The following is a 72089-nucleotide window of genomic DNA, read 5'->3' on the forward strand; positions in this document are numbered from 1 at the left end:
CAAATGCAAGGATTATTATTGTTATTATTATAGCTGGAGGGTCTGTGTCTGACGTCCTACAGCAGGCTCTCCTCCCCGTAGTGGACTACCCCACATGCTCGCTTCTGACCTGGTGGGGGCCATTTGTGAAGGAGAGCATGGTGTGTGCAGGAGGCGATGGAGTGGTCTCAGGATGTAACGTGAGTTTCCTCCCACCGCCACAGCATCCAGGCCAGAGGGTGGCAGAAGGGTTGTGTGTGTATGATTGTTTGTGTGAGTGTGTGTGTTTGTGTGTGTGGAAAATGCAACATGTGATCTGATAATTAACGCATGGTCAGAAAACGTGGCTTGTAATTATACAATGCTTTACACATAGGGTCACTCCGTGTAGGGGTGGTATGCGGGGTTGAGCTGGCTTCAAGGTGACCTGATTGGCAATGGAACGTCGGAATCAAGCCCACTCTCTGTGGGCCGGATTTCTAGTCCGGTTCCTGAACCAGGGCATTGCTGATAACAGCTCATTGACAGGATTTGGAAAGGAAAATTTGCCTCTGGAGTTGAATGGGAAGAATGTGAATTCTTCCCACTCAACTCCCGTTAACCCTGCAAGCCAAAATCCTAACGGGTAAGGTGGTCCTAGCTGGACAAGCAGAGGGAAAGCTTGCCAGACAACAATATCAATGGTTTGTTTTTAGCTGGTTAGATTCCAGCAGTTGTTACGCCAACCCACACTCTGTGGTCCCCAAGCTCTTGGCTCTTGCCTCCTACTTGGCTCTGGGCAACCTGTGCACCTATTACTCTTCAGAATTAGGGAGCAGGATGGTCGCTCCAGTGAGAGAAAGCGCATTCCATTCCAGGCACAAGAATTTCCAGGTGTAAGAGGGAACACAGTTTGATTTGTTTCCACATAATCATGGTAATGGATTAGACACCCGACTGACAAAATGCCCACCCCCCAAAAAATATAGAAACAATTATCAAAGTGCTTTACAGAAAAGAGGGGCAAAGCAAGGCAGGAAATTGTGTGATGGTGGGGGGGGGGATGAGGGGAGAGGGAAAAGGAATGAGTTAATATGAGTTTGTAAGCAGTGAGGGATGGGGTCAAGTGGAGGGATTTGAGGAGAGAGTTATAGAGATTGGGGACAAAGTGGGGTAAAGTACATTAGCCAATGTTGCGGTGGGGAAGGTGTGAGTGTGGGTGGGGAGCAGAGGGAGAACAAGGCTGGGCTAAATTTACACAGAATGGGGTTCCTAATTTGAATTCTCGGCCAAACGTAGTAGCTTATCTGATTCCCTCTGATATGTGAGCAAAATCTTCCCCCACCTTTCCTAGAACATTGGCTCCACACACACCCTGCTTGCTCTCTGAAGCCATTCAATCTGAACTATCTGCTCACTGGCGCCCTTCGCAGTTCTCTCTTGGACATTATCATGTCACCCACCATGTGTGCATGTACCCTGAGGGCAAGGATTCTTCCCACTCAGCTCCTGTTAACCTGCAATCCTACTCCACCGCTTGTCCTCCCACCTCAACCTTCAAGGCACTGTCCTTGAATGGTTTAGGTCGTACCTTTCTCACCGTCTTCACTTTGTCTCAACGAATGGCTTCTCCTCCACCCCCTGTACTGTCTCATGTGGTGTCCCTCAGGGCTCTGTCCTCGGTCCCCTATGCTCCCCTCGGTGACATCATCCGCAGACATGGAGTCTACCTTTCCTCCTCTACTCTCAACTCCACGACCCCCGATGTCCTGACAGCTGCCTGTCCGACATCGAGTCCTGGACGAGAGACAACTTTCTTCAGCTCAACGTGCGAAAAACCGAGGCCCTCCTGATTGGCTCACGTCAGCGCCTCCGCACCTCAGGCGCTGACACCATCAGCATCCAAGGCTGCACTCTCCACCTCTCAAAGCCAGTCAGGAACCTCGGCGTTTTGTTCGACCCTGAGCTGTCCTTTCTCCCTCACATCCGCACTACAACTGGCACCGCCTTCCATCACCTTCGGAACATCGCCAGACTACGGCACTACCTCACCCCTCACGCGGCTGAAACTCTGGTCCACGCCTTTGTCACCTCAAGGCTGGACTATGGGAACTCTCTCCTCGCCGGCCTTCCCGCCACCTCCCTCCACAAGCTGCAGGTTATTCAGAACTCTGCAGCTCGTGTACTGTCCCGCACCAGGCTTCGGGACCACATCACTCCCACCCTCGCTCGCCTCCACTGGCTCCCCATCCCCCAGAGGATTGATTTCAAGATCCTCATCCTCACCTACAAGGCCATTCACGGCCTTGCTCCCTCCTACCTCTCCAACCTACTATCCCCCTACCTACCTGCCCGTACCCTCCGTTCCTCTGGCTCTGGTCTGCTCCACGTCCCCCGCCCCAACCGCCCTACCATCGGTGGTCGGGCCTTCAGCCTCTCAGCCCCCAGGCTCTGGAACTCCATCCCCCAGTGCCTTCGCCGCTTCCTCCCTTTCCTCCTTCAAGGCCGGTCTCAAAACCTTTCTCTTTGACCGTGCCTTCAGCTCCCCTCTCGACTCTCTTCCCCCTCCTCGCTCCCTCCCTTCCCTCCCCTCACCCTGACCATTTCCCCCCTCCTTGCTCCCTCCCTTCCCTCACCCTGACCATTTCCCCCCTGCTCGGGTCATGACCCAACTGTGCAGCGCCTTGGGACGTCCTCCTGACGTGAAAGGCGCTTTATAAATGGAATCTTGTTGTTGTTGTTGCAAGGCAAAGCCCTAGGCGGGTAGGGTGGTCCTTGCTGGACAAGCAGCAGGAAAGCTTGTGTCCTCCATGTGGTTTTAGTTGATTAAACTCCAGTAATTACACCCAAAGCACACTCTGGGCTCCCCAAGCATTGGCTCTTCCCAACCTGTGCCTAAAACTGTCTGGAATTAAGTAAGCATAACAGTCCCTCCGGGGAGAGAATGAGCATTCCATTGCATAAAATTCTCAGTCTGATTTGGAGACTGTGAAACATGGAAATGGATTTCCGTGTGTGTCAAATCCCCAGCTGTGTGTGTGTGTGTGTGTGGTTGTGTGTTTGTGTGGGGAGGGTGGGGGTGGGCAGGGGTGTGTGTGTATGTGTGAGGGGATGTGCGGTGTGTGAGGATGGGGTGATTGTGAATGGTTGTGTGAGGCAGGTATGTATCCCAGTGTAAATGATCTCCATGTTGGCAGGGTGACTCGGGGGGGCCCCTGAACTGCCAGAATGCTGAGGGAGCCTGGGAGGTTCATGGCATTGTGAGCTTCGGCTCAGCTCTCTGTAGCCACAAGAACAAACCCACTGTCTTCACCAGGGTCTCGGCCTACAACAACTGGATCAGTCAGGTACAGATTGAGTTCAAATTGGAGTTGGGGTACAGATCAGCTGTGAGTGAAATAGAATGGTGGAACAGGCTGGAGGGGCTGAATGGCCCACTCCTGTTCCTACGTTCCTAAACACCGCCCCTCCCCCACCGTCTGACCATTGTCCGAGGCCCCGCGGAACATTCCAGCACAGAAACAGACATTCTTTACCTCCCCCCACTAATGCCATTTTCTCCCACCCAATCTAATCTTACAAAAGTCGTCACCATTTCTTAAAAAGTCACTGTCCTCCCCCAAATTGAAAACAAACTGGTTTCGATGGCTAAGATACAATTTTGATCTCAGCTCCACCCCTCCAACCCTCTCTTCCCCCCTCCCTTCACCCCTCTCCCCCACCCACCTCCTTGGCTTAAAGTCACTTCCGAAGGTTAATGCCTCCGACAATGAAGAGCTCCCCCCAGCAGTGCACTGGAACTTCAGTGTGGACTTTGAGGCTCAAAGTCATCGAGTTTTGTACCTGTGTCATGACTGAGCCAGGCTGACACCTCACCAGAAAACCATCTGTCTTCCTGACCCAATATATTCCAGAAACCTTTATCTAACGGGAGTTCTCTTCTTTCACAGATAATGATGAATAATTAAGTCTACCCACTCGGAGCCTAGCTGAGGATTGTTAACACATTCCTGTAATAAATGTACTCAAATAAAAGTCCTCATCACTTTGCTCTCTGTTCAATCTGGCCCTAAATGTGTGATCAACTTGTGTCTTTTTCACACTTCTTCACCAGGTAAATGGCCTGAAACTAATGATACAACAAAAAAATTCAAACTAAAACAATGTTCTAGCTCCTAGATTTAAAAAAAAACCCGAGCCAGTGCTCAGAAGGGGGAGACGTAGTTTGAGATATTGCTCAATTCAGAAATCATAATAATAATCCTTGCATTTGATATAGCGCTTTTCACGTCGGGAGGACGTCCCAAAGCGCTTCACAGAATATACTGTAAAGTGAATTGACTGTATATTTGTGGGTGAACGCGGCAGCCAATTGCGCACAGCAATGTCCCACAAACAGTCGTAGATTGAAATTGACCAATTTATTATTGTTTGGTTTTGGAGGGATTATTATTAGGCTCTGTGTGGAGTAAGGAAACTTGCCCAAGGTTTTGCCCTCTGCCTGGAATTGAACTCAGGTCTCTCGCTTACAGAGCGAGTGCTCTAACCACTGAGCTACAGGACTCCACTGTAAAATAAAATGTAAACAGTGGGGATAATAGCCTTATAATAATATAATAATCCTTGCATTTGATATAGCGCCTTATCATATGCGCTTGGAAAGCGAGTAAACTGTAAAATAAAAGCAGTTGCGTAGATTTTAAATGATCGTTTATTAAATGAACACCAAATATACAAATCCCATGAATGCCATGCTCATAATATACAGCAGTATTAAACTGGTACATATTTAGATGTGGTGGAGAGCGAGATGTCAACCTATCCCAAAGCTAGTTTATAATCTCATGTCAGCACTTACCCTGATGGTCTCAGATACTTCACACATAATCTAAATCACTGCTTAATAATAATAGTAATCCTTGCATTTGATACGGCGCCTTATCACATCTTCGAGACTTCTCAAAGTGCTTCACAGAATATACTGTAAAGTGAATTGATTGTATATTCTTTTTGAGGAAACATGGCAGCCAATTGCACACAGCAGTGTCCCAAAAACAGTGGTGGATTGAGTAACCAATTTATAACAATAACTATCCTTGCATTTAATATAGCACTTTTCACGTCTTCCAGATGTCTCAAAGCGCTTCACAGAAGACTGTAAACTGAATTGACCGTATATTTATGGGCGAAAATGCGGTAGCCAATTGCGCACAGCAGGGTCCCACAAACAGTCTTGGATTGAAATGAAATGTTTTTTTGAGGGATTAATATCAGGCGTGTGGAGTAAGGAAACTCGCACAAAGTTTCGCCCTGCCGGGAATCGAACCCAGGTCTCCCGCTTGGAAAGCGAGTGCTCTAATCACTGAGCTACTATTATTAAGTTTAAAAACATTCTGGAGACATTCCTGTTTTGATGACAAGTGTTACTTTCGATGATATTTCTGTATAAATCTTCAAGTTCTGCGAATTGAGTTTGAGGAAAACTCCCATTTTAAGACAAAGAAAGATCCAACGAGGATCCCAAAGAAGGTTTTTGGTCAGGCAGGGTCTGACACATTCGGAAACCTATCACCCTGAGCCAGGCAGGTCCTCAGTTCTCCAGGACACCACTGATCACAGACCAGCCAGCCTGGCCTATCAGAAGAACCCTGGAAGCCAAAGCCCTAAAAGTTGGGCAGTCATGGCTGGAAGAGTTGCAGGAAAGACAGAGTTCCGTGCATCCCACTTCCACATGGAAATGGAATGCACACTCAGGAAATATGAATCCTGTTTTACCTAATTCCAACGCTTGGGGATCCAGAGTGTGCATAGCGGGTGCCTGCTGGGGTTTAAACCAGCAAAAAAAACACATCGCCTGCCATTGAAAGCACTGTCTGATGAGCTTTCCTGCTATTTTTCCAGTCATGACCACTTAATGTTAGGGCTTTGAGACGTCTCGAAGATATGATAAGGCACTATATCAAATGCAAGGATTATTATATTATTATAAGGCTATTATCCCCACTGTTTACATCTCAAGCTCTCAATCAACAGCAAATTGAGTCGAAACCAGTTATCAGAGTGTGACTGTCACTCATTTCGCCCCAACCCAGAGCAGTGAGGCCTCTGTTTAGATCAGTCTAATCAGTCTCTAGTTTCTGGTGAAATTCTGCAGCAAACTTCTCTCTATCCACTGTACTAGCAGAACATAATAGTATCAGAGGACACACAAGGAGATTAAATACCAGCTAATAATAATAATCCTTACATTTGACATTGCAACTTATCACGTTGGAAGGATTCTCAAAGTGCTCCAAGGGATTTTACTGTGAAGTGTCGTAACTGTGCATTTGTAAGCAAACAAGGCAGCCAATTTACACACAGAATTGACAGGAGCCGAGAGGGAAGCTTCCCTGCTCCTAGTGACTGCTAATTCTGCACCAATAAGTTCTGATGAGCCCGACTGGTTGGTCTGTAATCAATGGTGTCTTCTGAGTACTACAGACTTGCCTGGCTCAGGACTATTGAGACTACCACAGAGGACACATGTGATTCTGATGTTCCTTTGCCAATCATGTCACTTTGAAGAAGCTCTGCTCCAAGGAGACCCCGCTTACCTTCTTCCTAGGAGGATAATCACTGGTTGATCATTTGACATCCTTAAGCAGGAATCAGTGAACTTAAATAATGATTGTTTCCAAGGTCATGGGTTTCTTAAATAAGAAACAATGCAAAATTGGAAGCCCAACATTTGCTCAAGGACTGGGATACAGAAGAAATAAGGGTGATACCCATCATTGAGTCAGTGCCTGCCTGTTTTAGATCCTAAGATCTCCAACACAGTGAATCACAATATCTGTCCATTACCCGAAGCTGATCAGCCTCAGGACTTGGTGAAACACTTCTCTCTGCAACGTGAAGCGGTCCCAAGGCGAATAGAGTTTGAAGATCCATTTCCAAGTGATTCCATACTCTGCTGCTCTCATTAATTCTGCACAGACTAGAGCTCAAACCAGTGTATTGGCTAATCTGAGTGATGGAAATGGAACCCCATTTTAGGGCCCTCTTTTGCTGTGGGGGGTTGAGAAGATGTGGCAGACTATTCGGGTTGGATTGGATGTTGCATGTTTTAACGCTTAATTTCCGAGAGATCTCAAAGCTTCAGTGATTCTCATATGGAGCCACTTTGCGAATCTCACAAACAGCCATGAGGTGATTGACGGATTAATCAGGAGGATTGTCGGCCAGGAAACCAGGAGAAACTCCTTTCTCTTTTCCGATTAGCGCCTTTGAAGTCTGGCTGAAGAACTGGTTCCGCACAGGAGAGACACCATTGTCGAGCAACTCTCACCATGCTATGAGAGAAGCTGCGTCTGGAATGTTCCTAGACATTCACCCGCGACAATCTGTATTGTTTCTTGGCCCACGTCACCCTGTGAACATGGATATCCCGCCTCCAGCCGATGCTCTCGTCCCAGCAGTACTCGGGCGAGAGGACCCTGGTGGGTTTGTGTAACCAGAAGTACTTGTTGAGGTGGCTCTCATCATGCCATCTGGCCTCCACCTTGTTGCGTTTGTCCTGGAGGATTGCCTGGTAGCAACTCTCAGTCAAGTTTCTCACCTGCTGCCACGTCCCCCCGAAGACAGCCGCATGGTAATAGAAGTCACCGGAGTTGTCCAGGTTGGCGGCCGAGCGCGGATTGTGGTCATAGGTATAGAAGTATTGGGGTCTGCGGTAGTACCAGGCATGGAGCAACCCAACCAGCTCGCCCAGGGCCTCGGTACCAAAGCGGCCTTTAAACTGCTGGTCTACGTCGAAGCAGAAGACATAGGTGACCTGGTGCCTGATGTGCGTCTCGATGGCTCTGCTGATGGTTTCCATCCTCAGCATGGACACATCCTGCCAGCGCTCGTGCCTCTCCACCTGCAGCCCCGTGACCTCCCGATGGCCACTCAGCTCCAGCGCCTGCAGCTTGGCCAGATCATCCACAAACACATAGTAAATGACGGGGAAGCCCGGCATGAAGAACTCATCCGCTGTGGCCAGAAAGTTCTTTAAATACAGGTCCAGGTAACTGAGAGGGTGAGAGAAAGCCAGGTCACTTGCTGGAGAACAAACTTACTTTTTATAGTCGTGTCACAATATCTCCCAATTTTATCACAGCACCTAAGATATTAATACCAAGTATAGTGACTATTTTTGAAAGTAAACATGGCAGGCATTAGTAATAATAATCAACTAATAAATATCTTTGCTGTAAGGAAGATAGAAAAGATACTGTAAAGAGCAGTGACTAGGTCAAACATGGCAGCCAATTTGTGCACAGCAAAGTCCAACAAACAGCCGTGGAGTGAGTGACAACTTTATTTGGGGGATTGTTGGCCAGGACACCGGGAGAGAGAAACTCCCTTCTTATTAAATAGTGCCATGAGATCTTTAATTTCCACCTGAACAGGCAGCTGGGGCCTTTTTTTAACACTTCATCCAAAGGATGACACCTCCAACAATGTAATTCCCCCCCTACAGCTCTGCATTTCGAGGAGGGCTGGAATAGACAAAACGTTAGGTGACGAATGCAAAAAATAAGGGACTTGGCTGTGTTGGGTGTGCGGAGCAGTTGGAGATGGACAATGTGACAGAGAAAACCGTCTTCCCCTGGACATTCTTCCAAATTTAGACTGAACCAAAGAAATTTCAAACATTCTGTGCTTGAAATCCTGCGATTTTAAAATAGTGATTTTAAGACAAAGATTAGGAGGGCTCTGGGTTCAGGAATGGGTGGTAGCCTGGCCAGTTTTTTTTTAACCGTATTTTTTAATGACAGTGGAGCCTTAATAATAATAATCCTTGCAATTGATATAGCGCTTTTCACGTCTTCTAGACGTCCCAAAGCGTTTCACAGAATATACTGTACTTTACATTGACTGTATATTTGTGGGCGAACGCGGCAGCCAATTGCGTACAGCAGCGTCCCACAAACAGTCATGGATTGAAAATGACCAATTTATTATTGTTCTGTTAAGGGCAGGGGTAGGATGTGGGGTAGGAAGGACAGCTGAGGATTGAACCTCATCATCATCCACAACTTTTAATCCAGAGACAAGAGTGTTAATGACTGAGCCAAACTGCAAACACGAACTTACTTGCCAACTGCAAACACAGTGAGACCGATGATGACATTCTGCTTCCGGTATTCCTTATTGTAATATTCTGGATTGAAGGTTCCTTCCCAGATGATTGGAGCTTTCCAGTGAGTGCACGTCTGCACGTCCTTCCTGCTCCTACAACAACAACAAGCGACCTTAAAAGTGGTGGGAGCTGACTCCGAGCTGGGGGACGGGGCGAGGTGACTGTAACCACGGTTGAAAAGGAAGGTTTTCAGGCTGGACTTGAAAAAGGGGAGGTGGGGGGGCAAGGTGAAGGGATTGAAGCGGAGGGAGCTACACAAACAAAGAGACCAGACAACACATTCCTGGTTTCAAACACAGGGGCTTATGTTCACTCAGAAAGAAATGAACGGAAGAATCCTCACTCGTTCCTCTACTCTTCTCCTGAACTTTCAAACATTCTGAGCCAGAAATCTGCATTTTTAAGATTGTGTCCATGCCTTCAGCCACCATGCCCCAAAACTAATTCTCTGCCTCAATCCTTCTGCCTTGAAGTGCCCCCCCAGGGCACTGTGATGACAGCCCAGCCAGCCTGGCTTATAAGCAGGACTTGGAAGGGCAGACCAGTCACTGGGGGCAGGAAATCCTCCCACCTGTTAACCCTGCAAGCCAAAGCCCTGATGGTTGGGTGATCCTAGCTTGACAAGCAGCAGGAAAGCTAGCAGACAGTGTTATCAATGACAAAATATGCAAATTTAGCTGGTTAGACTCCAGCAGTTACCCCAATGCACACTCTGGTGTCCCCAAGCCTTGACTTTTCTGAATCTGTGCCTAATATTCTCTGAAATTTGCTAAGCAAGATGTGTCCCACCAGGGAGAGAGTGCGCATACCAGATAGCAACAATCTATCTCTGGAATTTCCAATGTGTAGGTGGGATGCACTGAATTCTTAGCACTTAAGCATGTGATGGGTTTCCTCGTGTGTAAAAAAACTGGCTGACCACCCCCCTCCGCCCCCCCCAAAAGAAAATCAGATGGTGATTTTAAGACAAAGACTAGGTTGTCGCTGGATGCAGGAATGGCAGCCTGGCTGATTTTTTAATCCATATTCCTAATTACAGTACAGCCAGTTTCAAAGGCACTAGGTGTAGGTGTAGTTCGTAGGTGTAATCGGCATTTACTTCCCCATTTGTGTTATGTGACATTTCAATTAGTGTTACAGGATCTTTAACCCCCCCCCCAATCTGAACAGACACAGACATGACCCCTGTTTTAACGTCTCATCTAAAGCACCGCACTCCTACCAATTCAGACCCCCCGCCCCAATCCTCCCCCAGCAATGCACTGAAACAGCAGCCTAGACTGTGAGCTCAAAGCCCCGATGTGCGGCTTGAACTCTCAAACATTTGCCCAAATGTAATTGTGCTACCAACCCAGCAAGTCTGTCACCCATTTACACAAAACGTAAATTCAGTTTATTTTCACTAAATATCACCTCCAACATCAAGGGCACAATATTGAGGTGAATAAGGCTATCAGAAGACAGGGGAGAGATACATACCACAAATCCAGTGAGTTATCCACATGGTTCCCAGGCTTTAAGCGAAACCCTCTGGTAAATGACATTTATTCATTGGAATCAGCCCTTCCATAATTCTGAAAAGTTATATAATAATAATAATAATCCTTGCATTTGGTATAGCTCCTTATCATATCTTCAAGACGTCTCAAAGTGCTTCACAGAATATACTGTAAAGTGAATTGAATGTATATTTTGTGGGAAAATGGCAGCCAATTGCACACATCAATGTTCCACAAACAGTCGTGGATTGAAGTTACCAATTTATTTTTTTTGTTGAATGAATTATTACCCCCAAAAAAGTGATCCGCTAATCAGCTAAATCCAGGTTCCTACTCCCTTCCAGGTAAATAGAGGCTTGTGGAGTAAGCAAACTTGCCCAACGTTTCGCCCTGCCAGGAATCAAACCCAGGTGTCTCGTTTGCTAGGCGAGTGGTCTAACCGCTGAGCTATAGGACTCCACAGGGGGATTGTTGGCCAGGACACTGGGAGAAATTCCCTTAATTTTTTCCAATAGTGCCATGGGATATTTAACATCCACCTTAACAGGTGTTAAAACTTAAAAAGATTTCAGTTTAATATCTCAAAGGTGCTCAATAAATGTAATTTCGTTGTTGTATAGATACTAATTGAGATTGACAAGTGACTCTCTCTGAACCTTACTGAGCCATTTCTCACAGTTCATTCTCTCTGGCATGATTACTCTCACTGCTATCTTCTCAGGTCAAACAAGCCCTTTCTGTCCCTGAAGGAGAGAAACTACTGACAAGGCCACAAAGAGAGAATGGTTCTTACCTGAACACGGCAGGAATCAGCATCACCACCAAGATCAATACTATTAGGGATACAAAGCACTTGCGTCTTGTCATATGCACCCTGTGTGCGAGGTCAGTAACCAGGTCAGTGAGTGTAAGCAGCGGCCATAGACAACAACAACTACCACCACCACCATAATAATCTGCATTTAATATAACGCCTTTTCACAGCTTCAAGACGTCTCAAAGCACTTCACAGGATATATGTATACTGTTAAGTAAATTGACTATACTTTGTGGGTGAAACGCAGCAGCCAATTGCGGACTGCCGTGTCCCACAAACAGTCGTGGATTGAGTGACCAATTTATTATTATTTTTTTTAATAAGGAATTATTACCCACAGAAAAGTAATCCATCAATTGACTAACAACAGAGACGTGTGGAGTAAGGAAACTTGCCCAATGTTTCGCCTTGCCCAGGAATCGAACCCAGGTCTTTTGCGAGGCGAATGCTTTAGCCACTGAGATACAGGACTCCACCATCTGCCTTCATGCAGGTTAGCGCCTCAGAGAGCTGTTGGTTAATTCTAGGTCTCCTAGGTGCAGAAGGACGCAGTGCAGACATGCTGTAACCCATTTCACTATAGCACAGCTCCATTGTAGATCCCATTCCCCCTCGGCATGATGCAGCGGGTCACTCCTGAACCCGATATTCCTGTATTTTGTTACAGAGCAATTACCCACTCCTCTGCCCCCCAAAAAGCTGAGTATTTTGTGAATATAAAAAAAAACTGCAATGGTCTCTATGAATATGAAGAGAACACTTGCTATTACGTAGCAATATTTATATAGCAAGGCGTTATACCCCTTAACAGTCTTAAGATATCTACCAAAAGAAGCAGAGGGGAGGTTAGAAGAAATGTTTTCACTCAGCGAGTTGTTGGAATTTGGAATGATCCGACCGCAAGGGCAGTGAAGTCCGATTCGATAACAGCTTTTAAGAGAGAACTGGACAGGTATCTCGGGAGGACGGGTTTGTGGGGTTATGGGGAGAAAGCTGGTGATTGGGTTAGTGAAAGTGACGCTCTGTCAAAGAGCCGCACAGACTCGATGGGCCGAATGGCCTCCTTCTGTGCCGTAACATTCTATGAATCTATGAATAATCTATGAACATCCTGACCAAACAATCTAAGTCTTCAACTCCACACAAGTTTCCACCATACCCATTACTCCCTCCCATACCGTCCTAATCCCCTCGCCCTCATGTGTGGATCTAACTTTCCTCTAATAATAACAATAATAATAATCCTGGCATTTGATACAGCGCCTTATCACGTCTTCAAGACATCTCAAAGCGCTTCACAGGATATACTGTAAAGTGAATTGACTACGTCTTTCCTGGATATCAGCCTGGCTCAATCACTTTCACCTCGAAGTCAGAAGGTTGTGGATTCAAAGCCCCATATAGGGACTTTGAGTTTATAGTCGAGGCTGAAACTCCAGCGCTGTGTTGCTTTCCTTAGGATAAGACATTAATTTGAAGTACTGCCTGTGTAGGTGGATGTTAAAAGATCCAATGTCACTACTTAAATAGAATTTTGAAGGGAGTTTCTCCAGGCCAAAAATATCCCAGACCAAGTGAGTTATTCATTTTGTGAATGTCTTTGGGACATTGCTGTATGTAAATTAGTGGTGCGTCACCCAAAAAATACAGTTGCTACCTTTACAATAAAGAATGAGTGGTAAACTTATGGAACAGGCTCCCTAAGAAGACAGCGGAAGCAGTAAGTGTTGTTTGTTTCAAGAACAAATTAGATAGATTTCTGCTAGAAAATAATATCTGGGGATGCAATGTGTAGTTTGGGATATATGTCAAGCGACTGCCAGGATGGTGGAAGGCGAACTGGATGGACCTTGGTCTTCTTTCGCCAGCAAACGCTTATATTTTAATGAGAGGCTTCTTCACAAACGGTGGTCACTGGATATCAAGGGCAAGACATGGATTCTGAATTGGCTGAAGGGAAGAAAGCAGAAGGTCTTTGTTAGGGGAACCAGATCACAATGGGGGAAGGTATTAAGCGGCTGCTTCAGCGGTCTATACTTGGCCCTCTCCTGTTTCCTGTTCCTTGTTTATATTAATGAGCTGGATTCACAGAAACAGTGCAAGATACCTACATTTACAGACAACATTAAATTAGGAGGAACGGTGCAATCAGAGAAGACAGCAAAGGTCCTACAAAGAGAGCCTGATATGATTATGGGTCGTCTATAGGGTTGCCATAGGCTAGTGACTGGCAAATGAGATTTTATATGGATAAATTCCAGGTATCACATTTACGATGCAAGAATAGGAAACACAATATGGATGGGACAGAACTTGCCAAGGGGAGAGCTGAAAGAGACCTAGGTGTGTTGGTTGACTCATCATGTCAAAAACAGCGGGGATGAATTAACTAACAGGTAACCAGGTAAGACGTACCTTAAGGCCCCGAGTTTTTTTACTCTGTAAAGAAATATTTTGTGGCAGGACTTAGGGCCCTGAGGCCTGAGGGGCCCCAAATGTGATTGACCCCATTACCTCCCGGATGCCCCTCTCTTCTCATCGCTCTCACTCTGGTTTAGAGCCCCCGCCAATCCCTTAATCTGGCCCTGCTTTGTGATGTTGTTTTAACCTAATAGCAGCGCTTCCTTAAGTAACTCACTGGAGTCTCAGCCTGAGATTGTGAGGCCTGTAGCTCAGTGGTTAGAGCACCTGGGTTCGATTCCCGGCAAGGAGAAATGTTAGGCAGGTTAGGCAAAGCACTATATCAAGTGCAAGGATTATTAAAAAGTTTTATAGCTTCACACAGCAGTCAGTGGGTAGAACATGTTCCCCATACCCTCAGACTATCTATCTTGCCTCGCAAATTCATCCAGCCGAAGCTTATCCAGGGCTCTGATTTTATTTATGTTTCCAAGTCTGGAATATGGATGCAGTTAGCTGGAGCAGACTTCGCTCATTTTACTTAATGATTCACAGCCACACTTTTTAAAACTGCTTTTTTTATATAAAAAGTGCAACAACTTGAATTTGTACAGTGCCTTTTATATAGGATGAACATGATTGTATCAGCCTGGCTCAGTAGTTAGCACTCTCGCCTCTGAGTCAGCAACCTCACATCAGGATTTTGAGCTCATATAGTCTAAGCTGACACTCCAATGTGTTGCTTGAGGTATGCTATACTGTCGGAGGTGCTGTCCTTCGGATGACATATTAAAACGAGGTCCCAGCTGCCTGTTGCAAGTGAATGTGAAAGATAACTATTCCTAAAGAGAAGGGAGTTTTTCTCTCTCTTGCTTTCTCTCTCCGGTGTCCTGGCCAACAATCCCCCAAATAAAATTGGTCGCTCATTCCATGGATGTTTGTGGGACACTGCTGTGCGCAACTGGCTCCTGCTGTGCCCACAAAACACAGTCACTCCAGCATCCGATACATCCTGTGAAGCGCTTTAGGACATCCTTCCCAGGTAAAGGCCATTTACGAAATGCAAGGATTATTATTAATTATTATTATCATCAACAACTCAAAGCAGTTCAAAAATGTTACTTTACACATTCCCAGAGGCATAGAATTACAGCCCTCTGAAGCCAGAGGGAAGGAAAAAAGTTTTCCTTTTTATCAGTAAACTGAAATAAAGTGTTTGCTGCGGGGAAGAAGAAAGTGTTAATTGACTCACGAGTCTGGAGCGTGCTAACAGATCAACAACAACAAACTGCATTTATATAGCGCCTCTCATGCGGGGTAGCGTCCCAGAGCGCTTTACAGTGTTGGAGTCTGACCAGATCACAGACAAGATAGGTCTGTGATGAAGAAGGCCCTTAGGCTATCCGACCAGAACACTCACTCTCCCTATCCCTCCCATTCCAGCATCAAGCTGCTTTGCAAACCAGTCTAGTGTTGTGGCCTCTGAACACCTTTTCTGACAATCTGTTCCATGGGAGGTTATACTATACTGCCCCACAGAAACCCTTAAGTTTCACCTAAAGAACTGTGTCAAATATACATTGAGAGGTTTTTTTTTGGTCAACAAGGTGTCTGACACATGCGGAAACCCATCACCGTCCTATCCCTATCCCTAAAACCAACCACCTGCTTCCTATCCCTAAAACCAACCACCTGCTCCTATCCCTAAAACCCACCACCTGCTCCCTTGACCCCATCCCCACTCCACTCCTTATCTCCCAGCTCCACTTTCTTGCCCCACATATCACTGACATCATCAACCTGTCCCTCTCCTCTGGCTCTGTCCCCATTCCATTAAAAACTGCCATCATCACGCCCACCCTGAAAAAACCCTCCCTTGATGCGTCGCAGCTATCAAGCTACCGGCCCATCTCCAACCTCCCCTTTCTCTCCAAGGTCTTGGAAAGAGTTGTCGCCTCCCAACTGCGCTCTTTCCTTTCCACCCATTCTCTTTTCGAACCCCTTCAGTCAGGTTTCCGTGCTGCCCATAGCACAGAAACTGCCCTGGTCAAGGTCACCAATGATATCCTGACCATCTGTGACCAGGGCTCCCTCTGTCTCCTCGTCCTCCTCGACCTATCGGCAGCATTCGATACGGTCGACCACGCTATCCTACTCCACCGCTTGTCCTCCCACCTCAACCTTCAAGGCACTGTCCTTGAATGGTTTAGGTCGTACCTTTCTCACCGTCTTCACTTTGTCTCGACGAATGGCTTCTCCTCCACCCCCCGCACTGTCTCATGTGGTGTCCCTCAGGGCTCTGTCCTCGGTCCCCTCCTCTTCACCCTCTATATGCTCCCCCTTGGTGACATCATCCGCAGACATGGAGTTAACTTCCACATGTATGCGGATGACACCCAACTCTACCTTTCCTCCTCTACTCTCAACTCCACGACCACCGATGTCCTGACAGCCTGCCTGTCCGACATCGAGTCCTGGACGAGAGACAACTTTCTTCAGCTCAACGTGCGAAAAACCGAGGCCCTCCTGATTGGCTCACGTCAGCGCCTCCGCACCTCAGGCGCTGACACCATCAGCATCCAAGGCTGCACTCTCCACCTCTCAAAGCCAGTCAGGAACCTCGGCGTTTTGTTCGACCCTGAGCTGTCCTTTCTCCCTCACATCCGCACCACAACTGGCACCGCCTTCCATCACCTCCGGAACATCGCCAGACTACGGCACTACCTCACCCCTCACGCTGCTGAAACCCTGGTTCACGCCTTTGTCACCTCAAGGCTGGACTATGGGAACTCTCTCCTCGCCGGCCTTCCCGCCACCTCCCTCCACAAGCTGCAGGTCATTCAGAACTCTGCAGCTCGTGTACTGTCCCGCACCAGGCTTCGGGACCACATCACTCCCACCCTCGCTCGCCTCCACTGGCTCCCCATCCCCCAGAGGATTGATTTCAAGATCCTCATCCTCACCTACAAGGCCATTCACGGCCTTGCTCCCTCCTACCTCTCCAACCTACTATCCCCCTACCTACCTGCCCGTACCCTCCGTTCCTCTGGCTCCGGTCTGCTCCACGTCCCCCGCCCCAACCGCCCTACCATCGGTGGTCGGGCCTTCAGCCTCTCAGCCCCCAGGCTCTGGAACTCCATCCCCCAGTGCCTTCGCCTTGCTTCCTCCCTTTCCTCCTTCAAGGCCGGTCTCAAAACCTTTCTCTTTGACCGGGCCTTCAGCTCCCCTCTCGACTCTCTTCCCCCTCCTCGCTCCCTCCCTTCCCTCCCCTCACCCTGACCATTTCCCCCCTGATCGGGTCATGACCCAACTGTGCAGCGCCTTGGGACGTCCTCCTGACGTGAAAGGCGCTTTATAAATGGAATCTTGTTGTTGTTGTTGTTAAGAGTCTCCAAATCCAATTGAGAATTCCATGCATCCCACCTTCATATGGAAATTCCAGAGATAGATTGTTAGAATGGAATACGCTCTCTCTCAACGGTGGATTTGAGCCCTCATGAGGTGGATGGTGGTAACGCTTTCTTTCGCCTCTGAGGCAGGAGGTTCTGGGTTCAAGCCCCACATCAAAACTTGGAATCACATAATCTAAACTGATGCTCCAATGCAGCGCTGGGTGGGTGGGGATTGCTTGTCGGATGTGCCGTCCTTCAAATAAGACGTTAAACTGAGGTTCCATCTGCCTGTACAGGTGGACATTAAAGATCCCAAGGCGCTATTCAAAAAGAGAAGGGAGTTTCTCTCTGCCGTGTCCTGGCCAACAATCCCCCTAATAAAATTTGTCACTCACTCCATGGATGTTTGTGGGACATAGCTGTGCGTAACTGGCTGCTACTTTTGCCCACAAAATTAGTCAATCCACTTTACAGTATAGTGAAGCACTTTAAGATGTCAAGGATATAGGACACATCATCGACTCCCCCACCCACCGCTACCTCTGCTCGGCTGGCTCCGGCCTCCCGTTTGTCCCTCGCCCCATCCGCTCCACCATTGGTGGCCGAGCCTTCAGCCGCACTCTGGAACTCTCTCCCTCAATCCCTACATCCTCCCCACTTTCAATTCCAACCTGAAGACCTTTTTTGATCGTGCTTACGGTCACCTCAACCCTCTCTCTCTCAACTTGAGAGACAGGACTCCGCCACTGTCAAGCCCTCTGGAACTCTACTTTGTGTGAAGGCCACTTTATAGATGCAAGTTGTTGTTGTTGCTATTGATGTTATAAGGTACATAAAATAATATTCTTACTACTAATAATTCTTGCACTTGATGTATACATCAAGTGCAAGAATTATTAGTAGTAAGACTATTATTTTTAATAATAATTATTATTATTTTATTCCTCATCTGCATCTCTATGACGAAAAAGCATCAGACTACAATCTCTCAGCAATGCACAAAAGCAATGTGTCTCACACAGCAACAGGATTCAGCAGACTGAGAAAACTATTAGAATTTTTTATGAAGGGGCTGGAATTAACTCGAGAAAATCTTGATTTCTGCGAAAATAGTGGACGGGGCTGGCGGGATAATACACATATATTTTAATAAGAGAGAGATTGGAAATAGAATTTACCTGTGATTCATAGTAAGTGTATTTGGGCTGTGGGGGACAGAGTTCCAGAGTTCAGGCACAGACTGACGAGTATAATTCTGACAATGGGTTTACGAAATTCATTATTATATTTCTTTAACCTTTGTTTTCCTTGCGTTTGTATGTGTGAGTGTGTTTTTCTGGAGGGGAGTAAGTGAGTGATCGAATGTTACATCTAAAGCAACACAAACACCAGTGAAACCGACAAGTTGATATGAACAGCCTTTATAGCCAGAGGTGGTTTTATAATTATATATTATTATATACAATATATGCAAGATATATATATATAAAAAAGTTACCAACCTTAACATTTTTACAAGGATCCACATCTGTTCCTTTCCTACTTTGTTGTAAAATGTTGATTGAAACAGGTTTTTGGGGGAACTGGAAAGAATTTATTGGGGAGGGGTAGGAGAAGGAGGTGAGACTTCCCTTCAATCAGTGGCTGAGAGTCTAAACCACCGTGAGACAGTTTGTCATTAACCCTGAAGTTAAGTTGCTTTGAGAATGCCAACAACCCACCCACATTACTAACACATCAACCTCTGTTGGTGGCCTAGAATAGTGTTTCTTTTCAATAGGGAGGGGAAAATATTGAGCCAACCAGTCTCTCTGTGATAGCCAATAAAAAATTATAATAATAATCCTTGAATTTGATACCTTATTGAGACATCTCAAAGCACTTTACAGAATATACTGTAAAGTGAATTGCCTGTGTATTTTGTGGGCAAAACACGGCAGCCAATTGCACACAGCAATTTCCCGCAAACAGTCATGGATTGAAGTGACCAATTTGTTATTGTTTTTTTCTTGAGGAATTATTATTGTGGATTGAGTGACCACGTTTTTTTGAGGGATTATTATCCCCGGAAAATCGATCCGCCAATTGACCAACAACTGGATTCCTACTTACTGCCAGGTAAACAGGGGCGTGTGGAGTAAAGAAACTTACCAAAGGTTTTGCTCTGACCGGGAACCGAACCCATGTCCTCTCGATTGCGAGATAGGCATTCTAGCCACTACACTCCAGGACTCATTTTACTAGAGGGAACTCGAATGATGTAGATAATTTAGATCTCAGATCAACATTTCAGGGTACAGATAGGCTGTGTTATGGTAAAGAAAGAACTTGCATTTTTATAGCACTTATGTTCACAAGAAATACCGTAAAATGGATTGATGGTGTATTTAGTGGGCGAAGGTGGCAGCCAGTTTGCACACAGCAGTGTCCCACAAACAGCCAAGGAGTGAGTGACCAATTTTATTTGGGGGATTCTTGGCCAGGACACCGGGAGAGAGAAACTCCCTTTACTTTTTGAATAGTGCCGTGGGAGCTTTAACGTCCACCTGAATAGGCAGACGGGACCTCGGTTTGACGTCTCATTCGATGGTGCCTCCGACAATCCAACAGATGGGCTTGAACCCACAATCTTCTGGCTCATAGGCGAGAGTGCTACTGCTGAGCCAGGTTGACACATTTATCAATTTTGCAACGCTGCCTATTATTGTCAGAAACCGAGAGACTGTTGACAGCAGTTTGCAAAAAATCATGTAAATGAAAAATGTGTAATAATAATAATAATCCTTGCATTTGATATAGCGCTTTTCACATCGGGAGGACGTCTCAAAGCGCTTCACAGAACACACTATAAAGTGAATTGACTGTATATTTGTGGGCGAACGCGGCAGCCAATTGCGCACAGCAATGTCCCACAAACAGTCGTAGATTGAAAATGACCAATTTTTTAAATTATTGTTTTTGTTTTTTTGGAGGGATTATTATTAGGCTCTGTGTGGAGTAAGGAAACTTGCCCAAGGTTTCGCCCTCTGCCTGGAATTGAACTCAGGTCTCTCACTTGCAAAGCGAGTGCTCTAACCACTGAGCTACAGGACTCCACAATTAATTAATTAAGAATAGTGCAAATCTCAGCTCGTATTTCCAACCACAAAAGCTGAAGTGTTTATATAGTGTCCCCATACCAGAGAAGGGCTTTATTGCTTAATGTACCAGAAACAATGAATACTTTTATTCACTTGTAAAGTGAATTGATTGAACGATTTGTAGATGAATTGGTTAGAAAACAAGCGGATGACAAAGCATTTAACACCAAACAATATTTCAATTTGATGCATTCAGAATTTCACAAGGAATTGAATTGTGCTCAGTGTCGTGAAAAAGCCCTTTGATGATGTGACCATTGATCAAGGATTGTTAGTAATTCTTTGCAATTTTCCTGAGTTCAAACCACAAACTTATGCATTGTACCTAACATGTTAAGTCAATGCCCTTTACCTGGGATGGGTAATAATAATATTCATTTGATATAGCCCTTTATCATGTTGTTGAGACGTCTTAGAGTGCTTCACAGAATATATTGTGAAGTAAATTGACTGTATATTTTGTGGGCAAAACTGCACACAACAGTGTCCCACACAGTCGTGCATTGAGTTTTTGGAGGGATTATTATCCTACTTTGTGGGTGGATTTTGTGGGCGAATTGGTCAGAAACTGGAAAATCACTTTGTTTTAAATGTGGAAAATCGTTTTACCTTCCTTGCAAAAAACAAAGTGATCTGCTAATTGGCTAACAACCAGGTTCCCACTTACTGCCAGGTAACCAGAGGCGTGTGGAGTCAGGGACCTTGCCTAAAGTTTCCCCCCACCTTCAATTATTGTGCTGAAACACGAGATGAGAATAATAATAATAATCCTTGCATTTGATACAGCGATTTTCGCGTCTTCTCGACATCTCAAAGCGCTTCACAGAATATACCGTAAAGTGAATTGACTGTATATTTGTGGGTGAAACGCAGCAGCCAATTGCGCACAGCAGTGTCCCAGAAACAGTCATGGATTGAAATGACCAATTTTTTTTCTTGAGGGATTATTATTAGGTGTGTAGAGTAAGGAAACTTGCCCAAGATTTTGCCCTGCTGGGAATCGAACCCAGGTCTCTCGCTTGAGGGGCAAGTGCTCTAACCACTGAGCTACAGGACTCCACAATCCTTATATACACTCAGTGTATATGGCTCAGTGAAAACATCTGGCTTCGGCAATGCTGACCTACATAATACAGTCACTCCACTTTACAGTCAAAGGCTGAGACTGATAGATTTTTAAATAAATAGAGGGATTAGGGGATATGGGGATAGGGCAGGTAATTAGAGTTAGGTCTGAAGATCAGCCATGATCTTATCGAATGGCGGGGCACAGGCTCAAGGGGCCGAATGGCCTACTCCTACTCCTAATTCTTATGTTCTTATGTTCTTATGTATAGTCAATCGCTTTGAGACAATACAATATAAAATTGATCTGATTGGAGTCCTCCTGATGTGAAAAAAACATAAGAGTTTGCTGGCGAAAGAAGACAAGATCTAGTTTGCTTTCCACCATCCTGTCAGTCATTTGACATGTTGCCCTAAAATATACACTGCATTCCAAGATATTATTTTCTAGCAGAAATCTATCTCATTTTTTCTTGAAACAAATGTCATTTTCTGCTTCCACCATCTCCCTAATTTTGCTACTCACTTACTTGAAAAGCCAGGTGCGGGCTGCTGAACGCACCTGCGTCAAATCTGGCCTAACGGTCCACCGACAAATCTGGCTGGACCTCCTCAAAATCTACCGCTCCACTCTAGCCTCGGCCAAATCGTCCTTCTACTCCAGGATAATCCTGGAGGCGAAGAACAACCCCAGGCTACTGTTTTCTACCACATCCCGACTCCTCCGTCCCCCCCGCCACCCCGCGCAGGTCATCTCCTCCAACCTTCACTGCGAGGAGATGCTGGATTTCCTTGAATCCAAAATCAAGGGAATCTGCTCCGCGGTAACTTCCCCTCCAACATCCATCCACCCCCCCACCCCTTCCCTCCCACACTCCAACTGCTACCCATCCTCCCCTACACACTTTCGTACCCGTTTCCCCACCCTCTGTCACCAAACTCATCCTATCCCTGAAACCCACCACCTGCTCCCTTGACCCCATCCCCACTCCACTCCTTATCTCTCAGCTCCACCTCCTGCCCCACATATCACAGACATCGTCAACCTGTCTGTCCCTCTCCTCTGGCTCTGTCCCCATTCCCTTAAAAACTGCCACCATCATTCCCACCTTGAAAAAACCCTCCCTTGATGCGTCGCAGCTATCAAGCTACCGGCCCATCTCCAACCTCCCCTTCCTGTCCAAGGTCCTGGAACGAGTTGTGGCCTCCCAGCTGCGCTCTTTCCTCTCCACCCATTCATTATTCAAACCCCTTCAGTCGGGTTTCCGTGCTGCCCATAGCACAGAAACTGCCCTGGTCAAGGTCACCAATGACATCCTGACCATCTGTGACCAGGGCTCCCTCTGCCTCCTCGTCCTCCTCGACCTATCGGCAGCATTCGATACGGTCGACCACACTATCCTCCTCCACCGCTTGTCCTCCCACCTCAACCTTCAAGGCCCTGTCCTTGAGTGGTTTAGGTCGTACCTCTCCCACCGTCTTCACTTTGTTTCCACGAATGGTTTTTCCTCCACCCCCCGCACTGTCTCGTGCGGTGTCCCTCAGGGCTCTGTCCTCGGTCCCCTCCTCTTCACCCTCTATATGCTCCCCCTGTGGTGACATCATCCGCAGACATGGGGTTAACTTCCACATGTATGCGGATGACACCCAACTCTACCTTTCCTCCTCTACCCTCAACTCCACGACCCCGATGTCCTGACAGCTGTCTGTCCGACATCGAGTCCTGGACGAGAGACAACTTTCTTCAGCTCAACGTGCGTAAAACTGAGGCCCTCCTGATTGGCTCACGTCAGCGCCTCCGCACCTCAGGAGCTGACAGCATCAGCATCCAAGGCCGCACTCTCCACCTCTCAAAGCCATCAGGAACCTCGGGGTTCTGTTCGACCCTGAGCTGTCCTTTCTCCCTCATATCCGCACCACAACTAGCACCGCCTTCCATCACCTCCGGAACATCGTCAGACTACGGCACTACCTCACCCCTCACGCGGCTGAAACTCTGGTCCACATCTTTATCACCTCAAGGCCGGACTATGGGAACTCTCTCCTCGTCGGCCTTCCCGGCCCTCCCTCCACACTGCAGGTCATTCAGAACTCTGCAGCTCATGTACTGTCCCACACCAGACACCGCGACCACATCACTCCCACCCTCGCCCTCGCCCTCGCCCTCACCCTGGCCCTCACTCCCCCCCTCGCCCTCACTCCCACCCTCGCCCTCACCCTCGCCCTCGCTCGCCTCCACTGGCTCCCCATCCCCCAGAGGATCGATTTCAAGATCCTCATCCTCACCTACAAGGCCATTCACGGCCTCGCTCCCTCCTACCTCTCCGACCTACTATCCCCCTACCTGCCCGTACCCTCCGTTCCTCTGGCACCGGTCTGCTCCACATCCCCCGCCCCAACCGCCCTACCATCGGTGGCCGGGCCTTCAGCCTTTCAGCCCCGAGGCTCTGGAACTCTATCCCCCAGTGCCTTCGCCGCCTCCTCCCTTTCCTCCTTCAAGGCCGGTCTCAAGACCTTTCTCTTTGACCTTCAGCCTTCAGCTCCCCTCCTCGCTCCCTCCCTTCCCTCCCCTCACCCTGACCATTTCCCCCCAATGCTCGGGTCCTGACCCAATTGTACAGCGCCTTGGGACGTCCTCCCGACGTGAAAGGCGCTCTATAAATGGAATCTTGTTGTTGTTGTTGTACTGAAATAGTATTACCACAGATTTGTTCTAAAAAGCGCTGCATAAAACTAAAATTGTTGTTGTTTTATACCCTGGAGAGTACTTTTAGACACTCAGTAAGCAGGAACCTGGTGGTTGGTTGATTGGCAGATTGCTTTCCGAGGGTAGTAATCTCTTCAAAAAAAAACTATGTGGTCACTCAGTCCATTGCTGTGTGCAATAGCCTGGATTATTATTATTATCATTATTGTTAAGTTAGGTAACTGAGCTGATGTTTACTGTGATCTTGACTTCACCAATTCCAGGCCATCGCTGGAACCTGTGGAACAAACCTCCTCTGGCAAGGAAGTCTGGCTCATCACAGAGCCTTTTTCTCAATGTGGACCTTCACTGAAGGGTCAGAGACGGAGATGGCTCCTGATCTCTCAAGGATTAATCAACACACCTTTCACATGGGCAGGACAATTACAGACTACATCATCCAGTGACATGTCCATGGTGTCTGGAATAAGTAATGTTTTTTTTAAATAAGAGTGGGGGGTGGTGGGGAAGAGCGAAAATAATGTGCAAATAACACCACCACCTTGTTAATAACTTGTTAATTGTTAATAACACCCCCTCCTTAGCCTCCTTCAAGTCCCGCCTCAAGATCCTCCTCTTCGACCATACCATTGGCCACCCCCCTTCCCCTCCCCGCCCTTCTCCCCCCCTGACCCCAGCTCGGGTCTGAAATGCTGTTCACTGTCCAGTGCCTTGGGACGTCCTCTCGACATGAAAGGCGCTATACAAATGTAATCTTGTTGTTGTTGTGAAACAACAATTTATATAATACCCCTCATGCAGGGTAGCGTCTCAGAGCACTAAATGTATATAAAGAGGATAGTCCGCTCCTGGGAACTGTAACCAGATGTTGCTTGCACCCAGATCCAAACCCTCAATCATAATCAGTTAAACACCTAGACATGAAGCTCCCAATTCCTGTAGTTTTTATAAATCATGATCTGAAATTGACTTAATAATAATCCTTGCATTTGGCACAGATTTTTTCACCTCAAGAGGAAGTGCCAAAGCTCTATACAGGATTTACTGGATAGTGTAGTGACCGGGTATTTGTAAGTCATTGAGGCAGCCCAATTTGAAATGTCCCATAAACAGCAAATGACCCAATTTTATTCGGGGGATTGTTGGTCAGGACACCAGGAGAACTCCTGTCTCTTTTCAAATAGTGCCATGGGATTTTTAACGTCCAACTGAACAGTCACAGATGGGACCTCAGTTTAACATCTCCTCTGTATAATGGGAATTCCAGCAATTCACTGTTTCCCCAAGCAGCTTCAGCCTCCTGTCCTGACGTGGGGCTTGAATCACCAATCTTCTGACTTGGAAGTGAGATGGCTACTAATTGAGTCAGGCTCACACCAATGGTCAATAAAAGATCTGACAATATTTCCATAACCCACAGAATCCGATAAAAAAACATTGTCTTTTTTCCCCCACACAAAAGGGCGTAAAGAGAAACCACCTTCACAAAGCATGTCACGGTTGATAATATTTTATTCAGTAAACAGAAAGATACAAATTTCATTTCATAATTAATATAATACAAAGCAACTTTTTTTTTCCTTTCATTTTAAAATGTTTTCTGATCCAGAGAGTACCTAACTGAGGTTCAGGCCGTTAGGTAACACAGTCAAAGGGCAAAAAAAGAAACGTTTTCATAGAATGATAGAAACTGATAACACAGGAGGCTATTCGACCCATCAAGTCTGCACTGGCTCTCAGAGCAAGGTGTCCATTCAATCTCACTACCCAACCCCCACACCCCTTCACACCTCTATCCTTCATATACCCTTCCCTCTTGAAACACACAAAGGTGTTTACAATCCATGATCCAACAATTCTGAGTGAAAAAAAATTATTTTCGCTCTTGTGACCATATCTATGTCCCTAGTCACTAACTTCCTCTCGTTTCCCCCCCCAACCCTTATTTAAAAAAACTACAGCAATATTAGATTACAATTGTCCTTCAATTAACAAAGAATCAAACTGAACATTCTCAATGTTCTATTTACGCCTAGTAACTCATGCCAACACAGAGGAGGGAGGGCGCAAATAAAACCAAAACAGTTCCGTATTAAATACAACACTCGGGTTTTCTTTTTTTAAAAAATGGGTATTTGCAAAATCCGTACGTAATAAATGGAATACAATATGCATTTATTTTTTTTTTAAAAATTGGGAGGGAAAAAAACAGAAAAAAGTTTTTATATTTTTTTAAAAAAGGCTCTTTAAAAGGCGTATAAAAATAACAGACGTTTCATCTGAAATTTTTAAACAAAAATAAAAAGGACAGGGAAATGATAGATGCAGTTATTGACAATAGATTTTAAACATTTATATGTACATACATAAGAATCGGAAATAACACTCAACGAGTTCAAGATGACAATAGCTGCTGAACGACTGCGAGTGAAACCACACTGAGATTTGAGTGAGACATGTTACTGAGGTTCAGATTCTAGGCTAGGAAACTGGGGAGGGATGGCAGTGTGTTGGATCGCTTGCCTGTCCACTCTAGGAGCTCTTTCCCCAGAAACACATTTTTTGCTTCCCAAGGACCCACTTCACCTGACACAAGTGCCACAACCTCTCAAGCTCCTAGCTATAAGGCTGTTCCCTTTTCCAATCTAAGATGGCACCTAACAGAGGAATAAACAGGAACTTAAGTCTTAAAAAGCAACGGTCCTTAAGCTATGACTCCGAGCCATTTTGGGGCCTGTGGGAATGAAGGCCAGAAATTCCATCCAATCTTAGCCCGTGAGGCTATTTGGTCTTAAACGATAAGGTGGCGTGGAATTGTGGACAGACTGGAAAGTCCAGGTTTGTTTGGGAAGCAGATTCTTTGCACTTTGCGAAAAGAAAAGCAGCAAATCCCAAACCAGATTGAAAAATTTGCTACAAATTAGTATTCTTTAAATTATAATTCTGCGCCAACTTAAATTCTGAGTCAGACTGTGTGTGTGTGTGGCGCGGTGGGGGAGAGGGGAGGGGTGTGTGGCGGAGGCGATAGGGGGAGAGCATTCGATAACCCAGTGGGGTTATCCTTTTCAAGGAGGTCCACGTTGGCCAGGCTCAGCGAAAGCTGCTTCACAATACCTGCATCAGCTCCAACAACGCCATACAAAAATAAAACGAGATTCACAAGATTTTGTTTGACCAAAGTTTCCTTTTGTTATGCACAACAAACGACTAGCAGTTCATGGGACTCCAACTGCCCAAAGTGAGCTCCAGTGCCATTACTTTAGTGGGGACACTGAACTGGGGGGTGGGGGACTCATCTCAGGACGGGAGTGTTGCCCTCTCCGCCCCCACCCTCAGGAACTCTACTTCAAAAGTGACCCACTCTCGATTTCCTCATTAAGAAATCCCATTAGAAATCGGTGCATTTTACACCCTAAATCTTTGGTTAAACAGCAATCACTTGACTATAGCATCCCAATTTTCTTAGGACATATTATGGGATACAGTAAATAGGTAGTCTGGGACATATGTGCATGCGTCCACCACGAAGGTGGAAGGCCAACTAGATGGACCTTGGTCTTTTCTCCGTCTAGCATTTGTTATGTTCTTATGCTTGACGATCCATTTTGCAGGGCCGAGTTTTTGGAAGCTGAGGCCCCAAATTCTCTCTGGTCTCAGTGTTTAGACCATCTTCCTTAAGGTTCCGCACAGCCGAGAATTTGGACCAATTGTAAAATTCAGTCTCGATTTAAAATCCGGTTTCTTGTCAAGAGCAGCTTGCGATTTAAGACTGGATTTAAATGGTCCGGAACACTTAATGCTGAGGGAAAAGGTCATGACGGTAATATCATTAATAATTCTTATGAAGTTTTGGCACTTGGTCAGTAAATGTATTACACCGTCTCTAACCATTCGACCTCACAACATAGGAACATAGGAATTAGGGAACAACCCAAGCGCTTACAAGATACTGGGCGCTGCGTTCAAATTCAGACATGTTCATCATAAAAACAATTCTCTCACAACTCCAAAAGCTAATTCTTTCCTTCTGTCTCTCTGACTGAGTATCCCTGCTCTCAACTTGCAAGATGGGGAAGCATGTGACCAGAGGGGAAAGAGCTCCATAATAATAATAATAAATATAATAATTATTGATAATAAATATTTGGTCACTCAATCCACGGCTGTTTGTGGGACGCTGCTGTCCGCAATTAGCTGCCGTATTTCGCCCACAAAATACACAGTCACTCCACTTCACAGTATATCCTGTGAAGCGCTTTGAGACGTCTCGGAGACATGATAAAAGCCATATCAAATGCAAGGATTATTCTTATATATAGTAAAGGAGGTCACAACTCCGGTATTCCTTATTTCACCCTCCTCTGTCCCACTCCCGGCCTCAACTCCTCCACCTCAGCCTTTCTTTTATCTCTCTTTAGCTCCCACCATAGGACCTACCTCTTTGACCCTGTCCTGGCCACCTTCCCCTCCGCCTTGCAAGAAGCCAACACCACCACTGTGCAGCGCTGTGTAAAAGCAAGTTGTTGTTGAAACAACCACAAATTATACTCGTATAACGCCCGTCACATCGAAAAGACATCCCAGGGCACTGGGACATCCCAGGCCACCGGAGACGTGAGCCCATTTACCCTATAAAATAATAATAATATTGAATAGTGTTACTTCGTTGGTGTTAAGAGCATTATCCTGGGAATAAGCCTGAGGGGACCTCTTCCTGCACCCACAAAGTTGCATTGGAATCCTTGCAGAATCTTGGGGTTCCAGTGCATTTAGGAACTCTGCAATTTTGACCCCAATACACTGCCTCTCTCTCCTCACTCCAACAAACACTGGGAGGATTAGTTTACAGTTTCTTTTAACCGTTCAGATGAGTTGTAAAATTCCAAGCCAATCCGGGTATATTCTAACAGGATTCCTTAGTTTTGTTAAAAGATATCGCAATCTGGGCTGGAAATTTTGGATGAATTTTAGTAACGTTTGTGTTTTTTTGGGGGGGGAGAGGTGGAGAAAGGTGAGATAAGTGACATGATAAAATATCACTGAAAATTAACACCAAAACATGCGCTAAGTTAGCGACTGCTCTACAAGTTCTGAATAGCCTCCTCTGCCTTTGGTACAATAGTTTGCTTGACTGACCCCCCCCCCCAGTGCTTCACTAGCACCTTGGGACATCCTCCCGACCTGAAAGGCGCTTTACAAATGTAATTTTTTTTGCTGTTCACGGAATATACTGCAAAGTGAATTGACTGTATATTTGTGTACCAGAATGACACGCAGTACTTTGTAGTGTTCAAGTTGGTTATTATAACCCTACATTTGATATCCGGCTCTAACACCCAAATGTCTTAAAGAGCTTCACAAGTTATCACTGGCAAGTGTAGTGACTGTATAATAATAATCCTTGCATTTGATATAGCGCTTTTCACGTCTTCGAGATGTCTCAAAACACTTCACAGAATACGCTGTAAAGTGAATTGACTGTTTATTTTGTAGGTGAAGCGCGGCAGCCAATTGCGAACAGCAGTGTCCTACAAACAGTCGTGGATTGAAGTGACCAATTTATTATTGTTTTTTTTTCTTGAGGGATTATTATTAGGCGTGTGGAGTAAGGAAACTTGCCCAAGGTTTTACCCTGCCGGGAATCGAACCCAGGTGTCTCGCTTGCAAGCTGAGTGCTCTAACCACTGAGCTATAGGACTCTACAAGTATGTTTATCGGCCAACCTGGCAGCTGTTTTGTGCACTCCAATGCCACACAAACAGCTATGAGGTAAATGAACCATTTATCTGGGGGACTGTCAGCCAAAACAGAAATTTCTCTCTTTCTTTACTAATAGTGTCATGGGATCTTTAACGTCCACCTGAACAGGCACAGACAGGACCTTGGTTTAACGTCTCATATGAAGGACGGTATCTCTGACAATGCAGCACTCCCTCACCCATTACCACATGGGCCTTGAACAGCTCTCAATAATCTTGGTTAATGCTGAATATGACACATGATAAAGTCACACATTATCAGAAATCCTCACTGGTTGGAGCTGAGCAGGTTAATGGTGACCTGACAAACTAGTGGGTAACCAGTAACAGATCATTTCCACCTGTTAGCAAATCAGGCACAAGGGGGGCCCAATGGAATAAAATCACAAACGGAATTAAAAGGGGAGGTTAGAAAAATGTCTTTACGCAGTGGGAATGTGGGATCACAAACCACTGATGAAGCGGAATCCAGAAATTCTATCTTAAAGGGAATTAGACAGAAGCTCGAAAAGGAGGAATACATAACCATCCTTGTGTTTGGTAATAGCGTCTGATTGTGTCGTCAAGATGTCTCAGAACGACTGTGTGCTTTGTATGTGAACGAGGCAGCTAATTTGCGCACAGCAACATCCCACTAACAGCCATGGAGTGAGTGACCAATTTAATCTGGTGGGGCAAATTGTTGGTAAGGACACCACGAGAAAGAAACTCCCTTCTTGGTTTCGAGTAATGCTATGGGATCTTTGCAGCTGAGTGTCGGCCTAGTCTTCCATTACAGAGTGCAGGGGTGGGGGCGGTGGAACGGGAGGGAGAGTGGGATTAGACTGGATGTTGTCTCCAGCCTGAGAAAGGCCTGTAGCACATCGACTCTCTCTCTCTCTCCCTTTCTAGAGCACATTCGACAGATTGGAATCCCATTGCGGAGTCGGTTGTATTGGGTTTGTTGGTTGTTTGATGGATGGACAGCACACTCACAGACTGGCCTTAAATAGCGACTATTTATGTGCAGAGCCGTGCTGATTGGCAGCTCGGAGTTTCAACTTTCTCCTCGGGAGGAAGGAGTTAGGATGGTCTTTAACTGGAAAAAAAGGAACATCAGACAGCGCTGGCAAGTGGGCCGCGGACGGAAAAATCCCTCCCCCACACTGGACCTCTGTGCACCCTCCGTACTCCACGTACATGTGGACTAGCACACGCCTGAGTCCAATTCCATATGAACTAGCACACGCCAGAGAGACAATTCATGAAATGAGCAGATTGGTGGGTTTGACATTGGGGGGCAGAATTGGGTTAATTTGTGAAGACTCTCCCCAAAGCCCTGACCCTCCCCCCACCCCCCTAAAGCACACCCTTGAGCCGATAATGCTTACAAAGTGACTTTTGAATGCTGTAAGTGGGGGAGGAAGAGACGATCCTATGTGAATAAATACCCAGAGTTTGATAGTGAGGCGCCATGACTGAGCTGAGGTCACGTAACTCAGCTCAGAAACACCAAATATTTTCCATACTGGATATTCATTCAAACAAGACTATTAAGGGGAACAAGAAGAAACACCAGGGGAATGGGGTTAGAGTAGAGAGCTCCAGTGGGAGCGACCACCAGCAATGGGGAGAGATAGCGAGAGCAGGGAATGGGATTAGAGTAGAGACACAATGTCTATAACTGTTTAGTGTTGAGATGCTCTGGGCTAGAACTCGACCTTTTCAGGCTGACGGTTGATCAGTGGGGAACACAATGTGGACACAACGCGGTGGAGATGGAAAAATAGATGGAGCCATTATGAGGGGAAATTCCGCTGATAGCCGCCCACACATCATGGATTCCCGCTCTGAGCACCGGAAGGAGATCACCAGATCCGCAGAGAATCAGCAATGACGTTTCCCGTCTGTGGCAATGAGGGAATAGCGGATGTGAACCGCTCGCTTTTCCCACCCAATTGTTCTTTAAAGATGTGCAAAGTCGGAAGAAATATTTGCATTTCTGCAGCACCAATCGTGTTGCAACCGTCTCAAAGTGCTTCGCGGTCAAAGTGTAGTGACTGTTTTAGAGGCGAACGCGACTGCTATTTGTCCCCGAGACACCCAGCCGTGACCCTCCCTTTTTTTTCCCCGATAGTGTTGCTGTGTCTTTAACATCTGCCCGAAGAAGAGGCCGACGGGTTTAAATGCCTCGCCAATAGGTCAGGTGCCTCTGACAGTGCAGTTACCTCAGGGGCGCTATATAAATACAAGTTGTTGTTGTACTTCGGTGTGGGCTGTGGTTGTGAGGTTGGCTTTGGTAACACAACCACAGATAGTTCCAAGGCTCAACTGGGAAAACCCAGCCTTGTACAGAGACATCTCTGAGAGGTCCTTATAGAGATGTGTAATAAACCAAACTGGGAATGTGAAAGTAAACCCACTACAATACTGTTAGATAACCATGAGAGCAGCAGCACAAGAGGGAGCGGGGCCAGGGGTGTAAGGGGCAAATTCAGGACAGAATCACAGCGAGTACGAAATGTCAGAAATTACCCCTCCTCCTCTCCCCCCACCCTGTCAAAACTGTTAATGAAACATCACATTTTTCCGCCCCAACAACAGCAAATAATTTCACGGAATAAAGTACAAAGAGCTGCGCTTGTGTTCGATTACGGTTGAGAATTTAGCACCCCCACCCCTGCCTTCTCTTCCAACCACCACCCCACCCTCTGGCACCCGTTACTTTAAGATACTATAGCGATCGAGTTGACACTTTGACTAGTTTCCTAGTGAGAATGGGGGGTGGCGCCGGGGAGTGGACAAGAGTGGGGGTTGCCTTCGCGAGACAAAGTCTTTGGGAAGTCGCTTGGCTTTCGAGAAGAGGAGAATATAACAGCAGCTCTGTCCCCGTGCGCCAGATGCCATCGCTCTCTGAATAAATACCAAGAGGGGGCGACAGACGAAACAATCCCAATCCAGTCTCACAAATCACCCGGCCTTTGATGCAGGCTGTCTTGTCAGTCTTGTTGTGGCTTCTCTCTCATGTGTTCTGGGTCTGCGGACAGCCAGGTCTCCTCTAAATGAGGGAGATGCGGACAGGGCAGCTCGGCGACTGGGTTCTCTGAGGGGAGTGAGTTTCCAGTGTGTGCTCCACCCCCGTGTGCTTGGCCATGTGTTTGATGAGGTATGTCTCCTGCAGCAAAGAGAGGTCCCAAATGGAGTTGTTATAGCGTCAAAACATCGCGGAGATTAGTGCGGGGAGTGTAGTGAATTCTGGCTTTATTTTCGGAAAACACGGTGGCCTTTACTGTATAATAAAGCGCTACAACAGACGTGAGAATAGTCAATTTTACGGGAATGGGGAAGAGGGTAGGGATTTCAGCCACGGCACTGGGAGAAACTCCCTTCCTTTGTCGCGTAGTGTTTTTAACATCCATCTGAACAGCACAGAGGGGACCTCAGTTAAACCTCAGTTTAACGTCTCATCTGAAGGATACATGGAACTTTTAAGAGTTTGGTTTGGATACTCACGTGATAGGATTCAGCATTGTGATGGGTTTTGTACGTATCAGACAACTTTCTGACTGCTCTGAGCGGGGAGGGAAGGAGGGGACACACACACACTCACCGAGGTGTAGGCCCGTCCGCACATACTACAGCAGTAGGCCTTGGCGTGTTTGACCGTGTGCGTGGAGAGGTGGATTTGCAGCGAGGCCGAGTCAGTGTACGCCCGGTAACAGTTCGGACATTTGTAAGGCTTGTCTTTGTTGTGCTGCCGCTGGTGAGACTTATGAGACCAATCAGAGAGAGACGGAGAGGGGGAGAGAGAGAGAAAGACATGGGGAAAAAACACATCAGTATATGCTCCAAACACTGATATTCCCATTCTGCTGAGCTGGCTCCAAGGTGATATGGACGTTCTCAAACCCTAACCAACCCAGCGGGCACCAGCTTGCTCCATCCGCCCCACTATCAGCGGGGTATCTGCCCCTGCTTTATGGAACTACATCGCACATAACCCCTATGACTCACTCCTTCCCCGCTTCCTTCAATATTTACCTCAACACCTTCTTCTTTGACCAATCCTTCAGGTCATCTTGTAATCAGCCTCTGAGCTATTGGACCCAGAAGATTCCCTTATAAAAGTAATTATAAAGGAGGTTCCTCCTGTTGGTGACTATGGAGAGCAATCAATGACCTGAGCGCATACAATCACAATGCCCCCGATGACCCCATCACACCGATTCCTGGGATTTGTTCAGACAAGCCCAGGCACTCACTGACCTGCAGGTTGGAGAGCTGTGTGAAAGCCTTCTCACACCCAGGGTGGGCACATTTATACGGTCGATCTCCTGTGTGGATCCTGCATTCCATTAGTTTTGGAACAAAAGAAACACAACTTTGTTAAAATTTAAAGAATTTAAGCCTATTGAGTCCGTCAATCCTTGTTAAACTGGAATGAGACAGGCCCACCTGACATTTGGTACAATTCCTTTGAAGGATCTCAAAGAGCTTCACAGAACTTAGGCCCTCCTGATTGGCTCGCACCAGCACCTCCGCACCCTGGGTGCTGGCAGCATCAGCCTCCACGGCTGCACAATCAACCTCACTAAGCCGGTCAGGAACCTGGGTGTCTTGTTTTACCCTGAAATGTCCTTTCTCCCCCATATCCACACCATGACCGGCACTGCCTACCACCACCTCCGCAACATTGCTAGACTCCGCCACTGCATCACCCCTCAGGCTGCCCAAACCCTCACCCACGCATTCATCACCTCAAGAATCGGTTACCGGAACTCCCTCCTCATCGGCCTTCCCAACTCTTTCCTTCACAAGCTGCAGATCATCCAAAACTCTGCAGCTCATGTACTCTCACGCACCAGCCTCCGTGACCCCATCACTCCCACCCTCGCCCGACTCCACTGGCTCCCCATCCCCCAGAGGATCGAGTTCAAGATCCTCGTCCTCACCTTTAAGGCCAAACATGGCCTCGCTCCCTCCTATCTCTCTGACCTGCTGACTCCCTACCAACCTGCCCGCTCCCTCCGTTCATCAGGCTCCGGTCTGCCCTATCATCGGTGACCGGGCTTTCAGCCTCTCTGCCCCACTCCGGAACTCCATCCCACGGTCCCTTCGCCTCGCCTCCTCCATTGCCTCCTTCAAGGCCGATCTCAAGACCCTTCTCTTCAACCGTGCCTTTGGTCTCCCTCTCACCTCTCTGCCTTCCCTCACCCCTACACCACCCCTCCCCCATGCTCGGGCCCTGACACCTGCCTGTTCAGCGCTTTGGGACGTCTTCCCGATGTGAAAAGCGCTCTATAAATGTCATTTTGTTGTTGATAGATAGCAGGAGTACAGCAGATGTGAATATTGTAAGGCAAACTCAACATCCTAAATTGCACACAGCAACATCCCACAAACAGCTATGAAGCGATGACCAATTTTATCTGGTGGATTGTTGGCCAGGACACCGGTGGTGATAAACTCTTTTCTATTTTTGGATAGCGCCTTGGGATCTTTAATGTTCACCTTAGTCCTAAGTGTCGCCTTAGGACTTAGAAGGTCAGCTCAAAATCCAACATCAGGCTTCAACTCTCAATGTTCTGACCCCGAGCAAAGTGCAGGCGACTGGGCCAGGCCGACAGATAACAACAACAACAACAAAATAATTCTGGTCCTACCTCGTGTGTTGCTGCAAGTGAGAAAGCTGGCGGAAGGATTTTTCGCAGTAGGAGCAGTGGTAAGGCTTGACTCCCAGATGGATGCGCAGGTGCTGAGCCAGGTAGGAGGCATTGGCGAATGACTTGGAACAATGTGGACACTTGTGGGGTTTGGCCTCTGTGTGGGACTTGGAATGAATTTGCATCTCGGATTTGGAGAAAAAGGTCAAAGGGCAGATCTTACACCTAGTGGGGGGGAAGGGCAAAAAATATATATTTTCAACCAAATCGCTTCCAGTCAGTTCATACACACACACCCACACCTCACCCACTGATGCCAAGAATGTCAACTTGAAGCCATTTCGTCTCCGTTGAGACTCAGCTAACCTCCCCCCAGATTGACAATACAGGTTGGGGAACCCAGAGTGTGCGTTGGGGTAACTGCTGGAGTCTAACCAGCTAAAAATTATAGTGAATTCGCTTTACAGTATATTGTGAAGCGCTTTGAGACGTCTTGAAGATGTGATGAGGCACTGTATCAAATGCAAGGATCATTATTATTAATGATCCTTATTGTTTTCCATTCTCTGGCAAGCTTTCCTGCTGCTTGTCCAGCTAGGCCCACCATACCCATTAGGGCTTTGGGCTGCAGGGTTAACAGGAGCTGAGTGGGATGACTCCCTGCCCCTAGTGACTGGTCTGCCCTTCCAAGTGCTGCTGATGAGCCAGGCTGGCTGTGCTGTCAGTAGTGGCAGGGTAGGGGGGGTTAGAGGTTGTGCTCTTGAAAAGGGATATAGTTGAAGGTAAGATATCTAAAGCAGGGATTCAGGCAGCTTGTGATCTCTGAGCCGGTGCTTGCCATATGACTAGAGTGTTCAAAGGAAGGTCCATGTCACACTGAGGGGTTTGCAGGCGGATGTGGATACAGCAAAGCGGTGGGATTCAGCTGCTCTCCTTACTCTGTGAGCCAGGTGGGCTTAGATGGGCCAAATATCCTCCCTTTGCACTGTAGATATCTTGGGTTCTACATGACTCCTGACGAACACAACTTAGGTCTCTCATCTCAAAGGACAGCGACTATGACGATGTAAAACTCCCCCAGTACTCTACACTGATGCCAACTTAGACTGCAAAATAAAAGATCTGGATTAGGGCTTGAATCCACAAGTTTTGGAGCCAGAGGTGAGGGTGTGACAGTCTGAGCCAAGTTGACACATGAAATGACTGGTATTGAATTTAAACTTATCCCCCACGAGGCAGGAAACCTAAGAGCTGATAAGGGGATCAAGGAACCATAATGACAATTGCCGTGAATAATAATAATAATCCTTGCATTTGATATAATACCTTATGTCTTCGAGACGTCTCAAAGCGCTTCACAGAATATACTGTAAAGTGTACTGACTGTGCATTTTTCAGACGAAATGTGGCAGCAAATTGGGCACAGCAGTGTCCCACAAACTGTCATGAATTGAGTGACCCAATGTTTTTAGCGATTATTCCCCCTGGAAAAGCGAACCGCCAATCAACAACAAAACAACCGGGTTCCTACTTACTGCAAGGCAAACAGATGGGGGTGCAGTGAGGAAACTTCCCCAACATTTCATTCTGCCTGGGAATCGAACCCAGGTCCTCACGATTGTGATACGAGTGCTCTAACCACTGAGCTACAGGACTCCACGCGGAGCTACAGAAGTTCCATGTAAACCATGGCACACATTCAAGGCTGAAAGTCGATAATGCAGGTTCTCATGAAAACTTATTGGAAAATCTATTCTACTGAAAATAATCCAATACCGCAAGGGCACGATGGGCACAATGGCCTCTTTCTGGGCTGTAATGTTCTATGGTTCTATACTTTGTTAAGGATGACACCTGTAATGCTATTCTGTTTAAGTCTTTCCTTCTTCTCCAGGTTTATGGTGTAGATCTGAGAGAACCATTTTGTGTTGTCATCTCTCGTCCCCTCTTCCCATTGGAGCAGAATGTTGGCAGAACCTTGTGACATCATAACGGGGGGAATGCCATGGTCTGTCCGCGCTTCCTGGTCATGATGTCATTTCCTGTTATCAGAGCTGAAGCCCACTATGTCACGAAAGGCGGAGTTAGTAAACAAACATGGCTGCTTCCTCCAAGTCCTCTGGGGAAAGGAGTCGGAGTGATGGATGACATTAAACATGATTTATAGCAATGAGGGAACATTCACCTTTGTTTTGCACCTTCTAATCAGTTCCTCTCAGACTGGGATTTGACCCACCGTCACCAAACCAGTAACTGCAACATTACATCCTGTTTTCTGTACGTGGGCGTCAATGTATTGATCATAGAATCATAGAAGTATACAGCACAGAAGGAGGCCATTCGGCCCATCGTGTCTGTGCCAGCTCTTTGAAAAGAGCTTCCAAACCAATCCCACTTCCCCGCTCTTTCCCCTTAGCCCCAAGACTCTCCACTTTGACTGTGCCCTTGGCCACCCTTCTACCTTCTCTCCCTGATCCCACCTTCCTGATCCACTCTGGTTCCCCCCCTCCACCTGATCCCCCCCCACTCCCTGTGATCCCCCCGCTCAGTTGCTAATCCTTGTTCAGTGCCTTAGGATGTCCTCCTGATGTGAAAAGCTCTTTACAAATGTAATTTTGTATTGTATGTGATTCCTGATGACCCTGAATCTTCTTCACCCAACATTCAAACACAACAAACGTCCAGAAGATGCTATGGATAGGGAGCCTGGCTCGATCTCCCTTCTCTAGCCCAGGGGCACTGGGGCCAACAGTTGCCCACACATTGCCAGCCCAAGAACAATGATGGGGGTCACCTAGGTGACGAGGAGCAACCTTGATCTCAGGATCTTAGCACAGACCCGAGCCCATGCATTCATGTTGGGTGATTTATTTTTACTGCTTGTACATTTTATCTTTATTTTTGCTGACTGTTTGGTACCTACTTCACCTCTCTGCCTCAGGCCCCTGTAAAACCCCACCCACCTTCTCCCCCACAGCCTCACCTGTTTGACGCTCAGGATCCCGCTGGTTGAAACAAAATGGTTTCCGGCCAGTTTGCAGCCATCCAGCGTGAGCCTTGTCAGAGTTTGTGCAGAACAAGCCAACGACATAGCAAGACATGACAAGCACATGCAACAGTGACAGCTCAATGGACTGTCGGAAGAATTCCAGACATAAAGGAAGCAAGCCAGAGCTGACCTCCCCACTGTGCTAAGGGTGGGGTGTGCGATGCGGACTTATGAGGGATATTTGAGTTAAGTTGTTATTCAGCCAAAGGGAATCCTGTCGATGGGTGAAAATGCTGGTGTGATAATCGTCACATCGAATGCCACGTGTTTTTGTGAGGGTGCGTATGTGTGTGAGGGAGAAAATCAGTGCGAGTATGTCTGTGTGAGTGCGTTAGTGAGGGTGTGTGGGTGAATCAGTGTGAAAAAGTGAGCAACTGATCAAGCGAGAGTTTGAGTGAGCAGTTGCTGTGAGCGTGAGTGAGTCTTCTCTGTGTGCGTTTGCATGTGAGTAAGTGCTGTATGTGTGTGAGTAGTTGGGGTGAGTGTGCAAGTTGTATCCATATGTGAGTGTGAGTGAGCGATTTCAATAAGTGAGTCAGTGTGTGTGTGTGTGCGCGTGAGTGAATGAGACAATAATGATCCTTGCATTTGTGCCTTATCACATCTTCGACATGACAAACACATGCAACAGTGACGTCTCAAAGCGCTTCACAGAATATACTGTACAGTGAATTGACGGTATATTTTGTAGAAGAGCGAGTGTGAGTGCTGTCGAGTCCTGTGTGGTTCTTACCTGTTCACACCCTCTGGTGACGTTTAGCCAGGGCTGTTTGAGGGGTGCCTGTAACCCTGCCCCCCCAGCCCACCCCCACCCACTCTCAGACTCTGAAAGGCCCATTGTCGGTGGGTACTGTACCGCTTATTGTCCAACCTGTACGTTTTCCCATCCTTGGTGGGTTCGGTGCCTGAGGCCAGGATAGGATAGGGGACGACGAGGACGGGGGCTCCTCCGCTGCAGTTCTCCCCCTTGATCTTCTTCCTCCCTCGGTCGTTCCGCAGCATGCCAGGCTGCCCCACCGCCTTAGCGATGAGTGAGGCCTCCATGCTCTGGTGGTGGCTGACCAAGCTGGAGATCAGAGCCGCCGGGGCGTCTTCCATACGACTCTGGCCAGCCGAGGTCACACTAATGGAATCCGAGGTGCCCGTAGACGTGGAGATACTGTGTCCTGATCAGGCGAGAGAGAGAGTGAAAGTGAGAGAGAGTGAATGGGGTCATAAATAAAGGAAGAAGAAAATGATTAAATAAAATTTTGGTCATTCGCTTTATGGGCTATTTGATTCGCTTTATGGGCTATTTGTGGGAAGTTGCTATGCATAATTCGGCCGCCACATCCGGCTACACAATACACAGTCACTACACTGTATGGTAAATCCTGTGAAGGGTGAGAGAACGGGTGAGAAGCTACATTTTCACAAGTGAAGACGCAGCATTCAGTTGACGGGCTCACTGTCTTCAGCCAACAGCAACAACTTACACAGTGTCCCCTCACGGAGGGTAGTGTTCCAGGGCGCCTGACAGTGGCTGAGCACGACACTGATGTGGGGGGAGCTGGGAGGTGACCGTAGGCACTGGTCGAAGAGGAAGTTCCTCAAGCGTGACCTGAAGATGGGTAAGGAGGGGGCAATGTGGAGGGATTGAGGGAACTTGTTCCAGAGGTTCTGGGTGTAGTCAGGACATACGGTCCAGCATGGAACCTGTTTGACCACCCAATCTTTCTTTAAACCTGCTCTACAGCACTTTTGAGACAAAATCTTATGGTGACAGGTAACGTTTAAACTGCCTAATGCCGCATTCCGCATTCTGAACCAGGGTGGAACAATGTACTGAGCTGTCTCTGTTATAAGCTGTCGTCTCTGAGATTATTGGCTTCACATCACATCACACAGAGAGGCATTGCATAAATGACTCTATTCAACAAATACCCACTCGCTACTGATAAACACCGCGGGGAAACTTGCAACATAAATATACAATAATATTTTTTGTATTTAATATAGCATTTCACAGGAATTACTGTAAACTACAGCAGCTGTGTGAGCATTGTAGACGAAAGCAGCAGCCAATTTGCATACAGCAATGGAGTGAATTCATGATTTAATCTGGGGGATTGTTGGCCAGGACACTGGGAGAGAGGAACTCCCTTCTCTTTTTTAATAGTACCACGGGATTTTTAACGTCCACATGAAAAGGTAGACGGGAACTCAATTTAACGTCTCATCCAAAGGACGCAACTCCGAGATTGCAGTGCTCCCATCAATGCAGTACGGGGGCTGATGGACCATAGCCTGCCCAATATTCGCACTAGTCTAGGTAAATCCGTGGTCAATCAACAGTGTATTTCCATTTTTTCTTATTAAAAATAATACTTGAATTTGGATTATAATGCCTTATTAGGTCGAAAGGACGTCTCAAAGCCCTGTGGCCAGATTAACTGGCATGATACCTCGTCGCTGTTTGTGGGACCTTGCTGTGCGCAAATTGGCTGCCGCGTTTCCCGACGAAAATAAACAGTCACTGCACTTGACAGTAATTGATGGAAAGCACTTTGAGATGTGATGAGGTGCTGTGGGAATTGCTGTGGGTACAAGCCTGATTGCATCACTAGGTGGTGCTGTACAGCATCACAACATCGGCCACTCCGCCACAGGGTGGTTGCGTTCAGTCACTGCCACATGTGCTTGAAATAAACACTACAGACAGCAATTCTCATGTGTCAGTGGCATTCATAGAACTCTGTCTGGTTTGGATACTCTTAACGTGGTGATGGGTTTCCGCACCTGTCAAACACTTCCGACATCTCTGATCGAAATAATATCACCTGCAATGGAAATTTCCCTATGTCTGGAATAGATTGTCTCCTTGGAGACACACATCCTTCTTATCTAATCCCGGAGAGTATTAGGCGCAGACTAGCAAGAGCCAAGGTTTGGAGACCCCAGAGTATATGTTGGGGTAACTGCTGGAGTCTAACCAGCTAAACCCACGTAACTTGCCATTGATATCACTATCTAGCTTTCAAGCTTTCCAACTGCTTGTTCAGGCTAGGACCACCCTACCAGTTAGGGCTTTGGCTTACAGGGTTAACAGGAGCTGAGTGGGATAACTCCCTGCGACTGATCTACCGATGAGCCAGCCTGAGCTGTGCTGTCATCAGCAGTGCCCTGGAGAACTGCAAACCTGCCTGGCTCAGAAACCGGACTACCGAGACTGCATAGCTGGTGATCACCTTGGAGCCAGTTTAGCTGGTGGGAGCTTCTCTTTAAACCACTGCGTGCTTAATAAAATAATCCTTGCATTTGACTTCGCGGCTTAGCACATCGTCTCAAAGCTCTTACAGTAAAGTGGTTTTGACTGCGTGTTTTGTCGGCAACATTTGACAGCCACTTTGCACACAGCAATGGCCCACAAATAACCATGGAGTGAGTGACCAATTTTATTTGGGGGGATTGTTGGCCAGGACACCGGGAGAGAGAAACTCCCTTCTCTTTTCGAATAGTGTCGTTGGATCTTTAACATCCACCTGAACAGGCAGACAGGAATTAACGTCTCATCAGAAGGACAAGATAACACAGTGGCGATGGGGCTCCTGTAATGACATTAGGAAGGTGGCAGCAATCAATGAGGGTTGTAAGAATTACCTGACATGGAGCTGGTGGCAGGCCGGGCATGGAGGGCGACATCTGGCTGGGGTGACTGTGTGTGGATGTCAGTCAGTTGCTGGGGTTTCAGCACAGCCAGCTGGGATTGGAGGCTCTGTGAGGTGGTCGGCACCAGCAGAGGCTGCTGAGAAGGTATTGTGGTAGGAGGCATGTGCGGGGAACGAATCTTCTCTGCCATCAACTGCTCCTTGATCTTATTAATCAGCATCAGGTTGTCCAACTGGAAGGGGAGAGAGAGAGAGAGAGAGAGAGAGAAAAAGAGAGAGACGGACAATAGCAACACTGCACCAGAAAGACATGAGTGGGAAATCGGCGGTATTCCTAAACACATTCTTGTTCTTAATTAATGTCAGGGAGAGTTAAAGTATCAAAGAAACGGACGACAAAGTAAGAAGCGATTCGGCCAATTTCTCATCTGTGGTTGCTCCTCCAAAATGCTGCCCAACCCAATCCCAATTCTCTGCTGTCTCCCCGCCCCCTCTACAAGTTTTAAATGTCTCCCCCCCTCCCCCCCTCAATGACTCTACTTCAAAAGCTGCCCCTGGCAAATCATTCCACACCCTGATAACCCTCTGGGAGAAGAAGTCCTTGGGCAAATGAGAATAAGAGGAGGCTATTTAGCCCATCAAGTCTGTTCCATTAGTTAATTAGTTAACAACAACAACAACATCTTCACAACCCTGTGTGTGATGAAACGCTTCCTGACCATGGATCTAATTCTCTTGGTTCTCATTTTCAGGCTCTGACCCTGTAATCGATCCCTGTATCAGAGGGAAGAGATGTCCATTGACTAGCCTGTCAATTCCTTTTATTAGTTGAACCACCTCAATCAATTCATCCCTTAACCTCCTCTGCTCTAAGGACTATAATCCAAGTCTACCCAGATGGCCATCATATCTCAGCCTCTTCAGCCCTGATAATAGTTTAGTGATCGTCTCCAGTATATCCTACAACACATTCCCAACAACTATTCTTCCATCCCATGTGTACTACCTTACACTTTGCAATGTTAATCTCCATCTGCCACAGGTCTGCCCACTCGTTATGTCTCTTCGTGTTTATTAGCTCTCCTAACAATTTACAACTTCTAGAGAGGGTATCTCAAAACGCTTCACACAGACTGATTGGGAGCCTGAGCTGGTAGCGGGGGACATGAAGCCGGGCGGTGGTTGATGATCGGAGGGAGCAGATGGGGCAGTAGGGTCACAGGAGGTCGCAGAGGTTGGATGGGGCGAGGGCTTGGAGTGTTTTAAACACGAGGACAAGGATTTTTCACTTGATCTTCTGGACGATAGGTCGCCAGTAAAGCCAGGCGAGGCCTAGGGTGATAGGCTAGCAGAACCTGGTGAGGGAGAGGATACGAGCTGCAGAGTTCTGGATGGTCTGCAGCTTGTGTAAGGAGGGTGGAGCAATTGAGCCTATTGAGCCTGGACGCAGTGATGAGAGTAAATAATAATAATAAACCTTGCATTTGATATAACGCCTTATCACGTCTTCGAGACGCCTGAAAGCGCTTCACAGAATATACTGTAAAGTGTAGTGATTGTATATTTTATGTGCGAAACGCGGAGGCCAATTGAGCACAGTAGCGTCCCACAAACAGTCGTGGACTACTTCATTATTATTTTTTTTGAAGGAATTATTACTCCTGGAAATAAGGGATCCTAGCAGCGGATGGGGAGGGGAGGAACAGGGGGAGGTAATGGTAGAGGTGGGCGATGTTGCGGAGCTGGGGGAAACTGAGCGAGTGAGAGCCCGGACGTGGGGTTTAAAAATAGCTGGGCAAGACCCCGAGGTTCCGCACCGGCTCCGTGAAGTGGAGTGAGCGTCCGTGCAGATCGATGTGGTCAGCGCCTGAGAAGAGGAGGTGCTGACGGGAGCCAAGCAGGAGAGCCTCGGTCTTGTCGACATTGAGCTGTAGAAAGTTAAACGATAATCTTTACATTTGACACAGCGCCTTTCACGCCGGGAGGACGTCTCAAAGCGCTTCACAGGATTTACTATAAAGTGCAGTGACTGTGTGTTTTGTAGGCAAACACAGCAGCCAGTTTGCACACAGCAGTGTCCCATAAACAGTTATGAAGTGAATGACCAGTTGTAATTGGGGAATTGTTGGCCAGGACACCAGGAGAAACTCCCTTCTCTTTTTGAATAGTGTCACAGGATCTTTAACATCCATCTGAACGGGCAGACGGACCTCAGTTTAATGTCTCATCTGAAGGCAACACACCCCCAGCACTGCATTAGAGAGTCAGCTTAGACTTTACAAGTCCCAAGTCCCAACATGGGGCTTGAACCTCACAATCTTCTGACTCAGAAGCACGAACGCTACCAAGTGAGCCAGGCTGATAGAAGTTAGAACTCATACAGGACTTGATGTCTGACAGGCAATTGGTGGTTCTGGAATTGAGAGTTGTGGCAGAGAGAGAGATAGAGTTTGGTGTCATCTAATACCTGTGGAAGCAAACCCCTTACCTGCAGATGATGACCCCAAGGAAGAACATATAGATAGTGAAGAGGAGAGGAATGAGGAAAGAGCGCTGAGGAACGACGTGTATTACTGTGTGGGAGCAGGAGGAGAAGCCATTAAGACGAGACAAAGTGGAGACCGTGGGAGTAAAACCAGGGAGATGGGAGCAGGGAGGAGAGACATGGAGAATGAGAAGAGTGGTTGACAGGTGGAAGGTTGCAGAGAGATCAAGGTGATCTAGGAGCAGAGAGAGCCCTGGTAGAGAGAATGTTATTGGTGACATTTCCACCCCACTAGGAATTTGGATTTGAGATGACTTTGTGGGAAATGGAGGGTGTGGGTGATGACCACATCAAAGGGATGGTATGGATATTGGTGCTAGAGTGGGTGGGGGAGTTCACGTGGAGGGTGGGGTTGAGGGAGGAGAGGAGGGTGTGAGAGATCAGCAAAGATAATAATAATGATCCTTGATATAGAGCCTTATTGCTGACATTACTGAGATGTTTCAAAGCGCTTCTCAGAATACATGGTAAAGCGATAAGAGATTGATTGTGTATTTTGTGGGTGAATGACCTGGAGGTTAGAATCACGTAGAATGAGCTGGCTTTGGGAGCAGAAACCAAGAGAAAATAGGAGGAAGGAGATATCTGGGAGAAATGTGCCGTAAGGCTGAGGGCGGGGGGATGTTAATGAGGATTTTGAGGGAGAGATTGGAAAGCTTGTAGCCCTAGAATGTCAATACTTTCAGTTTTAGATTGTGTACAGGGAAGGCCTTGTTGCCTAGGCCGATTTGGAGGCCAAATTTGAAATCCAAGGGCCTGAGGGAGTTTGTGGGATGGGTGGGGAGGGGTAGAGGGACAGGTCTTGCAGGGAGATTGGGGCATGAGCCAGCCTGCTCTGAGAGAACGGAGGAAGAGAAGGGAAATGGGGTTAGAGTAGAGATGTCCAGTGGGGGAGCGAGCACCAGCACAGTCATGATGGGAAGAGAGAGCAGGGAATGGGGTTAGAGTAGAGACACAATGTGACCATGTATAAACCATTTGCAAAAGAATATTAGCACCTTCCCTCCTGTTGATTCCTGAAAAATAACACCATCTTGAGTTTCAAAGCCTCATTTCTTCCACTGTGACACATTTGGACTAATCTACGATATTTCTTAACAGATATCTTCATAGAATCATAGAATTATACAGTGTATACCCTGTATATGGCCCACCGTGTCTATCCAAATCAATCCCACTCCCCCGCTCTCGCCCCATAGCACTGCAAACTTGTCCTCCCCAAATAATTATCTACTTCTCACTTAAAAGTTGTTATCGAATTGGCTTCCACCAGCCTTACAGGCAATGCATTCCAAATCTGAACAACAATCTTAATAAGAAATGTGCATAATATAATTCAAATTTACATTTATATAGCTCCTTTTATGTCAGGAGGATATCTCAAGACACTGGACTACAATTATCCTGGCAGAGGTTAAAGCGGGGGGGAGGGGGGAAGCTGTGGGACAGTCCAGAAGGGAGAGAAGGTGGAGAGGGTATTAGAGGAGAAGGATCGGGGATAGAAACGGGGGCACTATTAGGGGGCAGCTCAATTCAGGGGCGGCAGCCAAAACGTTCACTAGGAACGGGCATAAGCAGGTATGGGTGGCGGCTAAGGAGGGCAAAGCAGGAGGATGTGAGAGTGGGGGGTGCTGGCAATTAGCACTCAACTGACAACTAGTTACTGATCAAAAGACAAAAATTGATACTTTACAAACTCAATCATTAGACATTACTTATTAAGATATTTCTTATTAGGAAATGTCGTACATTAGACCCGGAGGCAGAGCGGGGTGCACTCTCTCACTATCTCTTACCTGGCCAGACATGGAGGGGGGCGGGGGCCAGAAGTAGGGGTTGTTGAATCGCGACTCTGCCATGGCGGCTATGGAGGAAAAAAAAGGCGTTTTTGTTAAAAACAAAGTTATGAACTAAATATGAATGACAATCCTTGCGTTTGATACAGGCCGTGTCCTGATGTGTAACTTGTCCTGTAGCGAAGTGGTTAGAGCGTTCGCCTCCCAAGTGAGAGGACCTGGATTCAATTCTTGGCCAGGGCGAAATCTTAAGCAAGTTTCCTTACTTCACACACACGCCTGTTTACCTACTGGTTGTTAGTCGACTGGTGGATCAGTTTAGACATCCCGAAGAAACTTCACACACTCTCAGATACTTACGCACACACTCTCTCTTTCTCATACACATACATAAACTATCACACACACAGTCTCACTCTTACACATACACACACTCATACACATTTTCACATACACTCACTCACACAGACACAGAGACCACACTTCCTCACACACAGACTCTCGTATACATACACACACACACTCTCTCAAACACACATATAGTCTCTCACTCATGCACTCACACAGACAGTCAAACTCACAGACACTCTCACACCAGCAGTGACACCCTCTCCCTAACCCAGACACACGCAGGCCATCCCCAGGATCACAGCTTCATTCATTCCTCGAATAAAGGTGGGCAAAAGCAATAGAGTTCCAAGTTCAAGTAAAGTGAAAACTGATGTTAATTAACAAATTTGTTGTATTACCTGAGAAACACCACAATTTTAAAATGCATTGGAACAGGAAGAGGCCATTCAGCCCATCGAGCCTGTTCCCCAAGTTCATTAGATCTCAGCAGATTTTTTAATACAATACGCTACAGGTTTACATTTACACAGAGTCTTTCACATCGCAACCACCCTTTCTCACACCTCCTAATACCTCCACTACCCAACCAAGTCTCTTGTAAACATCCCCTATTGATTATATCTCTACAGGTCTCTGGGGCAGAGCTTTCCACATCCTCACATTCCTCAGTGAGGAAATGCTTCCTGACCTCAGTACTAACCCTCTTTATTCTGTTTTTCCTGCTGTGTCCCTCATAACGATCCCTCTGCCAGCCCACTCTCTAACTATCCACTCTCTGTCAATTCCTTTCACTATTTTAAACATCTCAATTATAACCTTAACCCCTTCTGCTCTTAGCAATATAACCACAGTATTCCCAGCCTCGTAATTAATTAATAATCATCCTTGAATTTGATATAGCGCTTTTCACGTCTCCAAGACATCTCAAAGCGCTTCCCAGAATATATTGTAAAGTGAATTGACTGTATATTTGTGGGCAAAATGCAGCAGCCATCTATGCACAGCAGTGTCCCACAAACAGCCGTGGATTGAAGTGACCAATTTATTACTTTTTTTTCTTGAGGGTTTATTATTAGGTGTGTGGAGCAAAGAAACTTGCCCAAGGTTTGCCCTGCCGGGAATCGAACCCTGGTCTCTCACTTGAGAGGTGAGTGCTCTAACCACTGAGCTACAGGACTTCTTCAGCCCAGGTTTTAGTCTAGTAAAGTTAACATTTAAAGGCTGATCATTGGGTGTGAAATCACCTCTCCCACCTTCAGCACGATGGTTGGATCCAAATATTTTGAATGTCACCAATAACTAGTTGGCTGCTCAATTTCGGCGCAAATCAGCTGTTTCATTTATCGCCATAACAATATTTTATGCTATATGCGTACATAGGTATCAGCCTGGTAGCACTCTCAGACGGTAGCACCCCCGCCTCCCAGTCAGAAGGTTTGAGGTTCAAGCCCCACATTCAGACTTTGAGCTCACAGTCTAGGCTGACATTCCAGGGCAATGCTGGGAGAAACGCTGCATTGTCGGCGGTGCCGCCCTTTAGATGACACATTGAACAGAGGTCCCTTCTATACCTGTTCATTTGGATGTTAAAGATCCCGGGGCACTGTTTGAAAAATAAAGGGAGTTTCTCCCAATGTCGTGCCTGACAATCCCCCAAATAAAATTGCTTAGTCAAGCGCTCCGGGACGCTCCATGAAGGAAGCTTTATAAGTGCAAGTTGTTGGTGCTGTTGTTATTCACTTCAATGTCTATTTGTGGTCATTTCTGTGACAGATCTGCTGCCATGTTCATCCACTAAGTATTCTATGAAGCAATTTGATGGCATGAAATAATAATAAATAATAATCCTTGCATTTGATATAGCGCTCTTCACGTCTGGAGGACGTCCCAAAGCGCTTCACAGAACACACTGTAAAATGAATTGACTGTATATTTGTGGGCGAACGCGGCAGCCAATTGCACACAGCAATGTCCCACAAACAGTCGTAGATTGAAAATGACCAATTTATTATTGTTTTGTTTTTGGAGGGACTATTATTAGGCTCTGTGTGGAGTAAGGAAACTTGCCCAAGGTTTCGCCCTCTGCCTGGAATTGAAATTGCCCCCTCGCAACTCTAAACCAATGTCCTCTTGTTCTACTTCTCAATCCTTGGTACTTTAGGATGTACCATGACAGGAGAGTTTAAAGTTGCTGAGGGCAACAGATACCAGGAGGGTTTTTACTCAAAGGGTAATTAACGACTGGAAAGGGTGGTTGAGGCCAGAACATTCAGCTAATTTAAGAAGCAACAACTTGCATTTTTATAATACACTTCACGTGGGGTAGCGTCCCAGAGTGTTTGACAGTGGCGGTGTCCGTCACTGAGGCGGGGAGAGGGAGGGGAGAGGTGACTGTAAGCACGATCAAAAAGGAAGGTCTTTAGGTGGGATTTGAAAGTGGGGAAAGAGGGGGCAAGGCAGAGGGATTCAGTTCCAGAGCTTCAGGATGCCGTGGCTGAAGGCACGGCCACCGATTGTGGAGCAAAAGGGACGAACAGGAGCCCAGAGCCAGCCGAGTGGAGGCAGCGGGTGGTGGAGTGGGGGGTAAGCAGATCAGATAGGTAGGGAGGTGCAAAGGCATGAAGGGATTTGAAAATGACAGGATCTTGAAATGGGTTTCGCTGTGTGATGGGTATGATAAGGTGGGGTGTTCTGGAAGGTTGAGATTGACAGAAGAGCCTTCTTCATTCAACTGATCTTGTGGTGTGGTGATCTTGGAAGTATTGTTTATTTTCTCAATCCCATTCCTGACGACTCCTTTCAAAACAGAGGAGCCGCAGTTCAGTCTAACTGTTTTCCGAAGGACAGCACCTCCAACAATGCAATGCTGCCAACACTGTACTGAAACGTCAGACTGGACTGTGAGCTCAATGTCCCGACGTGGGGCTTGAATCCACAACCTGTGACTCAGAGGCAAGAGTGCTACTATTGAGCCAAGCAGACACAGCAGAAGATGGAACCAGAGACTTAGCTGAGCTCAAAGTGAGGAGAACCCAATATAGTAAATGGATGTTGAGTTAAAGTGATGATGGAGCGTTATTGTGAGATGGAGTTTTGCAGTGAGTTCTTTGGTCACTCTGGTACAGATGTGCATCTGCCAAGTCCAACAGAGCCTTGGCTGGATCCATGGATCTAATCTCCAGACAGCGATTGTTTGGATAATTCTGCCCTGTAGGAAATGCCTGGGTCGGCATTCTACACGCAAAGCTCCTGATAGTGGAGTCTGTAGCTCAGTGGTTAGAGCACACGCCTCACAAGCGAGAGGACCTTGGTTCAATTCCCGACAGAGAAAAACGCTGGGCAAGTTTACTTACTCCACACACCTCTATTTACCTAGCGGCAAGTAGGAACACAGTTGTTTATTCGATTGGCGGATCATTTTTCCAGGGGTAATAAACCTTTCAAAAATAATAATAATACAAATTGGTCACTCAACCCTTGACTGTTTGTGGGACACAATTGGTGAATGTCTGATTAATTGTTGGCCAAACACCAGGAGAAACTCCAACCACATCACGGGATCTTTTATCGTCCACATGAACAAGGGGACGAGACCTTCATTTAAAAAGTCTCATTCAAAAAGACTGCATCTCCTCCGACAATTTAACAATAATTCTTGCATTTGACACAGAACCTTATCACATCACTGAGTTGTCTCGAAGCATTTCACAGATTTCTGCTCTTGTTTTACTGAAGTAATTGTCTGTGTATTTTGTAGGCAAATGCGGCAGCCAAACCCACAGCAACATACCACAAACAGCCGTGGAGTGAACATCTGATTTTATTGTCGTAATGTATTGATTTATTGTATACATATGCCCCCGCAAACCCCCCAGCAGTGTGCTGGAGAGTCAGCCTAGACTTTGAGCTAAAGTCCTGACCTGGGGCTTGAATCCATAACCTTCTGATCAACTGAGTCAGCCTTAGCTGAATATCAGGCTGAACAGACACACAGAACAAGAGCGAGAGAAAAGAAATTCAATCCACAACTGTGGGACACTGTTGGGCGCAATTGGCTCCTGTATTTCACCCACAAAATCCACTTCACAATATATAGCCTGTGAAGTGCTACACAACGTGACAAGGTGCTATATGAATGCAAGGGTTATTATTATACCAAATGTAAGGATTGTTATGTTATTATTATATAAAAAAAGAGAGAGCGAGAGGGAATGGGGGTAGTGGAAGGCTCTTCCTGGTCAGACACATATACAAACACACAGACTCCAGCCTGAGACTGACTACTCCAGGTCTCTCTGCCACTAAATACCTGGCACCGTCCCAAACACTGGCAAAAATGTGAAGAATATTATTCTGAAGGGGAATGATTACACAGTGCTGCAGCTTTAAATAAATAAACAGCGTCTGAACCGAAAAGTAAAAAGGGGCAACTCAACTGGAATGGGGGAGGGGGAAGGAAGGGAGGGAAGCACAATGAATCCATGAATAACCTGGGAGGTGGGGCAGAGAGTGAACGTGTGACCCAGCAAAGCTTGAGAATAACAAATGAGAAATTTGCTTTCTTAGAATGTTGAAATGTCTCCAAGCGCATTCACTGTAATTACCATTTGGTGCAGCCACCAGTTTTGTAGTGAAACACGGCAGCCATTTCGCACGAGGCAAAGGGTCCCACAAATGGTACAAGTGGACGAATGGATGACTATCGGCCCGGACACCGGGAAAAACTCCGGTCCACACGGACGAGACACGATGGCACACTTGAAGGGCAAAAAATTAGCTTGGCCCCTCAGCACCACTCTGGAGCGTCAGCCGAGACTTTGAGCTCAAAGTCCCAGATGTGGGACTTGAACCCACAACGTCCTGACCCAGAGGCCGAAAGCGCGAGGGTCTGAATCAGGCAGGTAACACAAACAGGAGATGGATCTCACAGATGGTTAATTCCTAACCTCAGCCGACACACTGGAGAAAACAAAAGGAAGAATAGTGGCCATTTCTTTAGTCTGGAGAAATAGAAGGGCTCGGATCCTGTGAATTTCAAGGGGGTGGGAGGGGAAGTTGGAATAGAATAAACTCAAGAAATGTAATGTTAATAATAACAATATTCCTTATATTTCTCGAATGCATGAAAAGGCCCTATAACAAATGCAAGTATTATTATTAATATTTGATATAGCGCCTTATCACTTTATTGAGACGTCTCAAAGTGCTTCCCAGGATATATTGTAAAGTGAATTTACTGCATATTTTGTGGGCGTCCCACACTGAAGTGACCAATTTATTATTTTTTTCTAGAGGGATTATTATCAGGCATGTGGAGTAAGGAAACTTGTCCAACGTTTCGCCCTGCCGGGAATTGAACCCGGGTCTCTTGCTTGCGAGCCGAGTGCTCTAACCTCTGAGCTACAGGACTCCACAACTACTCATTTTTGAGGGATTATTACCCCCGGGAATCAATCCGCCAATTGACTAACCGGGTTTCTACTTACTGCTGGGTAAACACAGACGTGTGGAGTAAGGAAATTTGTCAAAGGCAAACTTGACTACTCATTCTTCTTATTGTTTGTACATAATAAATAATCTTTGCATTTGATACATTGTGAGGACATCTCAAACGCTTCACACAATTTACTGTGAAGTGCAGTGATTGGGGAGAAACTGGGAAGAAACCCTCTTCCCTTTTTCAGAAGTGCTACAGGATTTTTAATGGCTTTGTATACAATCGAATAATCTTTATGTTCTATTATAGCAGCTCCTCATGTCCAAATGTCTCAAAGTGCTTCACAGGATTATCTGGTTTTAATCAAGGTTTTTCTATAAAGTGTAGTAACTGTGTATTTGGTGGACGAACACGATAGCCAATTTGCATGCAATAACGTCCCACAAACAGCCGTGAAGTTAATGACCTGTTATGTACCTACAGGATCGTTGGGCAAGACAGCACTCTTATCTTGTTGAATAGCGCCACGGGAACTTTAACTTTCACCTGAACAGGCACAGACGGTCTCAGTTACCGTCTCAGCCGAAGGACAGCGCCTCCAATAATGCAGCATCCACTGAACCGGATAGTCAGCTTAAACTGCGAGCCACAGACATGGGCTTGAACCCACCCACAACCTTATGGCCCAGAGACTGAGCCAGGCTGCTATGTTCTCTGGGATACTACCCTGCATGAGGGGAGCTATATAAATGCAAGTTGTTGTTGTTATGCAAAAACATCACTGGTACAGATTATCTTTCAGGGATTCTTTCTACTCAGCTCCTGTTAACCCTGCTATAATTGATAGGGTGATCCTAGCTGGACAAGCTGCGGGAAAGCTTACTACAACAACAAAATTACATTTGTATAACGCCTTTCATGTTGGGAGGACGTCCCAAGGCACTGGCAGTGCTCTCAATAGCAAGTTATGTTGTCTTATCTGGTTAGCCTCTAGCAGTTACCCCAACGCACAGTATGAGATCCTCAAGCCTTGGCTCTTGCCAAACTGCATCTAATACTCTGGAATTTGGTAAGCGAGGTCACATGCCTCCAGGGAGAGAGAATGTGTTTTCTGTTCCAGTTATAGGGAAATGTCCATATGTAGGTGATATCCATATGTGGAATTCTCAGTTGGGTTTAGATACTGTAAAATCATCAAAAAAAATTCAACCCACTGAAATTCTCACTTTGTTTGCCACAATATATTCAGGCAAAGTCTCGAACTACTTTTACAGATCGAGATAAATTAGATATTTTATTATGAAGGGAAACACGGCTACTAATCTTCACCAGTGATGTCTTGCATAGTAGCCTGGCTCAGTCTCTCGCCCTCTCGAATCTGAGTCGGATCAGAAGATTCTGGGTTGAAGCCCTCATATCCAGGGCTCAAAGTTGAAGCTGACTAGCCAGTCCAGTGGAGCACTGTATTCTTAGAATATATTTAGTCTCTGTGTGTTTGGACAGCACTGATGTACAGTAGTTGCCTCTGCTACATTGGCATTGTCCAGGACTGGCATGCCAGTTTGCAAGACATGTCTACACCTCCCAAACTGCCTAGGATTGCCACCGACCTGCCTGTCCAGCCCCTGGAGATCAGGTTTGTCTTCCCCCCTCCCTCAAGACCCATTTTTAGTCTCAGGTTACATTTGATCAGCCTCCACAAGGATGATAAGCTGTTTGCATTTTTCTTTGGCATAATTACATAATAATTGAGAGTCTCCAATAATTGAGAGTCTCCGAGGATTTCGCAGGATATACTGTAAAGCGTAGTGACTGTGCATTTTGTGCGTGAAACACAGCAGCCAATTGCACACAGCAGTGTCCCACAAACAGTCGTGGATTGAGTGACCAAATTATTATTATTTTTTTGAAGGGATTATTAGCCTCGGTAAGCGATCCGCCAATTGACTAACAAACGGTTCCTAAGGTTCCTAAGAAAACTTGCCTAAGGTTTCGCCCTGCCCAGGAATCAAAGCCAGGTCCTCTGACTTGTGAGGTGAGCACACTGACCATTACGTAAAGATCTTAAAGAGCAGGGAGTAGTTTGAGGGTAGGGAGAGGAGAAACCCAGCAGAGATCTCTGCTGCATGACCCTCAACTCTGCACCATTGGGCACCATTGGTTTGCCTGTGGTTTTCCTATTGAAGGCACTGATGCCAGCCACCTCACCACAGAGCAAGGTGCTGCTAATGGCCATGAGGAACTGATTAATCTCGCTGGGTATTGTAGGACAGGACAGTGGGAGAGAGAGAGAGAGAGAGAAATTCCCTTCTCTTTTCCAACACAGTCGCAGGATTTTTAATGTCTACCTTTACAATTGGCTGCCGCGTTTCGCCCACAAAACAGAGTCTCTACACTTTACAGTATATTCTGTGAAGCGCTTTGAGACGTCTCGAAGAAGTGATATAAGGCGCTGGATCAAATGCAAGGATTATTATTATATATTACCAGAACAGGAACAGACTATATCTAGATTGGAGTCATCACCTCTAGCAATCCAGTGCTCCCGTATCAGTACACTGGGATTCTAGCTTAAACAGCAGAAGGCTGGAACCTCTAACTCTCTGACTTGAAGGAGAGAATGCTGCCAACTGAGTGAGGCTGGCACCTGCCAACCGTGCCAATGTGCCACCCTTCTCTCAGCTTTCTTTGTGCCAACCCGACATGCTTGCTGCTGTCTTTCTTTCTGAAGGAGCCTGTCTAGACAAGAGGTCACAGCCACTGGGAACCTTTCATACTAATGTACTTTGCACTATAAACACCCCATAATCATCAGTTCACCATCATGCCATTCCTTGGAGCAACAAACTTACATTTACCCAGCCCCTTTCTTGTAAGAGCAATGTTTTGAATGCCTTACAGACTGAGTGAGATAAATTAGATATTTTATTATAGAGGCTGCAAGTTGTTTTTATGCAAAATATCACTGCACAACAGTGAGACAACTACAGACAGACATATCCTAACACCTCTCAGTAAACCGGGTTTTCAATCTAGATGTCAAACTGATCATTTCTCCACACCTCAGAGCTGAAAAAACATCACAGCCATTTTGCACATCATTAAAGTTCCGCACACAGCTGACTGGCAAATTTAAGGGATTAATCTGAAGGATCCTCGGTCAGGAAACCAGACAAAATTCCCTTCTTTTCACATAGCATCACCGATCAAGGTAGGGAAGGGACCTTGGTTTAAGGTCTTCTCCGAAGGATGACACCTCCAGCGAGCATGCAAAGATAACCCATAACCTTCAACCCCAAAGCTAACGCCAATACAAACGGTGTTATCCATCCGTTAATCCATCTAAACCCCACAACAAAACACATAATCAATCCACTTTACAGTATATTCTGTGAAGCGCTTTGAGATGTCTCAACAACGTAACAAGGCATTGTATCAGACGCAAAGATTATTATTATAACAATACTCCACATAACAATTTATAGCAAAGGTACACACACACATTCTGTCAGTCCCAGTAGTAAACAAACAGCAACAACAACAATAACAACATTTGCTTTGCACAATATAAACAATTCCAACACAATCTGTGACACACGTGCACTGTTGTTAAGTTTCCTGACCACTGGCGGTGTTGTACCCCCATCCACCCACACACCCCTCAAACAACAACAACAGTACATTCCACATCCCAAGGTGCTGGTCACACCCACACACAGACAGACACCCACCCACACACAGACAGACACCCACCCACACACCCACACACAGACAGACACCCACCTACACACAGACAGACACCCACCCACACACAGACAGACACCCACCTACACACAGACAGACACCCACCCACACACAGACAGACACCCACCTACACACAGACAGACACCCACCCACACACAGACAGACACCCACCTACACACAGACCACCACACACCCACACACCCACACACAGACAGACAGACAGACCACCCCACACACACACAGACAGACAGACACACACACAGACACCCACCCACACACACACACACAGACCCACACACACCCACACACAGACAGACACCCACCCACACACACAGACCCACACACACACAGACACCCACCCACACACAGACACCCACCCACACACACACAGACAGACACCCACCCACACACAGACACCCACCCACACAGACACACAGACAGACACCCACACACAGACAGACACCCACCCACACACACAGACACAGACCCACACACAGACAGACACCCACCTACACACAGACAGACACCCACCCACACACAGACAGACACCCACCTACACACAGACCACCACACACCCACACACCCACACACAGACAGACAGACAGACAGACAGACAGACACACCCCCACACACACACAGACAGACAGACACACACACAGACACCCACCCACACACACACACACAGACCCACACACACCCACACACAGACAGACTCCCACCCACACACACAGACCCACACACACACAGACACCCACCCACACACAGACACCCACCCACACACACACACAGACAGACACCCACCCACACACAGACACCCACCCACACACAGACACACAGACAGACACCCACACACAGACAGACACCCACCCACACACACAGACACAGACCCACACACAGACAGACACCCACCCACACAGACAACCACACACCCACACACAGACAGACACCCACCCACACACACAGACCCACACACACCCACACACAGACACACAGACAGACACCCACCCACACACACACACACAGACCCACACACACACACACAGACACCCACCCACCGACACACAGACACAGACCCACACACAGACAGACACCCACCCACACAGACAACCACACACCCATACATAGACACCGACAGATACCCACCCACCCACCCACACACACACACACACACAGACAGACACCCACACACACACACACACACACAGACACCCACACACAGATACCCACCCACCCACACACACACACACACAGACAGACACCCACACACACACACACAGACAGACACCCACACACAGACATCCAAAATGTTTGGTTTGATTTCAATTTGCAAAAGAAACAGAGAAATTAAGTAGAGATTTTTCACCCAAAAAACCTCTTTCAAGTCGCCCCGAAACCAATCCTTTTCATTCAATGTATAACACAAAGTTTCAACCCCACTCCCTCTCCCTCTCTCTCCCTCTGAAACATAGAGCTCAGAAACTTCATTTCAGATTTGTTTGGACTATTTTTGCAAAAATGATTTTTTTTCAAAAACATAAAAGCTATTATTTTTCCCCCAAAAAAATCGAAAAACCGCAACGTGAAATTTAAGAACAAAAAAAGGAAACGGATGAAGACATTTGAGTGAGAACGATCCGCAGAGAGAGACTGATGGGGGGGAGAGGGGGGGGAGAGGGGAGGGGGGGGAGAGAGGGGGCAGAGGGGGGGGGGGGGAGAGGGGGGAGAGGGGGGAGAGGGGAGGGGGGGGAGAGGGGGGCAGAGGGGGGGAGAAGGAGAGAGGGGAGGGGGGGGAGAGGGGGCAGAGGGGGGGGGGGAGGGGGGGAGAGGGGGTTAGAGGGGGAGGGAGAGGGGGGAGAGGCGGTGGGAGAGGGGGAGAGGGGGAGGGGGGGCAGAGGGGGAGAAGGGGGGGGAGAGGGGGGGGGAGGGGGGAGGGGGGGGGGAGGGGGGCAGAGGGGGGGGAGGGGGGAGATAAACCTCTGTGTTGTGATTGTTATAAATATATATGTGTATATAATTCTGATTCCCTGTGTCTGTGTGTGTGTGTGTCTGTGTCTCTGTGTGTCTGTCCCCCCCACACACACACACACGGTGGGGGGAGAGGAGGGAATGTTTTTTTTGTTTAAAAAAGTTGAAAAAAATCAGAAAAAAAGCGACAAAAAAAGGGAAACAAAAATGGCCACTGGTTTAAAAAACAGGAGAGTCGCCATATTTTGCAGATCTCAGAAAGTGATGGGGTTGAGAGCCCAGAGAGGGGGAGAGGGGGGGAGAGGGGGAGAGGGGGAGAGGGGGAGAGAGAGGGGGGAGGGGGAGAGGGGGAGAGAGAGGGGGGGAGGGGGGGGAGAGGGGGGAGAGAGGGGGAGGGGGGGAGAGGGGGGGAGAGAGGGGGAGAGAGGGGGGGGAGAGAGGGGGAGGGGGGGGAGAGATAGGGGAGGGGGGGAGAGAGGGGGAGAGGGGGGGAGGAGGGGGGAGAGGGGGAGAGAGAGGGGGGGAGAGAGGGGGGGGGAGGGGGGAGAGGGGGGGAGGGGAGAGAGGAGGGGGAGAGGGGGAGAGAGAGGGGGGGAGAGGGGGAGAGAGAGGAGAGGGGGAGAGGGCCACAGACCGCAGCTGAGGGCCCTCCGAATGTCGGGAGAACCGTTGTTTGCGCGTTTTAAGCCCTAAATGGCAAATGGTTTGCGGTGCGAAACACTCACTCACTCACTCACTCACACACACAGAGCACCGACACATCTCAGCCATCACTCTCTCCCTCTCTCTCCGGTGCATTTAAATGCAAATGGTAGAGGGGAAAAGAGGGCGAGAGATCGGGAAGAAATCACCGCCTGGACCTGTTTTTGCCATCAACGCGATTTATGTTAAAAGAAATAAAAGCCGTTGATGGGTTCGGTGATGAATCTGCGCTGTTCTCACGGCCGCAGCGCAAACCCCGAGCGCACACAACACGGACAGCGATACAGACCTGAGCTCTGGGGGAGAGGGGAGAGGGGGAGAGGGGGAGAGGGCAATGGGATTGTTTTCACACTCTCTCTCTCTCTCTGTTCCAAAAAAAACACTCTCCAGAAAGAGAGAGAGAGAGAGAGGAAAAAAGGGATGAGATGATCTTCGGGGCTCGAATTCAGGAAAATCTCATCTTCCGGGTCGCCCGCTGTTCACTTCTGGTCTGTGTACACACACCGAGAGGGGGGTCTGCCCCTGTAACCCCCCCCCCACACAGGGGGTCTGCCCCTGTAACCCCCCCCCCCACACACACACACACAGGGGGTCTGCCCTGTAACCCCCCCCCCCCCCCACACCAGGGGGTCTGCCCCTGTAAGCCCCCACACACAGGGGTCTGCCCTGTAACCCCCCCCACACAGGGGGTCTGCCCCTGTAACCCCCCCCCCACACACAGGGGGTCTGCCCCTGTAACCCCCCCCCCACACACACAGGGGTCTGCCCCTATAACCCCCCCCCCACACACAGGGGGTCTGCCCCTGTAACCCCCCCCACACACAGGGGGTCTGCCCCTGTAACCCCCCCCACACACAGGGGGTCTGCCCCTGTAACCCCCCCCCCACACACACCAGGGGTCTGCCCCTGTAACCCCCCCCCCCACAACACACAGGGGTCTGCCCCTGTAACCCCCCCCACACACACAGGGGTCTGCCCCTGTAACCCCCCCCCCACACACAGGGGGTCTGCCCCTGTAACCCCCCCCCCCCACACACAGGGGGTCTGCCCCTGTAACCCCCCCCCCCACACACACAGGGGTCTGCCCCTGTAACCCCCCCCCCCCCACACAGGGGTCTGCCCCTGTAACCCCCCCCCCCCACACAGGGGGTCTGCCCTGTAACCCCCCCCCCACACACACAGGGGGTCTGCCCCTGTAACCCCCACAACACACAGAGAGGGGTCTGCTGTCTGCCCCCCCCCCCACACACACAGGGGGGTCTGCCCTGTAACCCCCCCCACACAGGGGGTATGCCTCTGTAACCCCCCCCCCCCCACACAGGGGGGGGGTCTGCCTCTGTAACCCCCCCCCCCCCCACACAGGGGGTCTGCCTCTGTAACCCCCCCCCCACACACACAGGGGGTCTGCCTCTGTAATCCCCCCCACACACACACAGAGACTGCGTCTGCCTCTGTAACCCCCCCCCCCCCCCACCACACACACACACACAAACAAACACAGGGGGTCTGCCTCTGTGATAGGGGATTCAAAAGTAAGAGGCACTGACAGGATCTTCTGTAATCAGAATCGTGAGGTTAGGATGGTTTGTTGCCTTCCTGGTGGGAGGGTAGTGGACTTCACAGAGCGCATGGACAAGATTCTTCGAGGCGAAGGAGAATGTCCAGAAGTCGTGGTCCATGTGGGGACCCACGATATTGGTAAGAAGAGGGCTGAGATGCTCCAGGGCGAGTATCAAAAGCTGGGGAGCAAACTCAACAACGACAACAACAACAACAAGATTCCATTTATAAAGCGCCTTTCACGTCAGGAGGACGTCCCAAGGCGCTGTCCAGAACTCAAGTCCAGAACATCCAAGGTGGTGATCTCTGGCTTACTCCCGGTACCTCGGGCAACAAGGCATCATAATGAAAGGATCAGGCGCATGAACGATTGGCTGGAGAAGTGGTCCGGAAAAGAAGGTTTCCGTTTTCTGGACAATTGGGACCACTACTGTGGGAGGTGGGATCTTTACCTTGAGGATGGGCGTCACTTAAGCAAGGCAGGGGTGAGCTTCCTGGCCAAGAGATTATCGAATGCTTTAGGGGCGGATTTAAACCAGTGTCGAGGGGGATGGGTATCCCAGGATAAACAATGGATTAGAGATTAGAGAAAAAAGACAAGTGGGAAGTGTAGAGCAGGTACAAGCGGACAATTTCCTCAAATGCATGTACCTAAATGCACGGAGCTTAGGGAATAAGGTTGATGAGCTGCAGGTTCAACTGGCCCTAGGGGGTTACGATGTGTTGGCGGTAACCGAGACATGGCTCAAGCCAGGACAGGAATGGGAGTTAAATATTCCAGGACATAATGTGTTCAGGAAGGATAGAGAAGGAAGAAAAGGAGTGGGGGGTGGCAATATTAGTTAAAGATACAATTATAGCTGTAGAAAGGAATGAGGCTCTGGAAGGCCTGACAACAGAATCCCTCTGGTTAGAGATAAGAAATAAGAAAGGAGTGGTTACACTGATAGGGGTTTACTGTAGACCACCAGCGGGAAGGAGATAGAGGAGCAGATCTGCAACCAGATCGCGGATAGATATAAGGCGAACAGATTTGTGATAATGGGGGATTTCAATTATCCCAATATAGACAACAACAACAACAACAACAAGATTCGATTTATTGAGCGCCTTTCACGTCGGGAGGACGTCCCAAGGCGCTGTACAGTTTTGTCAGGACCCGAGCAAGGGGGAAATGGTCAGGGGGAGGGGAGGGAAGGGAGGGAGCGAGGAGGGGGTAGAGAGTCGAGAGGGGAGCTGGGGACTGGCAAAATAGCAGCGCTAAGGGCAAGGCAGGAGAAAGATTCATCAACTGTGTACAGGAAAATTTTCTTGAACAGTATGTCTCCAGTCCTACGAGGAAGGAAGCATTGCTGGAGCTAGTCCTGGGGAATGAAATAGGTCAGGTTGAACAGGTTTCCATAGGGGAGCATCGAGGTAACAGTGACCATAATATTATTAGATTTAGATTACTCATGAACAGGGACAAAGTACAGTCATGGGTGAAAATGCTTGACTGGAAAAGGGCTAATTTTGATGGGCTAAAAAGGGACCTAGAGTTGGTGGACTGGCAAGTAAGACTAGCAGGTAAAACGACTCATGAGCAATGGGAGATCTTCAAAGATATGATAGCTCAAGGTCTAAATGGATATATTCCCACAAAAGGGAAATGTGCGACAACCAAGCCAGTCTGGATGACCAGGGATATTCTGTCTAGGATGAAAAAGAAGAAGATGGCGTACGACAATTGGAAGATGCAAGACACTGAGGATAGCAAAGCGCATTATAGAGAATGCAGGCGTGACCTTAAAAGAGTGATAAGACAGGCAAAAAGATCCATGAGAAGAGGTTAGCGGGTAACATAAAGGGGAATCCTAAAATATTTTATAAGCACATAAAGGAAAAAAGGTTGGTTAAAGGTAGGGTGGGGCCAATCAAAGACAATGACGGCCATCTTGTTGTGGAGGCAGAGGCTGTGGCTGATGTACTGAATGCGTACTTTGCATCTGTCTTCACACCGGAAATGGATGCCCCAAATGCCGCAGTATTGGATGAGAGGGTAGAGGACATAGATCAGATTACTATAGACAGAGAGGAAGTTCTGAAAAGATTGACTGGGCTCAAAATTGATAAGTCACCAGGACCAGATGGCTGTCACCCAAGGTTGCTGTGGGAGATACGGGTTCAAATAGCGGAGGTCTCAGCTGGAGTACTGCGTCCAGTTCTGGGCAACTTACTTCAGGAAGGACATTAAGGCACTGGAAAGGGTGCAGAGGAGATTCACGAGAATGATACCAGGAATGGGGAACCTTATCTATGAGGACAGTGGAGAAGTTAGGACTTTTCCCATTAGAGCAGAGAAGGTTACGCGGGAACCTGATAGAGGTCTTCAAGATCATGAAAGGTTTCGACAGGCGAGATAGGGAAAGCTGTTTCCGCTGGTAGGTGTGTCTGTGACCCGTGGTTACAGTTTTAAGATATCTACCAAAAGCAGAGGAAAGGTTAGAAGAAATTTTTTCACTCAGCGAGTTGTTGGAATTTGGAATGATCTGCCTGAAAGGGCAGTGAAGTCCAATTCGATAACAGCTTTTAAGACAGAACTGGACAGGTATCGGGGAAGACGGGTTTGTGGGGTTATGGGGAGAAAGCTGGTGATTGGGGTTAGTGAAAGTGACGCTCTGTCAAAGAGCCGCACAGACTCGATGGGCCGAATGGCCTCCTTCTGTGCCGTAACATTCTATGAATCGCCTTATCACATCTTCGACAGGTCTCAAAGCGCTTCACAAAATATACTATAAAGTGAATTGACTTGTGTATGTTATGGTCGAAATAATTAATATCTTTTTATCAATCAATAAAAACTTTTTTTAAAAAAATAATTCTGGTGGTCTATCTGCGACTGAAATTTGTATCTGGCGTCTAAACTCCCGATCGCAGTTGATAGTAACCTGCTTATTCCCCTCGGGGAGGGAGACTCGAAGTTGATTTGTTCAGGGCTGAAGTATCTTGTCAAAGAGTTGCATGAAGCTTTCAGAAATGTTTAGATCCAAGAATGTTTTCTCTTTGCTCTCGCCTCCCCGCCTCGGCCCTCACTCTCCTCGCCTCCTCTCCCTCGAGAACCCAGTTACTTCCTACTCCTCCCCCCAAGAAGGATAATAATAATCCTGTAAAATGAATTGACTATATACTTTATGGACAAAAATAATATAGGACAGTCACTAGTTGGTCATTTCACGAGAAACGCAGGTTTAAATCCTCACTAGGTGGATGGCAAGTACCAGGAATTCCCTACGAGTTTCCTGATGGACAACACAGCTCAGCATGAAATGTGTGAGAGCATTGCCACCATCTTTCTGCTCACCGCTCAGACACGCATCCTTTTCCATTGAGCAATGGTTCCACCAGTTGGAGATATGAGTTTAAGCAACAGTTGCTTACCTCTCTGCAAAACCATTCAAGGTGGATTCCGAGCACTAGATTTCTGAACATGTGTTTGCCAACTGGGGCTCAGGTAAGCCTTCCAGCAGGTTTCCTCATCAACTATCTGGCAAACATTTTTGTTCAGTGTGGTGGGAGGATAGTTTGTGACCTGTGAGCAATCTTGACGTTCTTGAGGTTCAAGACCAATGCCGTGTACCAGACTTACTCAGCATCAACAACAACAACAACAAGATTCCATTTATAAAGCGCCTTTCACGTCAGGAGGACGTCCCAAGGCGCTGCACAAGGTCATGACCCGAGCAGGGGGGAAATGGTCAGGGTGAGGGGAGGGAGCGAGGAGGGGGGAAATGGTCAGGGTGAGGGGAGGGATGGGAGGGAGCGAGGAGGGGGAAGAGAGTCGAGAGGGGAGCTGAAGGCACGGTCAAAGAGAAAGGTTTTGAGACCGGCCTTGAAGGAGGAAAGGGAGGAAGCAAGGCGAAGGCACTGGGGGGATGGAGTTCCAGAGCCTGGGGGCTGAGAGGCTGAAGGCCCGACCACCGATGGTAGGGCGTTTGGGGCGGGGGACGTGGAGCAGACCAGAGCCAGAGGAACGGAGGGTACGGGCAGGTAGGTAGGGGGATAGTAGGTTGGAGAGGTAGGAGGGAGCGAGGCCGTGAATGGCCTTGTAGGTGAGGATGAGGATCTTGAAATCAATCCTCTGGGGGATGGGGAGCCAGTGGAGGCGAGCGAGGGTGGGAGTGATGTGGTCCCGAAGCATCAGTTGCTTAATCCAGGCTTTGGCAGATAGACATCCTCGCTGTGAAGCCGACGCCACCTCCAGGCCAGAACCCTGCCTCTCTATAGCGACTTCCAGTGTTTGCCACAAATCCACCTCCTGGACTTCGCAGATGGGTCAGAGGAAGCCTCTTAGCTATATATCCAGGTGCTCAGAACCATAAAGGAGGAATGTGTCATTTCCACACAGGTCTTGTCTGCCACAAGCTTGACCTGCATTGGGACCTTGCTGTGTTTGAAGAGAGACGAGAATGATCAGAGCCCCTTTCATCCCTTCTTGGAATGGTCGGTCCTTCAGGTCAGTGTCGAGGCACAAGGCCCAGCTACAGAAAAGAATCAAGAATCAACAATTGGGACTGATGACTCTTGTGTCTTCCATGCAATATGTTCAATGTCTTCTATTGAGCCACGCAGCATCGTGACTCTGCATTTATTGGCAGCCACAACATGTCCCACCAGGTGGCTCGGTATCAAGATGGTGATTGTGAGCCCCCAGGTGAGGCTAGCAGCACCACAATATCGCCCAAAACAAGAAGCACCACAATCCTGTCAGAGAGCCTGGCACAGATACACCAAGTCCTTCCCCCTCAATCTCATTGTTTCGTCCACAAAATACACAGTCACTACACTTTTTTAGATTATCACCTGAAACGCTTTGAGACGTCTCAAAGCCATGATAAGGTGCTATATCCAATGCATTTATTGTTATATTATTATATCAAATGCAAGAATTATTGTTATTTATATGTCATTGATGAATACATCAAATAGGGGATGAGTGACAATGGGAAGACAGAGGAAAGGGCTCAGTAAGTCCACTGTTGACCCCTACATCTTTGAGCTGGAATACACATTCCAGATACAATCCAAGATTCGGCCATATATTCCCATAGTTACAGTTTCATCATGAGGGCCTCATGAGGCACTAGCTCAGACACCTTGCAGAAGTCAATGAAGCCAATGTAGGTGGGTTTCCCCTTAGCTTAATAATAATAATAATCCTTGCATTTGATATAGCGCTTTTCACGTCGGGAGGACGTCCCAAAACGCTTCACAGAACACACTGTAAAGTGAATTGACTGTATATTTGTGGGCGAACGCGGCAGCCAATTGCGCACAGTAATGTCCCACAAACAGTCGTAGATTGAAAATGACCAATTTATTATTGTTTTGGTTTTGGAGGGATTATTATTAGGCTCTGTGTGGAGTAAGGAAACTTGCCCAAGGTTTCGCCCTCTGCCTGGAATTGAACTCAGGTCTCTCACTTGCAAAGCGAGTGCTCTAACCACTGAGCTACAGGACTCCACTTCACCATGTTCTGTGATCTCATACAGGGGCACAACTTGTCTCACACATTCCTCATGAGAACAGAAGCCAGCCTGCTCCTTCCTGATCAAACCACAAGCCCTAATGTGTGTGTTACACGTGCAGTGACCACCTGAAGCACTCCTTTAAGAGCTGAAATCAGTGAGATCCCTCTGTACTTTTGGTCTCACTAGGGTTCCCCTCTTGTGGATAGAAGCCCCAATTGCACTCTAAATAACTCTGGAACACTGACAGAATATGTGCCTCAGAGAGTCCTGTTGATCAGCGCTAGGAGGGCGAGTTGGAACCTGCCGGCTTGGAGCTGTAAAATGATAACCATTGAGCGCTGCAAAGTGTATCGACCGTATCGACTGTATATATTGTGGGCAAAATGCGGCAGCCAATTGCACGTAGCAGTGACCCACAAAAAGGTGTGGGGTGAGAGACCAGATTATCCCCCTCAGTGTTCTTGGGCTATGAGAGGTAAGGAAGGACTGGTCAGTGCTGACTATTTAGTGATCTCCCTACTGTAGGGTGGGTATAGGGAGGTTGTGGATGGGATCAGGCTCAGCTGAGGTGCCCATCCCCAAATACTGGCGAACACTCCAATATCGTCTATAAATGCAATATCAAATATATATATCAAATTTTATATACACATATTAGTTTTTATAAACTATTATACACTATTGCTAAAAAGTCTGAAGAGGTAGGAAGGGTTCTCGCTTTCAGTAGGGGCTTGTTGACTTCACATCACGGAATGATTAATCTAAATAACCCAAGCAAAATATTTTCAAAATATAAATTATGACAAAGTTTCCTTACTCCGCATGCCTCTGTTTGCCTAGTAGTAAGCAGGAAATTTGTTGTTAGTCGATTGATGAATTGCTTTCCGTGGGTAATAATCCCTCCAAAAAAAAATGTGATCACTCAGTCTAATATTTTGTGGAAGAAACGCGGAAGCCAATTGCTACGGCAGTGTCCCATGACTCTGATAAAATGTTGACCCACTTTCATAGATGCTGCCTGATCTGCTGAGTGTTCCTGGAAACTTTGTTTTTGTCCCCACAAATAGTTATGGATTAAGTAACCAAATTATTATTATTTATTATTTTATTTACTTTTATTTTAGTGACAAAACTCAAATCAACGCAGTCATTGGCCAAGATTCATGAGCTGGAAAACCAATTATTGGCTATTCTGACTTTATCGTTGAGACTGGACGTGTATGTTGGGAGACACGGCTCAGTTGGCAGCCCTCTCCCCTCTGAGGCAGAAGTTTATGGATTGGTCCCTGAGCACACTGGCACTCCAGTGTAGGACTGGGGGAGCGCTGCATTGTCGAGATGCTGCTGTTCAGATGAAATGTTTAATCTGTCTAGCTGTTCAGGTCGACGTTAAAGATCTCGCGATGTTATTAGAAAAAAGAAAGGAGTCTTGACCGACAATCCCCCAGATAAAATTGGTCATTGCTGTGCGTGGAACTATTGTGTGCGTTGTAAATTGACTGCTGCTATCTTATACAGATAAAGTCACTACACTTCACAGTGAAATCTGGTGAAGCGTCGTAAGATATTTCGACAATGTGACAAAATGCAAGGATTATTACAGTATTATACATTGCTCTATTAGACTGAATGGCTTGTCTGAGAAAATACCAGGTAGACTGGAGGAGCCAAATGATCTGTTTCTACTCTGTAATATTCCACTCAGTGTCAGTCTGGCTCAGTGGCAGTTCTCTCGCCTCTTAAGTCAGAGGGTTTGTGAGTTCAAGCCCCACATCAGGTGTTGGATTCACACAGTCTAAGATGATATTCCAATGCAATGCATTGTCAGAGGTGCCATCCTTTGGAGAAGATGTTAACCAAGGTCCCATCTGCCTGTTCAGGTGGACACTAAAGACCCTATTTGAAAAACAAAGGGAGTTTCTCCCAGTTTCCTATCCTGTCCCTCAGCAAACTCTGAGCCTATCACTCCCATCCTCACTCAGCTCCACTGGCTCCCATTCTCAGCAGATCAAATTTAAGACCCCGTCACCCTATCTGACCCACCATTGGCAGGCGGACTTTCAGCCTCTCTGCCTTTCCTCTCTGGAACTCCAATTCCTCTACACCTTCAAAACCTGTCTCAAGAGTCAAGACTTACCTCTTGACTGACCTTTTGGTCACCTTCCCCCCCACTTCTTTAGCTCCTCATCACCCCCACCACCACTCAGAATCCAGCCAGCAGTGTAAAGTGTTTTGAGACGTCTTCCTGACATGAAAGGCACCAGCTATCTAAATGTAAATTGTACCATATTGTGCAAAGTCTTCAGGATTGCTCAACACTGTTCAGCCAATAAGCACTGAGTGAATCACAGCTGCCGGCCAGCCTTATGGTAGGCGGTTGAGTACATCCTCTCAATAAGCTAACAGGACGTCAACAACCATCTCTGGAGCAGTGACAACAGCCTAAGTGAAATTGTTCCTTTCAATGGACCTTATCAATTTCAGGTCAGTTGCATTGGGTCCAAACTCTGCCAACCTATGAACCCGGCTATCAAACATATTAGTGTATGTAAGCGATCTCAGTTATGTGACTTCAGACAAACATCTGAAAAGGAAAACTGTTAAACGATGCAGGGGCAGGGAGTAGAATAAGCAGAGAGCTCTTACACAGAGGGAGCACTGGCATGGTGAACCTCCTCCTAAACTGAGACATTCGATGATTACCTGACGCTCCAGTGCAGTGCTAGGGGAGGGCTACATTGTCAAAGATGCTGTCCTTCAAGTGAGATGTCTGGTCTGTGCCTGTTCAGGTGGACGTGCATGACCACACGACCACATTGGAAAATAGAAGGGGGGGTTCTCCTGGAATCATAGAATCACAGAATCTTACAGCACAGAAGGAGGCCATTCAGCCCATCATGCCTGTGATGGCTCTTTGAAACAGCTACCAACTAGCCCCACTACCCCCACTCTTACCCAATAGCCCTGAACATTTTTCCTTTTTAAGTACCTATCCAATTCCCTTTTGAAAGTTACTATCAAATCCGTTTCCACCACCCTGTCAGGCAATGCGCTCCAGACTGTAACTTTCTGTAAAAAATATTCTCCTCATCTCCCCTCTGGTTCTTTTGCTAATTTTCTTAAATCTGTGTCCTCTGGTTACTGACCCACCCACAAGAAGAAACAGTTTCTCCCTATCTACTCTATCAAAACCTCTCATAATTTAAACACCTCTATTAAATCTCCTCTCAACCTTCTCTGGCCTTGTTCTAAAGAGAACAAGGCCAGTCTCTCTAGTCTCTCCACATAACATAATAATATAATATAATAATAATAATCCCTAATCCCTGGTATCATTCTGGTAAATTGATGTCCTGGCCAACTGTCTCCAAAAAAAACTGATCATTTGTTTCATAGTTGGACTTTTTTGAGGGTACAATTTGTGACCGCAATCACCTACAAAATTACTCAGTCACTACACTTTACAGTAAATCCTGTGAAGCGCTTTGAGACAATTTCTTGACGTGAAAGGAGATACATCAAATGTGAGGATGATTGTGATGTTGTTCACTTTAATGCATAATGTTGGCATTTCTTGCAATGGCCGCTAGAGAGAGCACCTAACTCAGCCCAGACTAATTATCAACTGGGAATCGTGTCATAAAATAATAATTCCTTATATTCAATACAGTACCTTTCAAATTGCGTGGAGATCTGTAAGTGCTTCACAGAATTTACTGTAAAGTGGAGTGACGCGTATTTATCTACCATCATTTCGGGCAGCGCATTCCAGAGCATAACAACTCTCTGGGTAAAAAAAATTTACCCTCTGGTTCGTTTGCCAATTATCTTAAATCTGTGTCCTCTGGTAATCGACCCACCCACCAGGGGAAACAGTTTCTCCGTATTCACTCTTTCAAAACCCCTCCTAATTTTGAACACCTCTCTTAAATCTCCCCTCAACCTTCTCTGCATGCACACAAGACTTGTAGGACACCCTGTCTCGGTAGCATATAGGCAGATCTGCTAACCTCAGTGGTATTATGTGGCCAGTGGTTACTCTGCAGGGAAGAGAGTGAGATTGAGAGCTGTGAGGCCATTTAACAGCAAAGTCCCACAAACAGTCTCGAGCACATCCAACAATGCAGTCTGCAGCTACTGCCATCAGAGCCTTGGGACTTCCTCCCGACGTGAAAGGTGCAAATGTAATTTGTTGTTGTTATCAGGAGAGACTGGACAGGTTGGGCTTTTGTTTATAAAAGAGATGTATAAGAGGCGTTTTAAATTGTAAAAGGGTTCAATAAAGTTAGCATAAATAAGGTGTTCGGAATGGTTGAGGAGTCCGTAACCAGGGGACACAAGTATAAGCTAACAGCAACAATCTGCCTATACTGTTGTTAGAACAACAACAACAAACTTGCATTCACACAGGCGCCCCTCATGCAAGATAGCGTCCCAGAGTGCCTGACAGTGGTAGAGGGGAGGGGAGAGGTGACCATAAGCACAGTCAAGAAGGAAGCTTGTTAAGCACGACTTGAGAATGTGGAAGGAGGGAGCAAGGCGGAGGGATTAAGGGAGAGTTTTCCAGGGTTTGGGGCTGTAGTGGTTGAAAGCGACTAGGGGATCCAACAAAGAATTTAGGAGTAACCTCTTTATTGACATTGTCTGTGGAACTCACTGCCTGGAGTGGTGGTTGATCAGGTAGTACAGATGTATTCAAGAGGGAGCTAGACCTTCACAAGAGGGAGAGGGGAATAGAAGGGTACCGGAGGGAGTGAGGAGTGGTGGGGGAAGTCTTATGTGGAGTATAAATACCAGTTATGGGCTGAGTGGCCTGTTTCCATGCTGTAAAGTCTGTGTAAAACCTACGTAATCTATGTGAGTCCTGTAGCTTAGTGGTTAGAGCACTTGCCTCCCAAGCAAGAAGACCTGGGTTTGATTCCTGTGTGGTTTCACTCCTGGTTTTCCTGCTCAACAATCCACCTCAATAAAAATGAGTGACTCACGAGCTGGATATCCGTGCCACATTTCTGTATGCAAATCAGCCGCCTACAAATGAAAAGTCAGTAATTACTGCAAAGCACTTTGATGAAGTGGCTGCGATGTCAGTTAAAGGAATGTCTTCAAACAAACTAAAACCTGACTACTTCTAATTTATATTTCATACAGCGCCTTATTACGTATTTGAGATGTCTGAAAGCGCTTCACAGAATATACGGTAAAGTGAATTGACTGTATATTTTGTGAGCAAAATGGTAAACACATGCAATTAAATCTTTTGTGTTTTTTTGGAGTGGGGACTAGGGGTGGGGGCTGTGATTGTGGATACAGCCTCGGCTTTCACCTCTTATCTCACTGTGTCCCTGTGTGATGTGTGTTTATATCACTGCGTCCCCTGAGTGGCTATCCCTTGTGTTTATAGACCGTTCTTTTCGACCGCACCTTTGGTCACCTTCCCCCCCCCTCCCCTGGCTCCCCACCCTCCCCCTGGCTCCCCCCCCTGGCTCCCCCCCACCTGGCTCCCGCACCCGGCTCCCCCCCCTCCGGCTCCCCCTGCTCCCCCCCCTCCGGCTCCCCCTGGCTCCCCCCACTCCCCCTGGCTCCCCCCACTCCCCCTGGCTCCCCCCACTCCCCCTGGCTCCCCCCCCACCCCCCCGGCTCCCCCCCCACCCCCCCGGCTCCCCCCCCTCCCCCTGGCTCCCCCCACCCTGGCTTCCCCCTGGCTCCACCCCCTCCACTGGGCTCCTCCCGTCCCCCTGGCTCCTCCCCCTCCCCCTGGGCTCCTCCCCCTCCCCCTGGCTCCAGCCCCTCCCCTGGCTCCTCCCCTGTGCTCCTCCCATCCCTCTGACCCCTCCCCCTCCCTGGCTCCTCCCCCTCCCTTGGGCTCCTCCCATCCCTCTGACTCCTCCCCCTCCCCTGGGCTCCTCCCCCTCCCTCCGGCTCCTCCCCCTCCCTGGCTCCTCCCCCTCCCCTGGGCTCCTCCCCCTCCCCTGGGCTGCTCCCCTCCCCTGGGCTCCTCCCCCTCCCCTGGGCTGCTCCCCCTCCCCTGGGCTCCTCCCCCTCCCCTGGGCTCCTCCCCCTCCTCACCTGGGCTCCTCCCCCTCCTCACCTGGGCTCCTCCCCCTCCCCTGGGCTCCTCCCCCTCCCCTGGGCTCCTCCCCCTCCCCCAGACTGGGTCCCGGGATTCTAAACTGTAAAGTGCTCTGAGACACTGTCCCGCGCAGAGGGCGCTATGTAAACTCAAGTTGTTGTTGTTATA

The 72089-nt window shown here is 47.4% G+C and overlaps 3 protein-coding genes and 1 non-coding gene across 7 annotated transcripts in view; 1 reads left to right on the forward strand and 3 right to left on the reverse strand.

Annotated features, from left to right (window-relative positions):
- Positions 1 to 4009, forward strand: part of LOC103181342 (chymotrypsin-like elastase family member 2A) — an 11195-nt gene extending 7186 nt beyond the window's left edge. Inside the window, exons 6-8 of the mRNA XM_007897754.2 lie at positions 34 to 179; positions 3156 to 3305; positions 3909 to 4009. Coding sequence (XP_007895945.1) covers positions 34 to 179; positions 3156 to 3305; positions 3909 to 3926 — 314 coding nt within the window. The 3' untranslated portion in view covers positions 3927 to 4009. The remainder of the gene's footprint in view (positions 1 to 33; positions 180 to 3155; positions 3306 to 3908) is intronic.
- A 3312-nt stretch (positions 4010 to 7321) lies between these two features.
- LOC103181344 (N-acetyllactosaminide alpha-1,3-galactosyltransferase) lies at positions 7322 to 10697 on the reverse strand. The gene is given in 4 exon segments (XM_007897755.2): positions 7322 to 8012; positions 9082 to 9219; positions 10607 to 10652; positions 10655 to 10697. Coding segments are annotated over 4 exon segments (918 nt in total).
- Positions 10698 to 21360: 10663 nt separating this feature from the next.
- trnae-cuc lies at positions 21361 to 21432 on the reverse strand. The gene has a single exon. It is a non-coding gene; the product is annotated as a tRNA-Glu (tRNA).
- A 10359-nt stretch (positions 21433 to 31791) lies between these two features.
- Positions 31792 to 59096, reverse strand: LOC103181345 (zinc finger protein 362). Of its 4 annotated transcripts, none has more exons than XM_042343671.1 (8): positions 59074 to 59096; positions 46586 to 46653; positions 42237 to 42477; positions 39469 to 39763; positions 35549 to 35773; positions 34152 to 34230; positions 33496 to 33654; positions 31792 to 33060 (listed from the first exon to the last, which is right to left on the reverse strand). In XM_042343671.1, the coding sequence occupies exons 2-8, from the start codon at positions 46646 to 46648 to the stop codon at positions 32944 to 32946; spliced, it is 1179 nt and encodes a 392-aa protein (XP_042199605.1). In that variant the 5' UTR covers positions 46649 to 46653; positions 59074 to 59096; the 3' UTR covers positions 31792 to 32943. The 4 variants fall into 4 exon arrangements, with proteins under 4 accessions (XP_042199605.1, XP_042199604.1, XP_007895948.2 ...); XM_042343670.1 differs by having other exon boundaries at positions 39454 to 39763; XM_007897757.2 differs by lacking the exons at positions 46586 to 46653; positions 59074 to 59096 and having other exon boundaries at positions 42237 to 42763.
- Positions 59097 to 72089: the final 12993 nt, after the last annotated feature.

Source organism: Callorhinchus milii, unplaced genomic scaffold (genome assembly GCF_018977255.1).
Source record: "Callorhinchus milii isolate IMCB2004 unplaced genomic scaffold, IMCB_Cmil_1.0 Scaffold24, whole genome shotgun sequence".
NCBI classification, from domain to species: Eukaryota; Metazoa; Chordata; class Chondrichthyes; order Chimaeriformes; family Callorhinchidae; genus Callorhinchus; species Callorhinchus milii.

Excerpts from the sequence above, each read along its gene's own strand:
- LOC103181345 (XM_042343669.1), bottom strand. The coding sequence starts at position 42,588 with ATGTGTTTAGGAATACCGCCGATTTCCCACTCATGTCTTTCTGGTGCA. Across the intron at positions 39,764-42,236 it reads TGCCACCAGCTCCATGTCAG|GACACAGTATCTCCACGTCT; the intron begins GTAATTCTTACA and ends TCGCCTGATCAG. Across the intron at positions 35,774-39,453 it reads TACAGGTTGGACAATAAGCG|GTGTAAGATCTGCCCTTTGA; the intron begins GTACAGTACCCA and ends CCCCCCCACTAG.